The sequence below is a fragment of the Saccostrea echinata genome, unplaced genomic scaffold (genome assembly GCF_033153115.1).
Source record: "Saccostrea echinata isolate AGI-Se365-2 ecotype Australia unplaced genomic scaffold, CSIRO_AGI_Sech_v1 ptg000051l, whole genome shotgun sequence".
Taxonomy (NCBI): Eukaryota; Metazoa; Mollusca; class Bivalvia; order Ostreida; family Ostreidae; genus Saccostrea; species Saccostrea echinata.
The window spans coordinates 7,757,998-7,830,086 of NW_026889800.1; the positions used below are offsets into that span (position 1 = coordinate 7,757,998).

The 72,089-nt window shown below is 33.6% G+C and overlaps 2 protein-coding genes across 4 annotated transcripts in view; both read right to left on the reverse strand.

The window, feature by feature from the left end:
• The window catches only part of LOC133203671 (uncharacterized), an 11,825-nt gene extending 6,070 nt beyond the window's left edge, over nucleotides 1-5,755 (reverse strand). Inside the window, exons 1-6 of the mRNA XM_061339437.1 lie at nucleotides 5,511-5,755; nucleotides 4,625-4,787; nucleotides 3,118-3,388; nucleotides 2,308-2,504; nucleotides 1,886-2,179; nucleotides 1,178-1,795 (exon numbers count right to left, since the gene is read on the reverse strand). Of these exons, the coding sequence (XP_061195421.1) occupies nucleotides 1,178-1,795; nucleotides 1,886-2,179; nucleotides 2,308-2,504; nucleotides 3,118-3,388; nucleotides 4,625-4,780 (1,536 nt within the window). The 5' untranslated portion in view covers nucleotides 4,781-4,787; nucleotides 5,511-5,755. The remainder of the gene's footprint in view (nucleotides 1-1,177; nucleotides 1,796-1,885; nucleotides 2,180-2,307; nucleotides 2,505-3,117; nucleotides 3,389-4,624; nucleotides 4,788-5,510) is intronic.
• A 10,450-nt stretch (nucleotides 5,756-16,205) lies between these two features.
• On the reverse strand, nucleotides 16,206-53,726 carry LOC133203675 (uncharacterized). 3 transcript variants are annotated; one of them, XM_061339440.1, is made up of 39 exons: nucleotides 53,620-53,726; nucleotides 52,766-53,235; nucleotides 52,367-52,462; nucleotides 52,013-52,122; nucleotides 51,462-51,581; nucleotides 51,202-51,278; nucleotides 50,838-50,975; nucleotides 49,913-49,992; nucleotides 49,651-49,816; nucleotides 49,227-49,433; nucleotides 48,924-49,085; nucleotides 48,280-48,384; nucleotides 47,626-47,812; nucleotides 47,242-47,316; nucleotides 46,984-47,136; nucleotides 46,449-46,539; nucleotides 46,115-46,220; nucleotides 45,555-45,838; nucleotides 45,289-45,336; nucleotides 45,084-45,166; nucleotides 44,900-44,980; nucleotides 44,342-44,510; nucleotides 42,808-42,888; nucleotides 41,636-41,829; nucleotides 39,271-39,334; nucleotides 35,627-35,874; nucleotides 35,197-35,382; nucleotides 34,132-34,482; nucleotides 30,948-30,996; nucleotides 30,322-30,552; nucleotides 29,300-29,506; nucleotides 27,605-27,657; nucleotides 24,150-24,185; nucleotides 23,503-23,555; nucleotides 23,320-23,403; nucleotides 21,864-21,991; nucleotides 21,297-21,498; nucleotides 17,395-17,547; nucleotides 16,206-17,110 (listed from the first exon to the last, which is right to left on the reverse strand). In XM_061339440.1, exons 2-39 carry the CDS (start codon nucleotides 53,226-53,228, stop codon nucleotides 16,915-16,917), a joined length of 5,517 nt encoding a protein of 1,838 aa, XP_061195424.1. In that variant the 5' UTR covers nucleotides 53,229-53,235; nucleotides 53,620-53,726; the 3' UTR covers nucleotides 16,206-16,914. The 3 variants fall into 3 exon arrangements, with proteins under 3 accessions (XP_061195424.1, XP_061195425.1, XP_061195426.1); XM_061339441.1 differs by lacking the exon at nucleotides 42,808-42,888; XM_061339442.1 differs by lacking the exon at nucleotides 30,322-30,552.
• Nucleotides 53,727-72,089: the final 18,363 nt, after the last annotated feature.

A 72,089-nucleotide genomic window follows, 5' to 3' on the forward strand; every position in this document is an offset into this window, starting at 1 on the left:
TGATAAATATATTTTTATTGGCATGACACTACAAACAATGAAAAAACTAAATATTTCATCTTTCAGTTCAAATGTCCATAAAACAATGCTGCTTGTCAAATAAATAATTTGAAATTACCTATGTATATCTTTTTTCAATATTCAATATATCAAATTCATCAACAATGTAAAACAAGATGGTTAAACTTTCTCAAATGCAAATCAAATATATTGGTACCCAAAGAAAGGTCTTGTCTCGAGGAATATGCCTGTGAAATATGAAAGCCCTAGCAGAATCCATTGAATAGATATGGAAAAGGTTAAAGTTTTTCAAAAGTAAATAAAACATCAAGGTCAAAGTCAAATGGTCAAAACGAATGGTGCCCAATGAAAGGCCTTCTCACAAGGAATACACATGTGAAATATGAAAGCCATAGCACCAATCGTTCAGAAGATATGGCCAAGGTTAAAGTTTTTTCAAAATAGGTCAAACTCCAAGGTCAATGTCAAGGGATCACAATTGTTGGTATCCAGAGTAAGGTTTTGTCACAAGGAATAGACCACTTATATATGAAAGCCCTAGTAGCAACTGTTCAAAATATGTCCAACGTTAAAGTTTTCCAAAAGTAGATCAAACTCCAAGGTCAAGGTCAAAGGGTCAAAGTTGTTGGTATTTAAAAGAATGTCTTGTCACAAGAATTAAATATGTGAAGTATGAAAGCCCTACCACTAACTGTTCAAAAGTTATAGCCAAGGTTAAAGTTTTTCAAAAGTAGGTCAAACTCCTAGGTCAAGGTCAAAAGGTCAAATTTGTGAAGTATGAAAGCCTTAGCACCAATCGTTCGAAAGTTATGGCCTAGGTTAAAGTTCAGTAAAATTTTGCAAAATTGGGTCAAACTTCAAATATGATGGTACCCAAAGAAAGGTCTTGTCACAAGGAATACACATGTGAAATGTGAAAGCCATAGCTCCAACCAATCAAAAGTTATGGGCAATATTAAAGTTTTTGCAGACAAACAGACAGATGGATTGACAGGGCAAAAACTATATACCCCCGAATCTTCGATATGGGGCATAAAAATCATAAAGCATTTTACAAATTTTTATCATGAAACCAGGCAAAAAAGGCTTATATGAATTAGCTGGTGTAAATATTAAAACACATTTATGAAGAAACAATGTTTGAAAAAAAAATTACCATATTTTCTGTTTCATCAGGGTCCCAACCAGGAAAATTTCTCATTATTTCACAAATTTCTTGATAAGATATTTCTATTTTACGCTTCTTGGGAAGTTTTTGGATTTCAGCAGAGGAAGAAGGCATGGAAAGATCAAACTTGTCTTTAAGTTCAGCGACTAAAATATCTGGTGGCTCTGAAACTGATCTCTGTCTCTTTGTCTGTGACGCTGATATTAAAGACGACTGATCTCTGGAGAATCCCTGCAATCCATCACCAACACTAGTGCCTGAAGGCAGCATTATGTATGAGTTTGCCTTTGGTTTGTAGTTAGGAAAGTTTTCTGATGCAGTATCTCTATGCAACTGTTTCACTGATGTCCTTTCTGAGTCCTCTACAAGAGAACACTCTGACAGTCTGTTTTCAGTGTTGAGAGTCATTACAGGATATTGATTTGAAGAAACTTCAGAGGAGGGTGAAATGTCCTGTCCCAAACGGCTGAAATGTTGATACAACACTCCAGGGACACTTGACTGAGAAAGTAATGGCTGGGTGGTGGGAAGAGGAGAGGCAGAACAATTACATGACAGACAGTGAACCCCTGTCTTGATAGCGGAAGAAGCTTCACTGACAAGTCTCTACAACAACAAAAAAATTAATGTTTTACCTACCTATCATTCTTTGCCTCAAACACAAGCTTTCGGCAAGAGAATGGGGGAAAATAATACCTGACTGACGGTCCTCATCTTGCCACAGTAAACACAATCTTCTGTGATGTAAATAGTCTTTTTGATTGTATCCCCACAGCTCTTTGGTAGCACCTCCTCTTGATCTTCCTCCCTCAAGCAACAAGGACTGGTATTGCTGTATACACTTGGTAAGTATTTTACTTGTTTCATTTGAGTCAAGATGATGCTGTTTTCAATGCTGTTATCTGAGCTAGAGGTTTCCCCTGCTGTTATATTACAAGGTAAAAGATCTGGTCGCCTTGAGGCCTTTTTCCTCAGAGTGATCTGTTTTCCCTGGTAAAATTCATAAATTCAAATTTATTCCTCCCCTCCACCCTCGTCCTTTTTTGGAAGGGGGTAGGGTTTTTTTTTTTAAATATAATAAATATTGCTAAAATAAGTAATTCACCCTAGCACTATACCTTGAACCCTTTAGCCTTTGACAGTAAGGGTGTGTCCACCAATTCATATTCACTATCGTCAGAATCTCCACCCAGTAAATTCTGAAGACTCTCTTGTATAGTTGAGTCACATTTAGTGCGAACCTTCAGCAATCGCATGGGTGAAGATGGATTCCAGTCATCTATGATTCGCAGATAAAGATGCATAAACATTGTTTCTGTAATAAGAAGTTAAATATTGAAAATTTATTTGTTAAATCTTACTTACATTAGATGATATTCTTTTTTGAAAAATCTAGATGACACCTGCTTTATTTATTTTTTTTTTTTTTTTTTAAAATTATATGACATCTGCTTATTTTCTTTATTTAGCTAATGAATATTAATTTTCTGGTGAAAAATAAGTGAAATCTTAATTTCAAACATATCATTACAATATTAAACAATGGCAAGATTTTCTTACTTATCCCCCCCCCCCCCTCCACTGCCCCCTTTCACCAAATTATGAAAGTCTTGATAAAACTTATGCTATTCAACCAAAAATAACACCAAGTTCTCCGAGTCTCTGTTGTCATTTAACTTATTTAAAACTTTGTGCCCCCTCCCTTCCATACTGAAAATCCTGGATCTGCCACTGCAAATCTAAGACCAGTCACCTTGTTTTGAAAAAAATTACTCCCTCCACAGACCTTGTTTAAAGGTGCAGACAGACTGACCAAAAATGATTCCGTGTAAAAGCCTGACAGTAAACTTAAAGTGGAGCTAGTCTGCCTTAACTTTTTTCCTTACTGGTACTACCTGTGTATGTTATGTTAATTTTATTGCTCTTGCCTTCTATCTTTTGGTCCAGCCAAGTGACACAATCATAACGACCACAGCTCCATAAGGTATCTCTCAGTATAAAGAGAGTACTGCAGTCTTCATGTCCACGCCACTCCATTAACATCAGAAAACCTGCAGACTCACGTTGGATGTTTGATTTTACCTCAAAATTTTCAATGTGCTGTTGAGAAAACCCTAGTAGTTCTGCAACATGAACCCAATCACCAGTACGTACCCCATAACTCATTGGTTGCAATTTATTGCCAAGTTCATGGAAGACCTTTAACAAGATGGGAAAATATTAATTCAATCAATTTAATAAATGTATTAAACAACATACTGCTTATGATTATTTCAATTACATGATTAATGGTACATATTATAATAGGTGTACATATATGTACATAGATGAATTAATCAATATTCAAATTAGGTCCATAAAAAAATTATATCATTTACTTTTCAATAAAATAACTTGATGCAGAGATCTAGTAATGTATTCACTGACAGGATGTTTATTTTGCACTTTGATCCATTTGTGTAACTGTGAAAAAACTGCTGCCATTTTTTTCCCCTAAATAATTCATTGAAAGAAGACCCCTTTTTTCTTTAAAATTTTTTTTATTCTGTTAACATTAAAAATTTGTGGCCAACTGTGTAGATCATTCCTGTGATATGTGTATGGTACAAAAGTTTGACTTCCTTGTTTGAACCATGTCTTCTAGAACTATCTACATTATATCCAGGTCATTATTGAGATTTTATATGCAGTTCTATTTAAAATTTGTCCATCTTTAAAAGACCTCCTGGCATGTAAAGAGTTAATCATTAATAAACAAAGTGAACTCTGGGGGGATTTCCCATCCCCAATTCTTTTTGGAAATATATGCATGGTATTGCAATCTTTATATTAAATGATTCACTGATATATATAGATGTAACATAAAAAAAATGAGATTATATATTCTTTCATCTAAACAGGGACCTATATACTAAGTATATAGGTCCCTGATCTAAAGAATCATACTAGTGCATAAATCATTATATATATATATATATATATATATATATATATATATATATATATATATATATATATATATATATATATATATATAAACAGAATAAAGGGGTGCAAAATCAAAAAAAAAAAAACATTGTCAGGTAGGTGTTAAACCGTTTAACATCTTTTTGACAGTGATAAATAACTATTTTTGTCTGTTTTGGGAAATCTTTTTCTTCCGTTTTTTATGTTATTTTTAATTTTTATGTTTCCTTTTTAATTTTTTAATTTTGAAAAAATGTGCATTCATGAAATTTTCTTTTGCTATAAAATTAAATTATGCTTACATATGCATTTTATGCACCACAGGAATTATGTCAATCAAAAGTTTTCTTTGTCAGGTCCGGTTTCCACTGTTAATGCATATTTGAAATAGCTTTTCTTATTTCTAATTGCATCATGCTCTATTTACTCTTCCATATAAACTTTCTTGTTAAACACTGTAATACTTACTTGTACAGGTAACTCTTTAGCAGGCTTTGCCAGTAGACTTTCCAGTTCCTGGTTGCTAATCCCTATAGCCTGTATCAAGCAGCTCTGGGGACCAGATAAAGGTGAGCCCATGGCCAGCACACCAGGGTGGAGAGGAGGAATGTTCTGTCTGTTCATCTTGTTCCTGTTCAAAGCATTATATGTTATAGATAACATAATGTGTGGTAATTCTGAAGAAGGCGCAAGGTAAATGTAACTGCATGCACTAAACTGTGTGCTAAACACTGGAGAAAATTCATTGTAGTGTGAAATGAGAAATTGTATGGCTGCACTTGAATCAAACCCAGGACCCCTGCATCACTATTCAGGTGTTCTACCACATGAGCTACCCAGGCCTAAACCATTACATCCTCCCTCCTTAAATTCAATAAATTGTCTTCAACCTCGAAGACACAACCCAAGTTCTTATTGCCGCTGTTAAGACTTTTACCTGTCTACAAATCTGGGGGGGGGGGGGGGTCACTGGCACAAAATTTTGTAACAGGACAGGAGAAAATGTATGAATAGGACCAGATATTGAACCCAGAACCCCAGCATCACTAGTTGGGTACTATACCAACTGAGCTAAACAGCTAAATGCCCAAACCATTACAGTAGATTTATAAATGACTTCTGCCACATCACGAATGAAGAGATTCATTGAAAAAAAATACTTGCAATACATATTAATGGAGAGGGTTTACAGGGGAAAAAGCATTTAAACAGACCATTATTTACACATGAACATGATGGGGGTGGGGGAGGGGGGGGGGGTGTCAATGTTGAACATTATTGCAATAAATGGAAAGATATTAATTACATGTATCGATACTTGTATATTATTATGCAAAAAAAAAAAAATTCTTACCAGTATCTTGACGTGTTACTCGTGAAGCGTTAGGTTACATTCTCAAACGACATTGTGAAGTTTATTTCCGCAGTTGATATTATCATTATCATGGCCATGCACACATTCACTTGAACTGGATCATGGATACAGATGGTATGAGTCCGAAAAGCCCATTAACAGTTAGACTGGTAAATTCTTAGACAACGCACCTTTTCTAAGAACGAGCTTCAAGTTTAATAACCATGCTGTTTAGGCTGTTATGCTTTCAGCTTACTTTACTGTGACACTATCACACTTAAGTTTAATTAGTCAAGCTTGACAGGTAAACAAACCAGAATGACCTTTTATTTTTGTTATCCCATGCCCGACTAAAATTAGGACGTATACACTAAATGTCAAAGTCACTCCCCTTCTTTTCATTTTTGAAATATATCTACTATGCATACCAGAGCTGTTCACTGTTACGGAAATTCCGTTTTTTTCCCGATTTTTTTTAAATACCGATTACGGACTGGCCTCGAAAATTATACATCTGTGTTATGCTCCGGAATTTTAATTATTTTAATGTCACATTTAGAATACCTTAACAATGGTAGGGATATACTTTAAAAACCTTAATTACACTGATATATAGGTATTCAGATTGCCATTTATACATGATACATGCCGACAAAACGGATATCAACGTAGCAATAAATATTCTCTCTATATATATGTAGTAGATGTATATTTAAATAAGTAATTTAATAAATGATAAATAAATAAAATAAATTTAAAATAGTTAAATACTAGTAAATAAATAAAATCTAAAGTCTTTCTATTACTAATAAAGTATTAAGTTATACCCTTTATATTCACCTACACATTTCATACCTACACTCATTCATTGGTTGTACACTTGCATTCCATTGGTCAAGAAGTTTTACATTGTCCAGGGTGAATATTACTCAGATTTAAATTTCATAGTCATGTAGACATGCAGTTTTTCTGTTGAATTACTGAATTTATTGAAATCTACAGTATTGTAATTATTATATTTCCTGACATTAAATTCCTGGACAGAAACAGAAATATAACCAGTTATATTGTGATATCTGAAATGATGAAAAGATAATGTTAAAAGATTAAATGTTCTTCGACTTCTTCGACTTATTTCATCAAATTCATGCCGGGATTTCCCGTTACAAAAATGGCGCCCAACGTGGGGCGCCAAATGTAACAGGCGGGGAAAATGTCGGTCAGACTGGGACTCGAAACCGGGACCTTCCGCTGACCATGCGGGTGCTCTAACCACTGAGCTACCGGGCCGACGTACCAGTCCCAGTTAAATGTAACGGTAGCTCAGTGGTTAGAGCACCCGCACGGTTAGCGGAAGGTCCCGGGTTCGAGTCCCAGTCTGGCCGACATTTTTCCCCGCCTGTTACATTTGGCTCCCAACAATAAAACCACGGGTGGTTTAGAAGAGTCTCTGTGAGGTTTTCAGTATGGAAAACCTCAAGAAAAAAAGGGGGGGGGAGGGGGAGTGTAACGGGGATTTGGTACGTCGGCCCGGTAGCTCAGTGGTTAGAGCACCCGCACGGTTAGCAGGAGGTCCCGGGTTCGAGTCCCAGTCTGGCCGACATTTTTCCCCGCCGGTTACATTTATTCCTACCGAGAGAAATTACCCACCACATAAACTAGAATTCCTGGCTTTAAAGTGGGCAATTACAGAAAAGTTCAATGATTATTTGTACGGACACAAATTTACAGTTCTAACAGACAATAACCCACTGACATACGTCTTGACGACAGCTCGACTTGACGCTGCAGGACATAGGTGGTTGGCATCACTCTCTGCTTATGACTTTAACATGCTTTACAGACCAGGGAAGCAGAACCAGGTTGCTGACTCCTTATCAAGAAGACCTAATACTAATGAATTTCAGTCTATTTGTATAGTGGTCGCCCGCGTGGCGCAGTGGTTAGAGCGTCTGCTCTAGAGTCGCGAAGTAAGGAGTGGATCCTTACGTCGCGGGTTCGAATCCCACTGTGGGACGTGGAGACCGGTCCTTCGGATGAGACCGTATAAACCGAGGTCCCGTGTCGCAGTAGGTGTTGGCACGAAAAAGATCCCTCACTGCTCAATGGCCGTAAGTGCCGAGTATAGGACAAAATTTGCAGCTCTCCACCGGCAAGTGGTGGCGTTTCCATATGAGTGAAAAATTCTCGAGAGGGACGTTAAACAACATACAAACAAACAAACAAAATCTATTTGTAGTGATTCGGTTAAAGCAGTATGTCAAGCAGTACGTTCCAGTCCATTAATTACTTCTCTTTCTTTAGATTCAACAATTATAGACAGGAACATGTCAACACAAAAGATCATTGACCAAGAGATGGATTGGTACCAGGAACAGAGTTCAGATCCAACTCTTAAAACATGGATTTATTTTGTTAGGCGCAAACAGAAACCAAGACTGGAAGATTTACCATTTGGATTTCAATCAAGCATTGATTAGAAATTTTAATAAACTTCATTTGATTAACAATGTTCTTTTCAGGGAAACAACAGTTTCAGAGAAATTAAATCAACAGTTAGTTCTTCTGTACCAAGAAAGTTTAAGGACAAAGTTTTTTCAGAACTTCATGATAAATTTGGTCATCCAGGGCGAGAAAGAACAGCAGCGCTTATTAAAGACAGATTCTACTGGGCAGGAATGAATCAGGATATAGACAACTGGAGAAAGAACTGCAATAGATGCATGCACAGAAAAGCTACCAATCAGAGAGCACCACTTGTCAATATTACATCGTCATACCCTTTAGAATTAGTGTGTATGGATTTCCTTACCTTGAAAATGAGTAAAGGAGGATTCCAGCATATACTAGTCATCACAGATCACAACACAAAATTTGCCCAAGCCATATCAACAAGAAACATGATTGCGAAAACAACTGAAGAGGCATTATTCAACAACTTTATTAATTATTATGGGATTCCCTGTAGAATACATTCCGATCAGGGTGCAAATTTCGAAAGTCAGATTATCAAGGAATTATGTGAAATTACAGGAATGAAGAAATCTAGGACTACATCTTATCACGCAATGGGGAACGGACAGTGTGAAAGATACAACAGGACTCTACTTGATATATTAGACACATTGAAACCATCACAAAAACAGAATTGGAAATTATACATCAGTCCCCTTGTACATGCCTATAATTGTACTAGAAATGAGTCAACCGGAATATCACCTTATTTTCTGATGTTCGGCAGAAATCCTAGATTGCCTATAGATGAGGGATTTGGAATCAAGAAATCAGAATGGAAGTCAACTTCAAAATACATCAATGACCCGAAAGAGAATATGAAAGCAGCATATGAATTAGTCAACAAGAATACAAAGAGAGCTTAAGAGAAACAGAAAGGAGGGTATGATCAGAGAGTAAGAGGAGCAGAAATACAGACAGGTAACAGAGTGTTAGTTAAAATTGTATCTTTTGATGGGAAACATAAAATTTCCGATAAATGGGAAGAAGAACCTAATAAAGTGTTAGACCAACAAGATCCAAACATTCAAGTATTTCAGATCCAAAAAGAAACAACCAAGGGTAAAATAAGAACACTACATAGAAATCTACTTTTCCCAATTAGTCAGCTGAACAATTGCAAAACTCATGAAGAACTTGAGAAGGTAAAGGAAATTCCAAAACCTAAACCTAGGCCTAGAACCAGAGCAATACAATAGGGGTAAAGAGAAGGAGGATATTCATGAAGATATATCCCAGAGAGATGAGGAAAGGAGTTCAGACGAGGAAATGGAAGTAGTATATGTACCGGTACAAAGAGATGTTATACAGAACCAGACAGAAGAAGAGAAGCATCATGGTGCAGGTAATGTTGAGGGTAAAGATCGAGAGGAAATAGGAACCTAATACAGAGATTCCACGGGAATAGCTTCAGCAGCAAGATGCTGAAGAAGAAATTCCTAGAGAAGGACAGCAGCAGACGAAAGTATGATGTCAGAGGAGGATAGACAGATACTAAGAAGAAGTACAAGGGAGAGGAGAAAACCTGCCTGGATGAACAACCAGGAATATGTTTTTACCCAACAACATTCACTAGAATGGATGAAGAAATGTGAATTTCTACATGACTTGAAGAAGTCCCAGGAAATGTAGACGAAAGTATGATGTCAGAGGAGGATAGACAGATACTAAGAAGAAGTACAAGGGAGAGGAGAAAACCTGCCTGGATGAACAACCAGGAATATGTTTTTACCCAACAACATTCACTAGAATGGATGAAGAAATGTGAATTTCTACATGACTTGAAGAAGTCCCAGGAAATGAGGAAATATGAAGATGAAATTGTTCGCACAATGCTTGATATTTTAAAGAACAATTAATTTGATTTTATTTGTATATATTGCAGATGCAGTGAGAAGTGATTGCAGTGTTTAGTACATATATATGTTGCTGCATATTACCAGGTAATGTCCCATTAGGGAAATGACGGGGGCGTCATTTTCTAATGGGGAGAGTCTGTAGTAGATGTATAATTTTAATAAATAATTTAATGAATGATAAATAAATAAAATAAATTCAAAATAGTTAAATAAATAAATAAAATCTAAAGTCTTTCTATTACTAATAAAGTATTAAGTTATACCACCCATCTCTTTATATCATACCTACACTCATTCATTGGTTGTACACTTGCATTCCATTGGTCAAGAAGTTTTACATTGTCCAGGGTGAATATTACTCAGATTTAAATTTCATAGTCATATAAACATGCAGAAGTTTTTCTGTTGAATAACTGAATTTATTGAAATCTACAGTATTGTAATTATTATATTTCCTGACATTTAATTCCTGGACAGAGACAGAAATAACCAGTTATATTGTGATATCTGAAATGATGAATAGATAATGTTAAAAGACTAAATGTTCGACTTATTTCATCAATTTCATGCCGGGATTTCCCGTTACATATATATGTTTTTTTTCATTTTATGTTGAATTTTTGCTTTCATTTCATCTTTATTTTTTCAGTTATTGTTCCTATTATACCACAGGCGCCTGAAGTGTGGATCGATACCCCCCCCCCCCCTTTAATTTAATAAAAAAAAATGTAAGAGCTTATAATTTCTCAATAATATAAAATTCCCCCATCAATCACATCCATATGTCGTTCTGTGCAAGCAGATTGTACCTTTTCTTACGTTTAAAGAATGGCCTTGTACGGTATAATAAAGAAACAACATTTGTAAACAAACGGGGGGTTCCCTGCTTCGAGACATATTTCCAAGGTAATAACAGTTTTACCTATCATAATTTTGCAAGCACTCTGTCAAGGAGATGTTCTTCTATTAATCTCTTTAACCTAAACCCTACATTAGTGTTTTATATGTCGTAATCGGACGGTTTATTAATAATCGGACACATAAAATTTTCTCCATTGACAGCTTTGAAGGAGGTTTTGGAGCTTGCACATCCGTCTCGCTTTATCTGATTGGTTAAAAGTGATACAGTTTAAATCTTTGACCAATCAGATAAAGCGAGACGGATGTGCGAACAAAATTTACAGCAATCTTCTATTTAGTAGTATTACATAAGCCCAATAGCTGCACTTTTTGTTAATTATTAATAGTAATAAAACAACGTTTAATTTCATCACTAAGTGTAGCAAACAAGAAACATAAAAAAAAATTCAGAGAATAACTCGGCGTTTTTTCCGCTTATGATGACGAAGTTTGGGTTCTAGGGGATACCCGACTTAAGTGTTTGCATATTATAAATTTCTCTGTTAGTATTAAATGTTGTAAATTAGACGTAATATTGATAGTACTGTGACCGAGAGAAATTGCATAAGTCGGTTTCCGTTTTACAAATTTCTCAAAGCTCCGAAAACTTGTAACAAAATCAGCAAGGTCGGGAGTCGGAGGTCCGAGCGTCTTGACTGTCGCTCTCCAACTACCAAATATTCTTACATGATAAAGATACGAAGGAATATTTTAACAATAGAATTAATGGAAGGGAGAAAAATACAAATAGATATCAATTAACGGCTTAATTAAATAAATAAAATGTCATTTTAATTGTCCAGATAAAAGTCACTCAAGGGCATGCCAGGGGAGAAGGTGTTATGTCCTTGGGGTACATTTCACACGGTGATAGTTGCCTCTTCCTCCAATTGAACACGTCCTCGTGTTCCAAGGTTACATACATCTTTGGGGCCTTGCACTAGTTCCCTCTGCGTAAGTCCTGGAACCTGGGTTAACACTGTCATTGTATCTGGCAAATTCCACATGTCTGTCACTTGTATATCGTGTCACGTCAATTGTGTGCTTTGAAGGTTGTCTATCTATTCCGCGAGACTTTGTAGCATTTGTCTGTAGTTTCTTTTCTTTGTTTTGAATTATTTGAGACATTTGTTTCAATTCCTCTTCCAGTATAGCTACCAATTTGTCATGTTCTTTCAGCTCTGCTAATAACATCAGATGGCGCCTCTCGAAAAATGCCGCTCGTGCAGTTTGGTGGTCAGCCTCTTCACGTAAAACATTTATTCTGTGGTGCGCAGCCTCTATTTGATTCTGAAAGAGCTCCTCTTTAAAGACCGAGTCCTTGATTTTTGAAAAGGGAAGACTTGCAAGTATTAAACGCTTTTCTTTAAATTTCTTTCTCCTTTCTCCGTCGCGTTGAATTTTTCTGTTCGATTTCGTTCTTTCTGTTTGAGTTGAACTGTCAATCTTCCCTGTAACTTTAATAGTCAGAACGTCACTTCGGCGGTAAGACTTCTGTGTCCTACACATCCGCGCAAAATGTCCATTCCTACCGCAGTTAAAGCACTTGAAAATCCTGGCAGCACAACAAAACCATGTGTGTATAAGTCCGCATCTTCTACAAATCGGATTCTCGTTAAGTACAAAGTATCTCATACGGTATGCATGGTATGGTGTGTCCCATGCTGGACAAACGAGTACTGGTACGAATCCATTTTGGGGGAAAATTAGCTCTAAGATACCTTACAGGATCGCGTATCAAGCTAAAAAGATGATACACCGGATTCTCTCACCAATTGTGACCGAGAGAAATTGCATAAGTCGGTTTCCGTTTTACAAATTTAATATTAAAACTCCGAAAACTTATAACAAAATCAGCAAGGTCGGGAGTCGGTGGTCCGAGCGCCTTGACTGTCGCTCTCCAACTGCCAAATATTCTAATATGACAATTGATATCAAGATACAAAGGAATATTTTAACAATAGAATTAATGGAAGGGAGAAAAATACAAATAGATATCAATTAACGGCTTAATTAAATAAAAAAAAATGTCATTTTATTTTTCCAGTTAAAAGTCACTCAAGGGCATGCCAGGGGAGGTGTTATGTCCTTGGGGTACATTTCACACGGTGATAGTACTGTGAAGATTGTCATCTGTCACAGATCACAGATGAACTGGAGGAAAGTTACCCTAATTCAACAGGGACAGACAGCAGTTGGTCTAGAAGTCAATCAGCCTCACCTGTGCCCCAGGCCGAATCAGCGGACCTAAGCAACGGAAGATTAAGTTCAACAGCATTACCTGTGCCCCAGACCAAGTCGACCGAGTCAGCTGACAGCGGACCAAAGCAGATTGAGACCATCAGTCTCACCTGTGCCTCAAACCGTGTCGGCTGAATCAGCAGACACAAGTAACGGGATATTGAGTCCAACAGCCTCAGGCTGAGTTAGCGGACCGAGACAACAAGAGATTGAGACTATCAGTATCACCTTGAGCTGTGCTCAGTTATTAAGGCGGAGTCGGGGGAGCCAGCAGAGAAAAGCAACCGGAGATTGAGTTCAACAGCCTTACCTGTGCCCCAAGCCGAGTCAGCGGACCACAGCAACTCGGGAGATTGAGACCATCAACCTTATCTGTGCCCCAGGCCAAGTCAGCAGACAAAAGCAACAGAAAATTGAGACCATCAATTGTCCCCAGTGTGCCCCAGGCCGAGCCAACCGAATCAGCGAACCCAAGAAATCGGAGATTGAAAACATAAGCCGCATCTGTGCCCCAGGCCGAGTCAGCAGTCCTAAGTAACGGGATATTGAGTCCAACAGCCTCACTTTTCATGAATTTCCAAAAAGTTACATTCAACTCGCTAAAACTCTACTCTATAACTCAAAACTAACATACACACATATCTCATCTTTTTCCCCCAAACTCCTCCCACATTTCTAAAGATAACCAATGAAATGGAATAAAACTGAAATTGTAACATCAAAAGAAGGTTTAGGCAGAATTCTCAAGACAGGAAATGTTTAACCTTTCATCTCTACGCTGAAAGTAAAACTTACAATACTGTCATCCATACCGTGAGACAGGAGGGGGAGAGATGTCAAATTGATAAATATAACACAGATGCTGAAACATCAAAGTAAAAGTAAAATACATAAATTCACTCCTTGACATTAGTAACTTACCAACCACGTACCAAAACGGCCTGTATGGAAGGAAGGTACATCATGCACATCCCAAACCATTATGATTAATCAAATTGTTTATAAATTAACGACATTCAAAATGCCCAAAAAATTCAGAAGTCTAGAGACAAGCCTGCAGAACCATATAACCACCAGCCAAGAAGTATGTGACCATAAACAGGATACACCAGGACGGCAACCTTTAACTTTTGACCTACCTTAAAATTAAAAAATGTGTAATGAAACATGCAGGAATTTTATCTTTTTTGAGAAAGAAATGGATCATAATTCAGTAAGTCAGGGATAAACTTCCAGAAAAAACATGCAATTATCAACTCTGCTATATAACATCCGCCGCGTGCTCCTTGTCATGATCGGGTAACCGAAAAAATTCGTAGACAATTCAGTGTGAAAATAATGACTCAACATTTTGTATGAAAAACATCAGCAAACATTCGATTTAACGACAGATTGTATTTGCTAAAAAAAAAAAAAAATCATTGTATCGACCATAGAATTTGCGAAATGTTGACTTCAAACGAGAATGCTGATATCCTTGGATCATCAACTTATTTGTCAATAGCTTGCCTCGTTTTAGAAATTGTTCATACCCAGAAACTGCTCTTGTGTAACGAATCAACTGGAAAACGTATAAACTTCATATGTAGCACAGGTGAGAATGGTATATTGGTACATAAATAAGGGAAGTTGACGATAGAAAAATTGACCAATGACAAGGTATGTAAATTTACGAGTTCCATTTTTATTGAAAGGTAGTTGTCTATGATGTCAAAAAAAGCCTGGTCTTTAATTTATCTCGGGGTATGGTTGTATATACAGTATTGAAAAATCGTAAGTTTTGGTGCTATTGATTTTGTATTGTGTTTTCAAATTTTTTCTAAAAGTTTCTCGGAAATTTTAAGAATCCACATCTGATTAACACCACTTCTCGAATATGTTGTTTAAGTTTTTGCTGTCAGTATTTTTGTAAGGAATGTAATGGTTTAGGCCGAGGATATCGGCCTGGATAGCTTAGCTGGTAGAGCGCCTGACTATATTGATTCAGGGGTACCAGGTTCGATTCCCGGTCCAGTCTAACATTTCTCCTTCCTTGCTACGTAATATGGTGAGGTTGACCACCCCTCCAGGTGAAAGTTCTGTCAGGGATAGAAACTGTTGGGTGACGTCTTCAAGGGCAAAGCCAAAGGAGGGAGGAATGTAATGCTTTATGCTGTGGATATCGGCCTGGGTGGCTCAGTTGGTAGAGCGCCTGACTAATGAAGCAGGAGTCCAAAATTTGATTCCCGGTCCAGCTATACATTTTCTCCTTACTTGTTATAGGAGTAAAAAAAGAGACTTGGTAGAACCTTTACTAGAACCTGCTATGTGTCTATTGTAAGTATTGTTATGTAGTTTAGGAAGCAAATTCACTTTGGTTGTCGGGAATATAAAAAAAATAATAAATTGACGTAATTTTGAAGAATTTGCTCATTAGAAGGAAAATGAGTATAAATTGGATTACCACTGGTAGAATTAACGTTCCTCTATCATACAAATATAACGATGACTGAACCTTACAAAAAATGTTATAACCTGTTTTTCAGCTGGGACCAGTGCATATTGATCATGTAATCCCTGGAATTTTTTTTCACTTCTGAATTATTGAAGACAGATTGATATATTGTTTTCATATTGCCCCTCAACTGTTTAACGCGATTTCAACATCCATCTTATACTTTTAATCCATATCTTCTCCTTCATATTTGACTCATCGCCTTGCATAATCCTTGACATAAATTAATATTTATGAAATTTTGACGCCAGTTGAAAGATCGGGGTTCCCTAAATTTTGGCCCTTTTAAAATAAGTGATTTAAGGTTCTCATTACTAACTATATTTACGTTACCGGGAATGACGCATCCAGCAGGATTTAAGTTGTAGACAGAAGAACAGTGTTATCATACATGTAGGAGGATTATGTTTCAAATCTTCGATATCCACTGTAGAGTTTTTTTAGTAAAAAGTTTGGAAGCAATCGTCCATGAATATACTTAAGAAATACAAGGTGTAGACTTCAACTTGAAATATGGCGGAATGAGGAAAAATGTTGTTAATTTACTTAAATTGAATTACAATGACTTTTAAAAAAAGGAAGAAGGAAGAAAAATGTAAAATGAAGTGTTTTCATTTGTAAAAAAAGGCAAAATTGCAGATATGTCACATTAAAATTCTTTCGATGACAAAAAGACACAAAACAATTAAAGCCAGTATTTATTTAAGAATGTAAATAAAGTAAACTGTTCTGAACAAAAGCCTCATAAATACATATACATATGGCAGTAAAGTCAAAAGTACAAAAATAAAAGGGACAACCTTGGACCTCTCTTACTTAGTCATTTCTCTCAAATATCACAGATAAAGAACATCACAGGAATCCATTTTAATGATTATCTTTGTTTCAAAATGAAATTAAATGACATTTTGATACTGAAAACATTAACACTTCGTATAAAAATATTTCAATTAATATATTATTTAAATGTCATGATTGACAAAGCAGATACATGTCAGCATGCGTAGGACGAAATAATTGTAAACCATTTTGCAAAACCATAAAAAACAACGCAAAATTAGGATGTTTAATTATTAAATAAAGAAGAGATTTGCACTTCGAAAGATGTGATAAATATGATTATTTTTTCAGTTCAATTTAAAATTCTTTTATGATTTATCCATTTCTTGAACAAAGACATTTCACTTTTTTTTTTTCAAAACAACAAATCACAAAGTTAATATCAATATAACATTTTTGTGCAACAAACAGAAACAAGAATACTACGGAGGTACACTGCATGAACATTTTGTCCTAAAGATTTCACCATAACCATGCATGGAAAGATTCTTAACTACATGCCACACAAATATTAACAGTATTAATATTGCTTCCAGGAAACTTTTGAGATCACAAACTAGGCCCATTGATTCACAAATGGTGTATACTCCACACAGTATGTAGGTTTGCGGGACTTCAGTACCAGGTCGGAGTGTTGACGATACATTTTTTCTCCCATCATGGGAAATCTCTCAGCTAGTAACTGCTCCTCTAAAGGTGTAGGAAGTGGCATAGCACGCTTCTGTTTCTGTTTACTTACAAGAATGTACCGTCTGGAAAGTAAACAAAAGTAAACGATTTTAAATAGGTTAACATTACTTTTAAAATATATTTCTATGTTCGTTTTCTTTCTTTGATTCTGTTAGAAAATTATTTTTGCTTGTAAACATAACATGCTGATCACTAATAGGTGACTGCATCAAACATCATCGATTCTTATCAAAACGTTTTACTTTGTTTATACATATTTCCATTTACTAGTATTCACGACGTAAACATTTCTAATGCAATCTTAGATGATGAAGGTATATTAGTTGCAGTGAAAGTTACAACATACGTGCACTTGCTGGGAATAGATTTCGTTGAAGGAGGTCTAAGAGAATTTGGGTTTCTAGGGTCAATCATGCGTGGAGATAGACTAGGCTCTGATGTTTGGCGACTAGGAGGTCTAGATAGCGGTGTGTCTGTTCCACCTTGTCGTATCTTGTATCTGAAATATACATTCTGATTGTATAATTATTTTTTTTAGACATGATTCAGATATGGTTATATAAATGCTTAATGTAATGTAGTCTGCATTGATAATGATATTACGTGGATGACATACCAATGAATTTCGCAATCACTACATATGATGCAAAAGATTTTTCCCGTATAAATAGAAATATGGTCTTATACGAAATTGTGACAGAAGCACCATTACTCATCAGGTCTTTTAGCTTAAATTATCTTACATAAACTTTAAAAACCCATAGTTTACCTGTATCTTTAATCAGAGATAAAAACTCAAAAGAAATAACTTACAGAGGAAAACTACTAAACATTAAATCCAGTAGGTCTTTGAAGTAACGTTTTTCAAACAAGTATCCATCATTTAAATAAATGAAAAAGGCATTTATTTGATTTTAATTATTTTATGTGAATTTAAAAAAAAAATTAAGAGACAAAAAAAAATTATTACAAATTATATACGGTATAGGTAAAATTTACTTTTAAGTAATTTTTTTTTTTATAGAAATATCTAATAAACATGTGAAGAGTTTGACAAATCAGGATTGGCTAAAAAAAAGTAGCATTTTTTCCCTATAATTTTTCAATTTAATTTAATTTAATATAATTTTTCAATTTAATTTAATTTAATTTCAATTTCCTTTTTTAAAATGACTGTCTGATATTTCTTTTCTATAAATGACAAAGATCTAAAAATATCAAAAATGGTATTTTTTATATGATCAGGAAAATTATCCAAAAAAAAAAAAAATTATAAAATTAAATTAAAAAAACAAAACAAATAAATAAATAAAACTTTTTTATTCTATTTGACATGTTCTATTAGATATTAAATGGTATAGAATAATTAACAGCAAATTTTAAAATCTTAAGCGTCTCCAACATTTTCTCTGACAATGTAAAACAAAAAATATGAAATAACTAAGAGCTTAGATAAGTATACGATGGAATCATATTTCAACCAGAAGTCTCTGTCGAGACTGTAGCTCTACTTGTGTGTAGTTATCATGAAGAAAGATGTATCTTTGTGTAGTCTACTTGTACACGAAGTCTTAGTGAAATCAGACCAAAATTGTAACAGGAGAAGCGATTTGAAAGAATTTCAAAGAATTCTTATTTTTAGTAACCATGGCTACATGATTTGTCAACATTAAAAACCAATATTCAGAACAATGTATCATACTATAGGTTACTTGTATCCTAAATCTTATTTAAATCGGACCAAAACTGTTGGAGTGACATTTCAATAAATTTCGAAGAAATTTCTAATTTTAGTAGCCATGACATCATCGGTCGTAAATATTAAAAAACCTATAAACAAATTATGTATCTTAGTCTAGACTTCTTGGTCTAGTGTACTTGTGTACCAAGTCTTATTGAAACCAAAAATGGAGAAGGAAAATTTCTATTTTTGTAACCATAGCTACACCGTTTGTTGTAATCAAAAACTGATAAATAGATTTATACATCTTAATATAGTCTACTTATGTACCAAGTGAAATTGACTAAATTGACTATTGACTAAAACTGTTGAAGGAGTAGCATTTTGAATGAATTTCAGAGAGATATCAATTTTTAGTAACCATTGCAACACTGTTCGTTGAAATCAGAAATCGATAAACAGAATTATGTGTCTTAGTACAGTCTACTTGTGCCCCAAGCCTTGTAGATATCGACCCAAAACCGTTGGAGGAATAATATTTTGATACATTGAAAAAAAATTCTATTTTTTAGTATCCATGGCAACACTGTTCATTGAAATCAAAATTCGATAAATAGAAGTACAAATACATAGTCTACTTGAGTGCAAAGTTATTGAATGAAATATGGAGATAACAAAGAGTATAAAAGCTCAAAATCCATTAAAACAATACAAATTGGGAGCAGAGCAGACCTCCAAAAACATCAGAGGTGGGATCAGATGTCATGGAGGAGTGAGCATCCCATGCCGACCGGTCACACCCGCCGTGTGCTCCTTGTCATGATCTGGAAATAACGGAAAAATCCATCGACAAGGCAGTGTGTAAATAAGGGCCTAACAATTAGTATGAAAAACGTCAGTCAGCACATGACTCAATGATAGATTGTATTTGCTGACAAGGTCATTGTATCGACCATAGAACTACGAAATGATGACTTTAAACGAGACTGTTAATATTCTTGTTTCATCAACTTGCTTGTCAATAACTTATCTCGTTTAAGAAAATATTCATACATAGAGCATGCTCTTGCGTATCGAATCAACTGAGAGATATACACCCCATATTCAGGTGATAAGGGTAAATTGCTGCATAAGTAAGGGAAGCTGACGATTGAAAAGTTTAAGTCATCACGTTTATCATGACATATGGAGATAACAAACAGTATTCAATCACAAAGTCCATCATCAAAACAATACAAATCAGGAGCAGAGCAAACACTGACCGCCAAAAACATCAGAGATGGGATCAGGTGCCATGGAGGAGTGAACATCCCCTGTCGACCGGTCACAACCGCCGAGTGCTCTTTGTCATGATCAGGCAAACGGAATACAATTCAGTGTGTAAATAATGGCATAACAATTGGTATGAATATGTTTTTTAAAAATAAGTTGGATCCCCCCTTTGCCCTGATCTACCCTTTGACATAAAAACTGCAATTTAAACTTGTAATCAGTTAAATTATACGTGACTACATGTGTACTAAAAATTACATAAACAATGTACTGTTACATCTAAATTTTACTGTAAAATATGTTTCGTGAAAAAAATCTAAAATTGTAGGAAATGTTTGTTTATTTTCGGTCAATATTTCTTGAAACTTATCTGCAACTTCGCCTAAAATACATAACTTTAAACTTTAACATGCGATTAAAATCTCATGCTAAACACAAAAACATATTATATGCATCTAGACTTTACTAAGAACAGAGGGCTAGTACTAAGATCTGCATAAAGCTTTGGTGTTAGATTACCATTTACGCCTTTTTCTTGTAAAATATTCAAATATGAAACAGGCGTGTCAGACTCTGTGGTATCTTTTATTTCAAGCTCACTGGGATATTCCTTGTCGAGATATGAATGGAAAGAACCATTGTTAATTGACAATACGTCGTCGATATATCTAAATGTCGAGTTGAAGGCCACAGCAAGAGATTTCTTTTTCTCATGTATAAGATTTTGAATAAATTCTGCTTCATATGAATACAAAAATAGGTCTGCTAACAACGGGGCGCAATTAGTACCCATGGGATTTACAACAGGTTGTTGGATGACCTAGTCTCCCAAAAGCACATATATATTGTCGATCAGAAACTCAAGCATCTTTTTAATATCAACTTCAAAGTACTTGTGTGTACAATCAGAATGTTTATCAAAATAATTTTGCAAATGACCAAAGACAAGGTAAGTAAATTTACGAGTTCCACCCTTATTGAAAAAGCAGCTGTCAATGATGTCAAAAAGCCTGAACTTTAATTCATCGTGAGGAATGACTGTATATAGAGTTAAAAAGTCGTAAGATTTTATGTTACTGATTTTAGTAAAATTTTTAGACTTCAAATTTTCCAAAAGTTCCTAGGAATTTTAAAGTATCCACATCTGATTTACACCACTTCTTGAATATATTGTTGGACAGTGAAGTTTCTCCTTCACTGCTGTTAATATTTTAGTGAGGAGTAAAGAAAGAGGATTGGTAGAACATTTACCCGCTATGTGTCTGTAAGGATTTTTATGATGTGGCTTATGATACCTGAAAGGTTTCTCCACTTTAAGAGCTGTTTTGTCAGTCTGTTGTTTTTGAAGATTTGCTGCTGCTGTCTTGGGTCGCTTGGGGACCTGGACGGTGGGTTTTGCTGTATTTAGATGAGGCATATAGGACATCGAGGTGTTTGCTCTTTCTACCTGCGTCAGTGCAAAGAAAGAGGTTTCGGAACGTGTAGAAAATCCTATGGCTGCAAAAAAGATACGTGTATATTTTATACCATAGCAGTAAAATAAAACAAGAGCTAATGGAGTGAAATTAATGAATTAGGCAGAATGCACCATAAACGTCTTTGGTTCAATTATTTGCATGTCACCGAGTTTCATCAAAAAAGATTAATGGGTAAGAGGATGACTTTTACATCACTGTGTATCTATATTTCTCTGTTGAAGCTTTAGATGACTTTTACCTGACTGTGTATCTATATCTCTGTTAAGGGTTAAGATGGTTTTTACCTGACTGTGTATCTATATTCCTCTGTTGAAGCTTAATTTATATGGCTTATACCTGACTGTGTATCTATATCTCTCTGATGAAGCTTTATATGATTTTTACCTGACTGTGTATCTATATCTCTCTGTTGAAGCTTTTGTCTCTTTTCCTCCAGTTGTTCCTCCCAGACCTGTCTCTTCTGGGCTGCACTCTTTGACCGCAATGCCTTCTGCATTCTTAGCAACATGTGTCTGTTAAAAATACCAAAAAAAAAACCCCACATTATATAAACAGATATAGATACACATAAAATACTTACAGAGAATTCTTTTACGTAAAGTATATGTATATATGCTTATTAATTCTTTGGCGGTGCAGGTTTTGTTTAAGTAGTTTAACTGTTTCATGTATTGTACTACAATTGCACTTCTGAGTTACAGATGTAAGTTACAGTTAGATTTCCAACTGATGTAATACTTTAGATAAATCAAAACCTTTCAAAGGCTTTGCTTTCTGTTCATGCCAATATGTAAAATAAATTCTATCTAAAGTAATTTAATGCTTAAAAGATATTGAAAGATACACATATTTTCTGTAATTTACAGTAAATGTGAAATATGTTAAGACTTGCAAAAACGTCTTCATATTTTAACAGAATCTCTAACCACATACAGCCATGCCATCCGTTTTGTTGGGCATTGGAAGTTAATAGCACAAAAACCAAATTTCATTGATTTTTCCCCCGTAAAATCTTCTGCACAATTAATCCTCTAAAAGATTTCTATCTCCTTCTATCGACGCAAAGTCAACCTGGATAGTTAAGTTGTCAAGAAAAAAGGTTTCAATAAAGACCCAAAAATACAACATCCAGATCTGCATTGAACGTGTCACGTCTTTCACTGGTTTTAGAATAAAATCCTTCGATTTAAGAAATATCAAAATAGTAGGAAACAAGAAAACTTTAACAGAGATGAAGACTGATTTGACTTCATGTTCGAGCTTCTTTTGTTCTTGTACAAAAAATCTCTTGTAGTCGCTTAAAGGCAGGATACATGATGTCAGATTGTACCACAAAACACCAGAGACCTAATCAAGGGTTTTACTTATCTTCTAGTATACTATTGAAACCGAGGAATCCAAAGAAATTTTTAAAGAATGTGATACAACATTAGAATAAATGTAAATGTTTAAACATTTAAATTGTCAATACCATCAAATGGATCCTCAAAGACACAGGTCCCTTTAAAATTGCCATAATTAAGCTAAAAAAGTTTCAAGTCTTTCTACTCTGTTTTGGAAACCAAAGTATACATTATTCAAACCCAAGTTTAACAAACTCAGCAATACCGATATAAAATCCTGTTCATTGGAATTTAATAATTTGATGTTCATGACATCAGTGAATTAATTTGAGAGGCCTTGACTTTATGAGTATACAAGCTTGCCAGATTGAAAGTGTGTTTTTCTCAAAGAAAAACATAACACCTTTGGAGATAAAGATAATCTCTGGAGATAGGGATAATTTCTGGAGATAGGGATAATTTCTGGAGATTAGGATAATCTCTGATTCTATTTTTACCTCTCTATTTCCCGCTCCTGCCAATTCTCCTCAAAATGGTTGCCATCATTTCTGTACAATTTATTCTTATCCGTAGCTGACACTCTGAAATAGAACGAAAAACAATTTAACAGTGTATTTTGATTGAGATATAGAAAGGTGTTAGAGATTATTTAATATCAATCATTACAACCACTTTCTTACCCGTGGATACTATTATATCGTTCCAGTGCATCTTCAAACGCATTCTGGAGATCCTAAGATATACAAAATATCAATCAATGCAAGATCAAAATATGTTTTAGAGACATCATAATAATATTAACATGTAATTGGAGGGGAAAAAAATATAATTATCATTTACAAACAGTAAATGTATATCTGATTTTCATTAATATATTTTTTTAGCGATGATACAACATTAGCTAAGAATATTACAAATATATAAAGCAAAAAATGAATAAATGCAAAAATAATATTTATAATATATTTTGCAAAGCTAATCAAGAATCATTCTTTCACATTATCTAGCCATGCACATATTGTGTTAATGTTGCAAGCCATGTTAAGTGACATATCTTCGTTTTTTACCACAATGAACAGATATATCATTAAACAATCAATTAAAACATTAGACCCGTTCATCAAATCTCTTTTAAAATATGATAAATGATAAAACGAAGCCACACATTTGCTTCTTTTCCACTCATCCAGATGCATTGTAAATGTTATAATTCCTAAAGCAAAATTTCCAAACAAACCGCCAATTATTCAGCACAACCTTGAATACATCATATCGCAAGACACAACCAATGTAGGTTGTTGTGACCGCAGTCACCGTGCTTACTTACTTCTAAATTGTCAGGAAGTTCAAGAATCAGTTCTAGCTGTAAATGAGGCATTTGGTTAATATATGGTTATCAATACCAGACACACTACAAACACATTGTTCTGATCAGATGTGGAATGATTGCCTATGTCACAAACATTGAAAGACAAAATAAAAATCCAGAAACTCTGTCGATATCCCTATATGCACAGTAAAATCAATTTTGACAATTTATCCATATCGTAAGCTCTTGTCAGCCATTATATCTTCATGTACTAATCTCTCTGTTTGAAACTGTTTGAAAAAGTCCAGCACATTTTAAAACCTCCTGTTTGATCAATGATCTAGGACGATGGAACACGATGAATGCATTTCAAAATTTACTTTTAAATCAATTCGATCAATATCTCTTCAAATATAACAATTTTTCTCCTCCAAATCAATATCTCCCATAGAATGGCGAAATTCTATAAGCATTGTTTATCAGAAAATTGCTAAAATCACATGTGTTCCATTGAATTTAAAATCAGTCCGGGGTGATATATATTCTCCATGTAAATCTAGACCCTTAGTCATTACATACTCCACTGCAAAGCTCACGTGACTACAGACTATCTTTTTTGTGTATTTCGGATTTCAATAAAAATTTATCAATGCAAGTGATCTGATCCATTTACTTTAAATTCGATGGATCTCCTTTTACCATTCTTCACCTGGTAGTGATCCGAGGCGATTTAAATTTATAGACTGTAATTTGATTGAAATGACTTTCCTCAGCCATGAAAAGAAAATTTAACAGTAATAAAGTTGTGTCTGTTGGCTATCAATTAAGTTCAATTAAAGCATTAGAAATATGCATTGAGCTCTTAAATTAAACGATTTGTTTATACTATAATCTTTTTAATCCCCCTATCAATGCATTGTTTAAGTTGAAATTTGACCACAACATTCGGGTTGGGGAAGTGAAGTGGTGCAGACATGATCTGATTTATTTTGAACTGCATTTGAAAGACAGCAGCAAAGGTAAAAAGTTTAAATACAGCTGTGATAATTAAAATGTGACAGAAATAGGTCTTTATCATAAAATATACATTTTTGAACACTCCATCTGATTATTTTATTTTTTTATTTCTGGAAAAGCACATTGCACAGACATGACAAGTATAAAATGATTTTTGAAAATTAAACAAATTGAAATCAAATCAGATAAATATCAGACAGCTTGCAAGTTTACACCTCACAAAACTGAACAAATACTGGGAATGAAGCGATTACATTTTCATGTACACTGTACATGTGTTTAGTCTTTCTCGCCAAGTTAAGTGTATTTTAATTGTCACTTCTTGACCAAATGTTTATTATTGTGGGCAATCTGTATTGCACATTAATGTGACGTGCAATTTTCTCGTGGGGAACGTAAAAAAAGATACAGGCCCGTAGCACTTTGTTCTGAGTATAGTATTTTGCTATAATAATTTTTCCTTTAGATGCTGGTCCCCCCCCCCCCCCCCCCCACACACACACACTTTTTGATGTTGTAAGGTCGAGTACCGGCAAATTTTAGGATTGGTACAGTAAATTAGTTTTTTTCCTTGTCAGATAATTTTAGGAAATTGGGTCCCCACTTTTGGTCAGTTTAGGTTTTTTTTCTTTTGCTTGTCATATTTTTTGGCAAGTTGACCCCCCCCCCCCCACACACACACTTTTGAAACCGTTGCTACGGGCCTGAGATATCTCTCATAATCGATTGCGGGGGAATCTTTTATACTCACGGCTTATTTTTTTTTTCATTTATCTATCACTAAAAAAGACTCCTTCTCGTTCAAAGTATGTGTAAAGTAACCCAATATCTATACCAAATTTCTATTTCCCTTGAAATGTACTACAGATTGCTTTTTACTTTAAACTAATAAGTGCGGTATATCAAAGGTTTACCTTGACAAAAAAATATTATGATTTCACTCGATATATTTGAAAATGCTCACTCTTGATGAGAAAGTGAAAGTGAGAATGACAATTCTCTCGAATGTCACTTATGTTCAACATTCAACAGTTTCCTGTCGCCCGCGTGGCGCAGTGGTTAGAGCGTCTGCTCTAGAGTCGCGAAGTAAGGAGTTGATCCTTTCGTCGCGGGTTCGAATCCCACTGTGGGACGTGGAGACCGGTCCTTCGGATGAGACCGTATAAACCGAGGTCCCGTGTCGCAGTAGGTGCTGGCACGAAAAAGACCCCTCACTGCTCAATGGCCGTAAGTGCCAAGTATAGGACAAAATTTGCAGCTCTCCATCGGCAAATGGTGGCGTCTCCATATGAGTGAAAAATTCTCGAGAGGGACGTTAAACAAAATACAATCAATCAATCAACAATCAACAGTTTCCTAAAGGACAGAGTTTACTGAAGGCTGTTACTGTAAACGAATACCGGGTATACAAATGTACCTCGCGTTAAAACAATATTTTATTGTTTGTTTTGGACAACTTGTATTGACAGTATGTTAAAGATATCGTACACAAGTTCCAACTTAGGTAGTCCTCTCCCCAATATCTTAATATCAAACTGTCAAATATTACTTGATCTGAAAGTAGCTGTTTTGTGCTTACGTATCAAATCGTCAAATTAAAGATGAAAAAAAAAATCGCGGGAAAATAGCCGTGAAATTTTCCTTTACAGACAGAATAAGCTCACTTGTTGTTACGTAACATTGCAAATAGGATGTTTTTATAAATTTGGTGCACATAAATTGTTATTAAATTTCAAAGACCATGGTATTGTTTTTAAGTAGTGCAGACTTTGCTTGTACATGTACAATGGTGCTAACAACGATGAAGCTTTAAAGAAGACATACAAAAAACATAATGTATATTTAATCACATCCTCCAATTGTATATCTGTCTGTTGTTTTGAAGAACTACAGCAATAATATATGTGTGCTTCTTGTAAAGCTCTTGCACATTCCAAATATAAATATACTGCCTACTTCTACAATTTTCCATTATCTTGTACAGAAATCTATACTACTTATCTTTCTACAAGAAGAATTTTCTATTTTTCTTTCATTTAAGGCATGCATGATTGATAGAAACTACTACTGTTGAAAAAGAAGTACGAAAATAGCAAAAAAAAATATTTCCATACCGCAATGTCGACTTTTTCCGATTCTGAGGACTAAAATTTATTTCAACACATTCACGACTCTGAATATTCATTTACTGATTTTTATTAAATATATTTTCTGAAGTGTAATGATATTAAATTGAAAATGTCGTATGCTCATTTAGTAACGCACAAAACTTGGTTCAAATTAACAGATTTTTATCTTTTTTTCATACATTTATTTAAACCATCAGAAATCATCCGAACAAAAACCTTTTATATAACATGTTTATGTATCAAATATAACACGTTTTTTTGATCCGGAAGGTGAACACAATTTAAATAGGTCAGTCGTGAGGGATCTACATGCATTATAAGACTTACCTCTGCTTGAAATCTGACGTGGGCTGTCTGCGGACGAACCGTGTCATCTTGCGCTAGGGAAAAGTAATAGAACACGATGCAAACTCTTCATTAACTGTACTTATCATTAGTGTTTATAAAATATTAAACACATTTGTAGAATTGAAAGACATTTGAAAAAATAAAACAGGGTTTTCAAGATAATAAAATTTTTTAACAAAGGTTTTTAATATTTCCTAAGCAAGGATGATCTTATAACATCATATCTTTTTCAAAACATATTTTTTCATTCCAAATCATAAATATAATATTGCCTTTTAGAGACTTCGATATTGGTCTTAATTTTACCCTTGCAAAAGAAGTTCGAATTTCAATTGTCTGCTCGTATTCTCCAAGTTTTTAGTCTTGCTCGTAAATCTCTTAATTTCATGAAGATGTGTTACAATGTAATACATGTTAGTTTCTATGTGTTGTCAATACAGATACAATATAAACATATTTATGTGATGGAAAACACGTGATAGAACAATGCAAAAACGTGAACACTGTAGGTACCCCAGTACGTGTGTGCATTCTTTATTGTGATCTACATCCTATTGAACATGTTAAATCCCGACATTCCCTGAATACACTGCTTAATATATTCCCAAATCCTAAAGTTAAAGACTCACTAAAATGTTTTATTTCTGATGAAAATCGCACTATTCCTGTTAAAATAACCGATGAACTGCTACATGAAATATGGAGATAACGAACTGTAATCAAGCTCAAAAGTCCATTGAAACAATACAAATCGGGAGCAGTGCAAACATGGACCTCTAAAAACATCAGAGGTGGGATCAGGTGCCATGGAGTAAGCATCCCTTGTTTACCGGTCACACCAGCCGTGTGTTCATTGTCATGATAGGAAAAACAGAAAAATCATAGACAATTCAATGTGTAAATAATGTCTAACAATTAGTTTGAAAAACGTCAGTCAGCATTCGACTTAATGATAGATTGTACTTGCTGACAAGGTCGCTGTATCGACATTTCAATTTGTATACGATTATGCACTATGATTTGTACTTGCAATAATTAATAGTTGCATATACCTTAAAATCTTACTTAAATAAATTACTTTTTTGAAATTATGTATTTGTATAACTCTTCTCACACTTTAAATTGACAACAGATTTTCTCACGTGTGACAAATGGTCTAAATTGAATACTCAACGTACACGTAAAAGTTGTCAAATAAGATTCAATTATACCACTTAAACTGTTTTATAAAATATTTTCATTATTTCAATTTTTTATAATCTAAGTAGCTAAGTGCAAATAAAAATCAGAGCTGTTAAGAAAATGGAATTCTATCAGTGTCTTACCAAGAAGATCTAGATATTCTATCACAGAATGAGAAGTATGAGGACAAGACAAAAGTCATCAAAGAGAAATGGAAATAACATAAAATTCTAGATGTTTCAAAATCTAAAAGTATCACCACCTCCAAGTCTGATTAGCAAGAAAGAAGATATGAACATGTAATAAATGATCATTTTGTTAATTTCAAAAAGTTTCCTATTTCACGTTAAGGGAATAAAATTATTTTGATAGAATGTCTCTCTGACTCTCTCTGATAATCCACATCCAATGAAGGAGTAACATTAACTATAATTTGAACTTTACAGAAGATATAAATATAATAAAAGAGAAGTCTTGGTATAAGGTTCTTACTTTCTGAAGGCTTGGGTCTGTGGAAGGAAGAGTTTGGTCTCTGTTGGATATATTTTAACTCCTCCTTTGTAAGTAGAGATCTTTCTCTTCTGCTTTTGTAGTGGGTCCGAGGCCTCTGCCGATCCATTTCATCGTCTGCCTCGTGACCACTGAAGTGTGACCGGTCCTCAGTCATCTCGGAGATGGGAGAGGCTAACCTAGAGCGATCTACGTAGAGGGAAGGAGCAATGGCATTACATTCATAAGATATGGCTTTTTACAGAAAATCAGATTATAATGCATGTAGATGGGATCGTTGCAGAAAATCGTTTTGGTAGTATCATACAAGAAATGTTCATGCAATTTTACTATTTAATCCATGCTTTTTGAAAAAAAAAAGATTATGTTTGTATAACAATATGTTTTTATTAGCACAAAGAAAATTAGAATAAAATGCAGTACTGTTATGAACACAAATCATGTGAGAAAAAAAATGTGTTAATAAGCATGTATACGTATAAACATTTATATAGAAGCAAGTGCAAGATTATTTTATTAGAATTATAAAAGATTTTCATAAAAAGGGTGCAAAGTTGTTTTTTTTATGATCTGAAAATTAATGCATTTCTGTAAACTTGGAAAGCAAGGTAAAATTATACATTAATTTTAAAACATTTATCAGACGCACAATATAAACTACAAAGTACTTTGGTTTTCAATATATCTGAAACAGAAAATTGTTATAATAAATGATAATATTATAATTATGAATTAAATAACTCAATAATAGGTCAATTTCCTTGGCGAATTTTACCCGTTTAAACAGTGTATCATGGTGATTTGTTAAATTTATATGTTGAATAATGAGGGCACAATGTCAAAAACAAGGGGTTACTTATTCATTCTTCGTCAGAGAATGAAGGGAAAATGGAAACTAAGTAGTAGAGAATGGTTAATATAAAAATTCATGTTAGGTTTTAAAGCAAAGACACGGAAAAGGAAAACAACGAAGGAAAACAAAAGGTGGCTAAGCTGTAAATTACATGTATCCACTTTGCCGTCACTTTCTTTGGGTAGATCTACCCTAATCAGTTTGGGGGCCCCTTTACGGGAGTCTGAAAGTTTCTTAAGGGCCGCCGTGGGGGTCTCAGACCGGGGTCTTTCTGGGAGATCATTTTGTACATTCCACTGTCTTTGTACTGCTGTTTCTATGTCAGGAATAAGGTTATCCTGATCCTCCTCTTCTTCTAATCCTTTTAGTGGAGAAATACGGCCTGCCAAATCGGTAAGCAATCTTATTTCATGCAAACATACGCTATTTCATGCAATGTGTCATGCATCTATTAAACAAATTCATGCACTGTGAATACATGATGCATGCATGTCCTAAACTGTGAATGATTAAAATATTTACACCATGTTACAGTATAATTTATGAAGGTGTATCAAAATAATGGCAAAATATATACTAGTACACCGGTATTACTATTTCTTTATTTTCATGGAACAATGTATATTTTATCTTGAAAATGGTTTTCGTTTTTGAATAGTAATTCCTGCAAAGGACATGGTTGTTACTAAAAATATTTTATTCCAGAAATCACAAAAATTACTGTGTTCGTTATCGCATACTAGAAATTTAATCTTTTTTCAATAAAGAGACAAGTACCTTGTCGTGATTGGAGTTCTCTCCTCACTTCATCTGGAACTTTGTCGATCTAATAATAAGAAAAGACAGTTCATGTATGATTATTTAAGGTTTAATATTGGTTCCATTTCTTTATGTATTTTTTTCAGGTACATCAAAACTTAATAATTCATTCATGTGAAATAATAATGCACATTCAGCATTGAATCGTTATATGCACCACTTCCTATTGAGGATTTAACTGCTGCTTATGAATCAAACACAATGATCCAAAAATATAATATAAATGCCTATTTCTCTCATAATCAATTAGTTTACAATCTCAGTCTACTTACAGTGACTCGGAAACATATTTTCCGCATTTTTGTATACCAAAATAATACTTCAACATAACAGATATAACAAAACTACATCTAACTTCCAAACACATACAATTCTCTCTGTGGAACATTCAAGCGAACTGATTTAATTGAAATCTTTGTAAACTCCCTACAGAAATCTTGCTAATCCATTCCACCAATATTTAAATAATTAGAAATCTGAAGAAAACCTGTAATTTAAAGGGAATGACAGAGTCCTTTCATAAATGTGTTCTTTGGAGTTTTCCCTATGTTTGCTATCGTGATTGCTCGGGCTATTTAAATCACCACTTGTCAAAAGTCATTTGTTCAAACTGCCTAGCATCTTATCGCTGCTTTCCATTATGTTCTCTCCCAGAGGTTCGTAATTTGCAATCTTTATAATTAATTACGACTGTATGTATTATTTGTTGCTAAATAATTATTTTTTGTCTTGACGACTGTGCATGGGATTTAACTCGACGTAGATGGTAGTTAATATTTCTTTCTGATGTTTAGAAAAGGAAAAGGCTAGCACTTAAAAGGAATGAGTTTTCATCTGCAAAAGCAACAACAGTTTCACGCAATATTCATCAAATAAATTAACTTTACTCTAAGAAGTTCACCAGAAGTGCTAATTCTAAAATAAAGGAAAATGACAAATGAAGGTTTATTCACTTATTACCTTATTTTCGAATGTAAATCTGACTGAAAAATCTTTTAATAAAACCCCCCACCCCATCCCCCAAAATAAAAACTTTTTAGCAAGAAATGTAAAGTGCTTGTCAATTTTCCCGAAAAAATACTTTTATTTGGAAATTTTCACATCTTTTCTGCTAGGTTTATGCTTTTAAAAATTGGCAGATCAAATTGAAAATCATATTTTAGATTTCAAGCAATAAGGCATATTCAAAGTTTTCCCACACATCTACTAGAGAGCAAATATGTCATCTTTTGAAAAAAAAAGTGCTTTAAAGGAGAAAACATTTTAATATTCAGGTGATATATCACATTCAGCATTCGTCCTCGAACACATCCATCGGGTAAGCAGAGACCTTCAAACAGAATGTCTATAAATACAGCAAGGCATTATTGAAAGATATTCAAAAGAATAAAAAAAAATATGTTCAAATTGTATTTTAGTTCATTGACATCGGGATCGGTAGGCCCGGGTTGGATTCTCGTTAGTGGCGCCGCATCAAACCTAAGACGTAACATAGGCGCCGAATCAAACCTAAGACGTAACATAGGCGCCGAATCAAACCTAAGACGTAACATAGGTGGTGACTGTTCCTTCGTCAAGAGCCCGGCATTAAAAGTGAAAATCACGGGTCTTTCGGATGAGACCTTCAAAACCGAGGTTCCGTGTCACGGTAGGCCTTTGCACGATAAAGAATCCAGAGTGCAGAGTATAGGTCTAAATTTGAAGCCTTTCACCGGTATATTGGTGACGTCTCTTGGGTAAACAATTCTCGAATGGGACGTAAAACAACATACACGTACAATCAATTACGTGGATTTACCTGGGTAATTCAACTTGATTACAAGATTTTCCTGATCTACCTGTTTTCTAATAATATGAAACAAATTACTAATTACACAAAACATGAGTCTTAAAAAATCCTCTGTGCTTCCACATTCTTTCAGGTTACTTAAACATGACATCTCTTTCTGGTTTGTAAACTCTTGAAAAACTAAAAACCACTTTGGAAAAAAAATTCGCAGAAAATATCACAAATGGAGTATCTGTTATTCTGAAAAAAGTAAAATGAAATATGAAGATACATGTAACGAACAGTATTCAAGTTCCAAATCCATTTAAACAATACAAATCGGGATCAAAGCAAACATGGACCTCCAAAAACAGTAGAGGTGGGATCAGGTGCCAAAGAAGAGTGAGCATCCCTTGCCGACCGGTCACAGCCGCCATGTGCTCCTTGTCATGATCGGGAAAAACGGAAAAATCCGTAGATAATTCAGTATGTAAATAATGGCCTAACAATTAGTATGAAAAACGTCAGTAAGGCATTTGACTTAATGATAGGTTGTATTTGCTGACAAGATTATTGTATCAACCATAAAACTTGCGAAATGATGACTTCAAACGAGACTGTTGATATCTTTGTTTCATCAACTTGTCAAAAACTTGCCTCGTTTTAGAAATTGTTCATACGTACGGTATGCTCTTGCGTATCAAATCAACTGAGAGACAAAAAGAGACCTAGACTAGTCCTGATCAAACGTTCTGCGGATTTTCCTACTAACCCCAGGGTGACATAATTTTGTATGAATTTTTGAATGTATAAAGAAAAACAGAGTTTTAAAAAAAAAATCTTAAAATGTTTCATGCTGAAAAGCAAATAATTTTTAAAAATAAACAGAAATCAGTAACACACCCAAATGAATGGTGGTCGTTTCAGCTTTCAGTTTTATGCTGTAAGATCTTTTTACCGCTATACACAGGTATTGCACAAAACTAAACTCGAATTATTTTAAATTCGTATAATTGATTAATATGCATTGATTTTAAGAATCAAACAAAAAAGCTCTGCACAAAGAACACTCGTTCTGATACTTCCATTTTTTGAAAGGTTCATATGATACGAGCCCCTAACAGTGTAAGTATGCAAACTTATAAAATACAAAATAGACAAAGGAAACAATGGTAAAAATCATTTGTATGTTTGTTATGTTTATGTATGACAACTCCATATGTGCTTTTCCTTCTTTAAAACGAGCTTCCCATGAAAAAATACTCTTGAACTCTTCTATTTTTTGGAAGGGGGAATCATTTTTAAATAAGAGAATTAGCAAAACATATGTTTTTTGATAAGAGGAAGTTAAAAAATATCAGACATCAAACATACCTCCAATGGGACCTCTAATCTGCTTCCTGGAGTGGGTGTAGTGGGGACCTGCAGATAGCCATTATTTTCAGGTGGAAGAGGTGTCGCCCCTCTTGATATTGGTGTGGGAGGAGGTTTAATTATCCTGGGTCCTGGCGTTCCTGCGGCCCCACGTCTGATCTGTGGCAGATCTAGTTTGGTTCCCATTAAACTTGTTCCACTGACGCCTGTTTCTCGGGGGTTCCAAAGCTCATCTTGAAAGCTGTCCAAGTCAGGCTGATCGAACTCTACTAAAGGGTAATCCTCCTTCAACTCTTGTATTGGGACATCCTCTTTTTTCTCCTCCTGTGGAGGTTTCTTATTCAATTGTTGCTAAAAATCAATATCATAATAAATTAAAAATATTATCATCATGTTTTGGGTATGCTGTCAGATGCTAATATATACTGTACATCTTAGAAGAGTGTGAATGGTATTCAAAAAGATTTGTGTTAAGAAATTAGTATCTACTCTTACTATAAATCATTATCTGTCACAACTACAATTACTTTACATATGCATATTATTGTTTTGGAAAATGCTGAGTAAGTATTCGGTAGGAAATATAAAGACAGAATTCTTAGGTAGGGGTTGGGTTATTTCTTAGAGTTTGGATAGAAAAAAGAAATTTATGAAGCATTGTAATAGTATTAAAATTTGCTTCCAGGATTTAGATAATATTCATTTTTTAAGAGTTTCAGCTGAAAATAAAAGAACAATTTATAAATGAAAAAGTTAAATGATTGAGTAAGCAGGTTTAATTTTCTATACTTCTATGAATGTCTATATTCTCCATTTACCAACTGACACCTTTTATTTTCTAAACCTGTATGTAAAAACAAGCATAATTCTAATAAACACACGCAAAAATAGAGCAGGATTTTAATAATTCAAACAGGTTTACCTGAAATATATTTACAGATTAAGTGTTCTTGTGACTCATTTAAATAATGTACCATAGACATTCCTTCCAGATTACTTTTTATAATATTTTTTTTCAATCAAACTTAACTTTATCTAAGAAGCGTTACTCTCTCAGACACATACCGAGAGTTGTGGAGCCACCCCGTATGGGTGTTCCTTCTTCAACTCTTCTAAGCGCCTTTGTTCCGCTATGAGTTCTGCACGCGTTGGTTTATTCCCGCGTTTTGGGAATTTTCTATCCTTTAACATTTGTTTTTTAACTCTTTCTAATCGTCTCTCTTCCTCTGCCTGTTTGCGAGCAAGTTCTTCCTATTAAATCAAATTAATATTGTGTTTAGTTTTATCCCATCACAACTTTTCATTACCAACAAATGATAGCATCAACTGACGGAATAAAAACAACTTTTGTCTTAAATCATCTCATTTTCCTTATGGCTGATTAAATATTAATAAACTAATCAAATTCATTCAGCAATTAATTATAGCACAGAACATAATGAATTCTCTACAAAGTATGTAAAACAAGAATCTGTAGCTATCATATCTGACATACAGGAGTTAGGAGTTGTTCCTCGGGCTTGGCATGTGTGTGGTCAGATCTGGCCGGTGAGGGGTCAGTCTTTCTTGGCGGTTTGGCTTTCTTCACTACAGGTTTGGCACTCTTCATTAGACCCTTGACATCCAGTTTGATGTTATCAAGTCTGTACTTGTTTCTCCGATCTGGGATCACTTCTTCTTCCTCGGAGGAATCTGTTTTTGTTTCTACCTGCTGTTGCTGAGCAACCAATTCTGTCCCCTCAACTGTAAAGGACCAAGGCCAATAACGTTTTACAATCTATAACGTATAGAACTGCCGAGACAATTTTAGATTTGATGATGAAGAGGTATTTTGTATATTCTAATAAGTATGAAATGACAATTTACACACAATAACAATACTAAATGAATTAAAATTTACAAAGCTTGTTTTACTTCATAATATATACATGAATTAATGTTTGTAAAGTTGTTCATATATTTTTTCATAAATATCTAGGTATTCTAATTAGCAATTGGTGCAAAACCTCAAAAACAAATGGCATATATAGATTTTAGTGCTAAGAATGCATTTTATACATGAACACTGGACAAAGACAAGCGCATGTAATATCATTTTTGTACATTATCAGACACCATTATCAGACAGCAAAAAATATATAAAGTGCAAGGAAAATAACTAATCCTAATACCCAGACATCAATACAGTGTAATTTACGGGAGAACAATTAGTAGCTTTATACAGCACCGATATTTTTAACACTCACACATTTTATAATAAATATACTATAGGCTTAATTTTCTAACATTGCTAGAATAATAATTTAGTTGCTTTTAAAGACAACTATATACATTCAGTCTCATTATTGTATTATAAATATTTCTATGGGAAAAAAATGATAAACTTTGTTTTGAGATCATGAAAATGATATGGGTGAAATGAAAATTGATATTTTACTTATGTCCAATTCAGCATATCCAAACACTAGAATTCTAATTATTTAATATGCCTGTACTTTTCTTACAAGAGTACAACTGATTAATTATGAAATCCATGAAGAGGAAAAATTAAAACTTATTTTTAAAGGTTTGTAAATTTAGCTATAAGCATACAAATAATGTAAATACACGTATTGTAAACTACATAATGAAAATATTATTTCCCTGAATATAGTATTATTCTGTTTAGCATGATAGCATACTTATCTCTTAATGTGATATTTTGATATACTAGTAATTTACATGCATTTTAATCCCTTTCTTCATTCAAATATATTTCCAAATCCAAATAAATTAAAAAAAAACTATTGTGTCCTTAATTCCTCCAAAAACGTGAGTGTTTAAAAAAAACAGGAGCTGTATATAAATAGTCCACTTCTTCACAGAGCCCATTACCAATGATGAAAAAAAGTATTTTATATGATTACTAGTCAAACCAATAACACTGTAATTTATATTATGTACAGTCCTCAGAATACTGAAATATATATCCATTACCATATTTTGAAAAAAAAAAAAAGAAATGTAAAATTTAAAGACAAACTTTTTTTTCTTACAGAATTTTGAGATCAGTTAGTAATCAAGGAGGAGGAGATTTTACAGGGGATATCAGAGATACACATAAAGGATAGTGGTTGAATTTCAGAGGTACAGAAGACGGTGTTTTTAAGACTCAAAGGTACATATGTAAGGAAGGTATTTTTGTGGTATTTTACATGTCTTTTCCTCTGGCTTTTGCTGCTTCATTACTTTAAATTTCCTGGGGGTGTCTTTTTTGGATTTGGAGTTCTTGATTGGGTGAGATTTTTTATCGGGAGGTGTTTCTGATATTGCCTGGTCTTCGTTTGTTACATTAAGTGTAACTCCATCAACAGCATCGGCAGAATCCGGGGATTTTGTAATACACGTTTCACCAATATCAGCAGGTTTCAGTCCTGAAGTAGTGATCTTGAATGTTATCAAATTTATAAAAATAATGTCAGTTCCTGGACTGCTTTAGTCATACATTAAAGTCCTCTTTTAAGATATCAAGTTTTTTTAATATATATTACGATATATTCTTAAATGTGTCATTGCTACATGAAACTTATACGTGTACACTAATATTTGTTTTATATAACATACAGACCCCCCCCCCCCCCCCCCCAAAAAAAAAAAAACACAGAATTTAATTGATGCACAAAAAACATGATATATATAGTTTAACATATCTTGCAAAACTATAAACTCCATTAATGATTCTATAAGAACAATAACTATGACAAATTTTATGAATTATACATATCTATAAGAACACTAACCTGGCACTACAATAGATACTCTTGTTTTTATATGAACATATGCATTAAGAATAACATTAACAATGTACATAACTTTTAAAAAAAAACAGCCTAACATTGATCTACAGAGTAAAACTGAACAAAATTTAGAAGGTCTGTACAAATTTACTCAAAACATTAAAAATTCATTGATAGGGGTATTTCCACTTAGAAGAAAATGTTCATTAAAAGAACTTCAATTATCATCGACTGAAAAATTCCTTTTCCTTTGTATTCTCATTTCAAAATTTTACTAAATTTGTTCAGACCTACCAAATTAATACATTTCCCTGGCTTGTGGTGTTTACTGTGCTTCATAAACAGTAATTAATTGCTTCAAGTATCCTTTACCAGTGTTTACTACAATCAACTCAATATCAAGGATATGAAATTAGAATGATACATTTTATCTGGGCAACAATATTCATTAAATAGAAAAAATATTTACATTAAGTTTAATTCAAAGTCAAGATAAAAAAAATCCCTTGGTAATGAGTTGATGTTCATCCCAGACTTTTCCCTTTACAACACTGTGCTATGATAGCAGGACATCCACATATGTCTAAACTTTACCTCCTAATGGGAAATTGAGGGTGGAATTGCTATGAAATCTAGGAATTTGGACATCTTCACTCCATTGAGACCATTCTGACACCAGTGTATCGGGGGTGGGGATTCTCTCAAACGTGGGAGTAGACACACTCTTGTGGTCCATGTGGCTAAAATTACCTCTGTGAGAGGAGGGGGTGGGGAATCTTTCAAATGTAGGTGTGGGCCTACCTTTCTGATCAACATGAACTGAACTACCCCTATGAGAGGAGAGAGAAGGAGAAGAAATGTTGGATTCTGGTGGAGCAGTTTCTTGGGGGTTTTGTTTTTGGATTTTCTGATCAGGGTAGGACAGAGACTCGAGGCCTTTGGCAGGCTTTTTGACTGGGATCGGGGGATATTTTGAAGTATATTCTATCTCATTAGGAGGAAAATGTCCAAAGGGATCCTCTAAAATTGTAATGAAAAAATAAAAAAAAAAGATTACTTTTAAAATATGAAATCAATGAATGCAATGTTTTAAGAGAAATATGGTACAAATCAATATTATGATTCAAAAAATGAAATGTGTAAAAATTAATATTAAATTTGCAAACAAATGCATAATTTATATACATGTACAATATTTGCATACAGCTGTTAATGCAATAAGCTTTCAAAAATTAAGTTCCTTAACTGTACAGGATATGAAATTATGTTACTTTACAAGGCTTTTATAATATTAGAAGCAATCAAAATTCTGCATTAAGGAATTCAGTCAAGCTGTTCATGCTAATAATCACATCAACCTCACCTTCTGGGACTTCTTTGAGAACAAAATTATCATCTAATGGCTTTTGTGGAGGAGCTTCAACTTCCTAAATAAATAATTAAATTTCATTTTAATGTGTATTTTTTCCCACAGGATCATAATATCGCAGAATCAAAATTTCTGTTTGATCCACAAGAAGAAAATTATGCAAATTTCTGAGATTCTTGTAGATCTTAAATGCACATGAAGTAGGCCCTGACAAATTTTCCCGGCAAACTTTTGAACATGCACATAGCGTAAAGAAATCCCACCCTGAAAATGTATGTGTATGTAATAGTTTAAAATTTTCTGTGGCCCTGTACTTTTTTTAAACATGGCAAAGAATCATTCTTTAGGGGAATTAAATACATTTTTAGAGTGCATAAAAATTCAGTGCATTGATGAGAATGAAAAGATACATGTAAGATATGCTCTTTAATTAGAAATGCTATAGAGAATCACAGGTGCTGATAGTCCAATTAATAAACAAATTTCTGGTCTATAGTACAATCTTAGATATTATCTAATGTTAGTCTTTCTGTATATTTGTGTTCAAAATTTCACACACAATGCCTGAAATAATTTTACCTCTATACATGTCTGAAAATACAAATATACACAATACAAAAATACAAACAAGAATTTTACAGACTCTTTGATTTGATTTTCATAAGAGTACATTTCCAAAATAATCACCAATAAAAATCCCAAACAAATAAGTTTGTGAGTTCAATATATTTCTATCCCATTCTGCTGCTTACTCAATGATGTTGGACGAATAAAAACCTTTTTTTTTTAATTTTAATATGAGCAAGAAGAAGGTTTTTGCTCTATTTATGCATATATGCAAAAGAAAAATTGTACAGATTTTTAAATTGATCATTTATGAAAGATAACCAATACATAAATTTATATTAAGTTGCCACTAAATGCTTTTTGGAAAGGAACATGTATAGTAAATTTCAGGGCTTTTCTAAATGAAATACAGCACCTGCACCAACAACTGGATGCATGAATTTCCTCGTAGGGGTGAGGGGATATCCAGTACCAGAAACCTATCTAACATTTTTACATTTTTTACATTCATTTGGCAGTAGGTATGTAGGATTGGGTGGGGGTGGGGTGAGCAAGTAAATTAAAAACTACATGTATATTCAGTAAACAGTATTCCTGTCCCCAGTATAGTCAATTTTTAAATTCCCTTAAAATATGCACAATTGTACATATTTGAATTAAACATCTGTATAAACAAAATATATTATGGATTAGAAACAAATAATTGACAATTTTGCCTCTGTGACATCACAAAATTGGATTTAACAGTTACACTGTAATTTAAAAAAAAAGAGACAAATGCAAAATTATATTCAATTTTGATGATAGCTTTTTTAAAAACAGCACAAACTTGCTCTGGTACAAGATTCACATATTTCATTGATATTACCATTCTACACATTGTATCAAAAGATCAAGTCTCAGCAGACCTGCGTTTCAAATTTTCCAATCAAAATATTAGTGCAAAAAACACATTTTTCTTTCCAAAATCAGTGAAATGGTAAATTTGCATCATTTTATTGACATCATTAGTACCTTATGACATCACAAATGATGAAATGATTTTATGCTTTGAAGTCTACAATTTTTTTCCTAATTAAGAATATAACTAAAGATTTGTCCATCAAAGTTTGATTTTGAGTGCAGATATTAGCCATTATAGAATAAAGTTCTTTACAACCATGTTTTCCCAAACAGAAGGTAGATTTCTTTCATTTTAGAAGATTTTTCTATGATTTTGTTGTTTTTTTCTGTGTTTCCAAAATCATTTAAAGGTTATACATGCATTTGTATACCATGTACATTAAACTAAAAAATTCTTAGGGAGGGGGATATCCAGAACTTCTGTTGGACCTTCCAAGCTATTTAAAATATTCATTGCTAAAAAAATGCAGCCAAGATTTAATGTTTGCATTATTATGTATCTTGTATTTACCAATGGAATAAATTCATTTTAATTTATACCTGTTTTTTTTTCATTTTTATTGCATTCATGTATAAAATATGTACCATTTAATACAGGTGCAAGACAGTACTGTAGACTCCTTATTTTTGGAGAGTACTTATTATTGCAAAATGGCTCTTTCACGTCAAATCGCGAGAACAATAATTCCCAAGTGGACGGTTGATCAAGACATTTTACATTGATTTCAGCTCCATAAAATTAAAAGGGAGTAATTTTATTTTGTGAGTGGTGCTTCTCGCATAATTACACGATAATTAATTCCTTGCATATATTTAGGAATCTACAGTACTTATATATAAAAAAAAAAATCCACAAGTCCTTTCAAATTGATAGAAAAGTCATACAAACCTCCACAACTTCTTCTACCTCTGGTGTGGCTGGATGTGAGGGAGGAGTAGGGATGGGAGAGGGACCAGGGGAGTTACCAAACATAGGGAAGTCAAACTTTGGCATGTCCTCTCCCCCTGATTCCTGGTCTGAGGCATGAGGTGTGTCCTCCCCATCTAACACACTGATAGCTTTCCTCCTTCTTCTTCTCCCACCTAAAACACGGGACAAGATAACATTACAACAACAAAAATTACAACAGAACAGTAGATACATTAATGAAAACATCCCTCTGAAAACAAAACTTGTATTCTGAAATATTCTTTGAATAAATAAAACTTTTAAAAAATGCTTTTTTAAGGAGAAATTGTGCCTTTATGGTTTATGAGTTTATCTTTTTTCTCCTATATTTCAATGCTTTGAGCATATTAAATGGTAGTTAAATGCAGAAAACAATCAAAATGAATGCAATAAACACAAAAAAGCTTATTTTTAACACTTCATTAAAGTTTGTCTCTAAATTTTGATTTTATACAAGATGCAATTGTCAATTAATTAAGTCATTAAAACATGCATGAGGTCATTACAAAGTGAACGTTAATTCACTGTACTGAGTCTCTAAAACTCAAACTGAAATATTAAAAACATAATTCTGTCATCTGACAGTAACAAACTATTTGCATATTGAAAGCAGATAATTATGGACAAAATTGGTATATTTAAAAGATAAAGTATGTACATAAAAGCTGCATCTCAGAATTTATTTAATTTTAACATCATTAAGACTTCTTTCAAAACTGCAGTGTTGACCATTACCATAAAGTTATTATTTCATGAGAATAAGATTTCAGTTTTAAAGTTCCATATAACACTAATATCAAACTCAATGTGTACTGAGGGTACATAGAGTAGCTTTTACCCAAGGATTACTCATTTTGAACAAGTCTTAATTACCAACCACCATTGCTATAAACTGTGGTATTGCTGAAACAGAGTCATAACGCAGAAAAAATTGTGCTAAGGAGACTCACAAATTAAATCAAATAGTACTTTGTATGTGCATATAATTGATAGCAAAAGAACCAAAAAGAGGAAAAAAACGATGAAGAGAAAATCTCATAGGGAAAGAGTGCAATGATATACTGAAAATGAGGGTATAAATAAAACAGAAGGGAGGGTGCGAAGTCTCTTACTCCTCATCTGCGCAATGAATGTCATTTTCCTTCGTAAATATCGTTCCTTAGATGTTCTGGCTTCTCTGAAATCTTCCTCAGCTAGAAGGGGTGCATACATACAGGAATTATCCATGCAAAGCATGCAATTGTTTAACATAATCATGATTATTTAGGCACACATGAATAAGACATGCAAATAAATATACTTGTATACAATGTATGTGTAATTATCCTCATTCTAATTCACCAAGTTTTAAACATGCATTAATCTATAAAACTTTTGTTATGAAGATTATTTACTAAATAAATATTCAAGCAAGAGTTAGTCTCCCTATGTAGCAAATTGTCTGTATTTTCATGATCTATTTCATCTGATCACATAATCTTAATTCTCTTTAATCCTTAGCTACGGAGGCTTTGGGTCCTTTTAAAAACTGCTAGATATAAAATTAAGATTGCTTATTAAGACAAAATAAAATTGAAACAAAAAATATCACTAATCAGACCACTATCATTGTTACTTACATGAAAGTTTTCTACAGATATCTTTGCTTGGTCAGAGGTTTTTTATTTATTTATATACTTATTTTTTTTAACAGTGTTTAGACAACTTCTTGTCTTAATTTTTTTTTAATCCATTTTACAAGTATGCATAAATGCTGCTGAGTCTTAGGTAAGTAGTATTTTACCATATAATAAACAACTCAGAGATTAATCAGTATTTGTAAATGAGGTTTTAGGAAGTCAGCCATGAGTTAAGAATATTTGGTATTAATTTTTGTTACATAATTTGAAGATGGATATCACAATTCTGTCTCTACTAGTGTTTACTACTTTACATACATATTACTAGTAGGTGGGGTTAATCTGCATTAATATGTAAGGGTTAATGTACGAGTAGCGCTCCATTCCTTAAAAGTAATGGAGCCGAGGCCCATGGCTTTTAAGGAATGGAGCGCTACGAGTATATTAACCCATGTAAAATCCACCTTTTTAAATGCTTGTAATTATTGTTTCTTAATATAAAATAAAGAATATTTACAAATTACACTGTAAATATACATTTAACATACTAGTAGTATTTATTTATATATAGAGAATGTAAGGCGAAAAAAGTGTACTGAAGTTATTTAAATCCGCTGTCATTCAACAGCTTCGATAGCGTAGTGAGATGAGTGCCTGACTGCGAAGGTGAAGGTACCAGGTTCAATTCTCAACAGTGCCACATTTATTTTCTTTATGTGAAAGTAAAATTGTTAAAATTTTCTAAGTTCTTTCCTCAGTAGAGGTACGGGAAGGAGAATATGAACATAACAAATTCTGTTTTCAATGTAATTTGCAACTCTCCATTCCTACTAAAATAATGGAGCGCTCAGACAAAAGAGTGACATTACGGGTGGATTTTACTGAAATTTCTTGTATACTGATACAAGAAATAGCTAACTTGAACAAGTACCTTCCATGCTCTCTGAAAATATGACATTTATGATAGAAGATCTCAATAAATATAATCAGTAATTCTACAGTAATTATTCATGCTTGTTCTATTTACCTCTTCTGTTGATTTCCTCCATTGTGAGATTCATTCGTTGTCTAAGTTCATACTTGTCTATTTCTGAGTCCAGTGTCAAGTCTATCATGGAGCGACTCCAGGGGCTATCAAGGGGGGACTGGTAAATTTCAGTTGGGGCCAAAGAAAGGGAAGACTCTGAACCACTTTCCTGTTACAATTAAGACATAACTGTATAAGGAAACCAAGAATTTGAGAACCCACATGCTTACCGTAATACAAAAACCCTTCACATTTGATAAAGTACTTTTTATCCTACATCTGATACAGTAACTTTCATTAATTGAAGAAAGGCAATAAATACTCTAAATTGTATTGGATTTTAGAGTCCAAATTGAAAAAATTTAATGCTCTTTGTCCTAGATGAGACAAAAATACTCTGCCCCCTCCCCTTTATAGCATGTTTACTCTGCCCTCTCCCCTATATAACATGTTTGCTGCAAGAGGGCAAGTTTGGCTAGACCCTCTGCTTGCTTGTATGCTACCTTCAGCTGTCATTCATAACTGCCAAGAACATCGTTACGTAACTTGTGCTTTTACCTCGTCACTTTCAGAAGATTCCTCATGATCCATTTTTCCTTCCAGAAAATCTTTGGAAAAATCAATAAAGTCAAAGGGCACCTGAAGTGTCAAAGAAGGAATGTATACACTCTTATGATCCTAATGTTTTTTTTTTTACTTTAAGTTTGAAATGACAATATTTAGAATAAATCAAGATTGATACCAAGTAATTTTCCAGTGTCACAGGTTCAGGAAGATAAACTCCACCTTCATAAATCACTGAGGGATCCTCAATAATGGCCGATTCTGTAGAATGTGATAAAAATAAAAAGTACAATAGTGAGTATTCTGATGTACATGTATATCATATTTTTGATAAATCATTTGTTATTAGTTCATGAAATATTTGAAAATGTCTCTCATCAGACCTTTATCTGTTTCTTCTTCCTCTTCAGTGATGGATAAATGTGGACAAACTGAAATACAGAATTCCAAAATCAAAAAAAAAAAAGGAAAATAGGACAATACTGGTAACACAATCAAACTTCCCTCATCAGCATTTCTAATGTACGAAAATAAATAATGATAGAAATACAATTTCAAAGCTACTAACACTATTATGGAAACATAGACTTGAAATAAAGTGACAAAAATTAGCTGTCTAAAATAGGATAAAATTGCATAAAAATGGCACCTTTTGTATGGTCTATACTGAAGATATGGTTTTTGTATCCAATAATTAGATCCCCTTTGTTGTTAAGGAAACAGGCAGCTGACAAGGATCTCTCCAGGAGGGAAGAACTACTTCCTTCCTCCTCCTCATCTTCCACCTTCTCCTTCCTTCCTTGTTCATCCACCTTGATTTTCTTCCTTCCTGGTTCCTCCTGTATGATATTCTCATCAATTTCTAGTTTGTCCATGAAGATTTCTGTCAGCAGGTGCTTGTTCTCATCCCAGATTCTGATAACTCCATTCAAACTATAACATTTTAATATTTAGTTAAGTTATTTCTACATGTAAAAAATGTTGAAATAGTCAAAACTGAGCTGGACAATTCTAACCTAAATGTGTGACAGATCTACTATGAAAAATTAAAAATATATGTAAACATTTTGCTTGAAATAATTTCTTTTCTATCATTAAACATGACATATGTAATAATCTGAAAGGGTGTACATTTTGACAGTTTCTTGGTTCTGTTTCAAGATTTAGTCTTCTCAGACATCAGTAAAATGTTTGGATAAGAGTAAGTACCTGGCAGAACAGAAAATTCTCATGGAAGCTGATGAGTCAATAGCCACCACTTCTGCGTGGTGTTCCGGTCTCTTCTTCTTGACAACGCTGTCTTTGTTTGGTTCAACTGTGAATCAAAACAAAGGGAGTATCAAACACTTTAATATAAATGTACCTCTAAAGTTGTATAATAGACATATCTGAACCTTAGTACAGTTCAACAATAATATTTATAGACAGAAGTCTTAAAATTTCAAAATACAGGGCTTTTTAGCAAGGCTTTAGATATGCATATGTTATTGTGTATTCTTCAGATTTAAATAATCCATGACTTGTATGTAAATAGAATACAAACTTTTAGCTCTGAACAATCCCCAGTCCTCGGCTGGTTCCAGTGTGTAGAAGTTCACACAGCCATTCTGGTGCCCCGTCATAAACCCCTCACCCTGAAAATCAAAACATACAACCATTCCACTGTACAATGGAAAACACTCATCCATATTCTATTCTACATACATTTTTTGGTTCTGTTCACCCTCATTCTCAATGGAAATAATTAAAATCTGGGTAAATGTATCAGAGGAAGAATTACAATAAGGTAGAAAATGGATTGGATGGATACTGTGAAATTGTCTGTCTGCATTTTACTTAAAGTAACACGGCCAACAACTTTCCACCTAGTGAGAAATAAATTACATTTTGTGAAGAGTATAATTTTGAAATGTATGGGTGATTTTCTTTACATCTATTTTCTGTTTTTTTTTCTTTCTTTATGTATGTGTGTTGGTTGGTTGGTTGGGGGGGGGGGGGGGGGGGGGCATTTCAATACTGTTATCTGTACAGTTACAAGTGTAAAAGGTCATGTAAAAGCAAAGCATTTTTGGACATACCAATCTGGCATAACAAATAATATCCAGTGAGCAGTACAGCTCATGTTTCAGCTCAAGCTTGGGCAAGCTCCAGATCTGTATCATGGCAAGTTCCTTAAGGTGACATAGAGTGACTAGTGCATTGTGGGATATGTCATGTCTCATTTCCTGTATCTGTAATATCAGATAGATCCCAGCTTGCAGTCATCCGAACTGAAGCAACATTTCACATTTTAAAAACTGTTTGACTAAAGATTGTATGAATTAATTGTCACTTACAGCATCCTTTGAAGCTTTGAATTCCATGTATTTCTTCCCTTTGGTGACTGGATCCATGAACAAAATTCTCCCATCCTAAAGATATATATACAGGATTTATACAATCATGCAATTTTTTATTCTGAAAGAATCCCTTCTGAAGTTCTCTGGGAGCTAAAACCCTCAAATGTGCATCACTTGCTAATTTATCATTAATGCATATGAAATTATATTTTACTGATATGTAATAGTGAACAAGCCACTTTTTAAAAATCTTTAGTCATAGAAAAAATTTATAACAGAATACATTTTAAAAAGATTGCACCTGCCTTAAATCTCAGCAAATGATTAGAAATATTCCTTAAAGACTTGTATTTAATAAATAGAACAGAAAAGTAGAGACACCTCCAATCCCATCAGTAGATAAGTTTCCTCCAGATCCATGTTTTGTATGGGGCAACAGAACCCCTCCTCTGTCCACATGGTGGCTGTGGAAGTCAGAATACACAGGGAGTGACAGGTGGACAGGGTCTCGTTACCCAGGCCGTTCTCTGTGGCACGGTGGGAGGGGCCACCTTGTAAGGAGGAGGACCTGTAAAGTTAATGTTTTTGAGTGTCTTTAATAAGATAAATGCCAATTTTTTGTAAATTTTGGTCTCTATTCTACAAATATAATTTGATAAAAGTAAAGATTAAACTGCTTGTTTAATTTATACATTTTATGTCCACATGCCCCTTTCTTTATGGTATATGTCCCTGTCATTATTGCACCTATTGAAATATTTAATTTAAGGGACCAACTACATTCTCCTTGAACCATGGCTGTGACTTATACCAGCCTCCCAAAGGATTATCTAAATCCTTCTTGCCTTAGCTGGGTAGGTGACTTACCAGCCTCCCAAAGGATTATCTGAATCCTTCTTGCCTTAACTATACATGTGACTTACCAGTCTCCTGAAGAATTATCTGAATCCTTCTTGCCTTAGCTGTGTAGATGACTTACCAACCTCCTAGAGGATTATCTGAATCCTTCTTGCCTTAGCTGTGTAGGTGACTTACCAGCCTCCTAATGGATTATCTGAATCCTTCTTGCCTTTATTGGAGAGATAAGGCATCTGCAAATCATGGACATTCCATGTCATCACTCGGCAACTGGGGTCTGTTCTGAAAGAAATACCTTCACCTTGTAATTCTTATGAATATACTCTTTCCCCTCCATGTAACAAGATATTTTAAGTCCATTTACAAAAAATCTATTTACATGTACTGGGTATTCAAATAAAAATGATTAATCAAATCTGCAAAAAAAAATAAGATAATTAAACTACAAGTTTCTCGGGACATGGTACACATCTATTCTTAAATGCAACAGCATACTTACATTCCATAACTTGTCAAGAGATAGCTTAGATGCATTTTCAATTTGACCCCTGAAATTCTCACAACCTGATGCCTTTACTGAACTTCAAGAACTTTCCAAATTTTGAAAGAAGTTCAAATGAGAAACCCATTACAGTAAAACAGGGTTATAGCGAACACACTTATTATGAATTGATGCTTATAGAGAGTGATTTTCTTTCCCTATGGCTTGAAACTGTGTTGTACACTTTATGGAAATAACAAATTACGTTTATAACAAAGAAAAATCATCTGTCCCTGGCCCTTCATTATAAGCATGTTTTACTGTCCAAATGTATTCTTACTTGGTGGTATAAACCCAGATCTCCATGGTAGTAATGAGTACAAACACCATATTGTACTCCCTACTATAGCAGACACTCATCACCCTCTGGAGGGGAGAAATATCAGGGGGAGGTAACACAGTCGTCATGTTCTTCTGACTCTTACGGGAAAACAGGCGCATGCTGAAATTCAAACATTAGAATCTTTTTCAATCCTTTTATTCCAGAGAGATGCTAACACAAATTGCCTGCTTAATTTTTGTAACTGTGAGGTCTTAAAGAGTGTTGTCAGGAAATGGATTGAATTCAATCAAAGACCTGTACCTGCTGTCCTGTCCCTCTGCAACAACACGGGTAGTTTTGTTTTCACAAGTGGCAAGAGAAAGGCGGCAAATTCGGCTTCTAGCTACAGCGAAGAAATCATAGAACTGATTGAGATTCCAGAGGGTGATGTTCCTGACTGTGGCACAGTACATTAGACAGTCGTCTGTCATTCCCATCCACAGCAGGCCATCAGTGGAGATCACAACACTGGAAAATGATAACAATTAATGTATCAAAAACAAGAGAATATATTCAAATTAATCTAGAATAAAAGTATTTTTATAAACAAATAATGTATAATAAATGTATCCTTTTTCTACAAAGGAAATACGGGCAACATTTCATTTCTGCACTAAACTGTCAACAAAATTATCTAACAAATACTAAGAGACTAAAATGAGAGTTAAATGATACATCTTCTTACCTGTATAATATTTCCATTGTGTTGAGTGACCACATTCTGACTGACCCGTCCAGTGAAGCGGTCACTATGATTGACGGCTTGACCGGGTGTACCACTAAACTGGTGACAGCCCTCGAGTGACCACGGAAAGTGTGAACCAGTCCACCTCTCAGGCTCCACATCTTCACTAAAATTACAGCAATCAGATTCCATGAAATTAATCTAATTATCCTGTTTTAATTAACAATCCTGACCCTTATGATGGGATACTGTGTAAACTTACCCTCTGTATCAATAGAACACGTCAGAAGTGTTTTGGAGAACTGTGAGTAGATACAACCAGTGATGGACATACTGTGAGCTCTGTAAATACACACCCATACGTCAGATATTGATTTTAAAGGTTTCTAAATATTTCATCAATATGAACATTATTATTGATGAATCTGCATATCAAATTTTGACAAATGATTCCAAAATTTAAATTATTTTAAGTGTTAAAATTATTCTTTGCTCATTCATCACAAATTTTATCATAAATATTCAAGATAAAATATTTTGATTCCTAATTTAATAACTCAAGTGTTAAAAAAGTCAATGTTATCTCATGATTCCATGTAATGACAATTTTCCACTATATTTTGTAAACTTACCAGGGCTCGACATTAATGCTTGTCCGCTTGCCCGGTACCAGTGAAAAAAAATTACGGACAAGTGAATATTGCTGGGCACTTGTCCGATTGGACAAGTGCATTTTAATGTAAAGGAGTCTCTAAATAATAATAAGAACGACTGTGAAAGATAATCGGTAGTTTCAAGACGGAAGCTGTACATAAAAACCGGACTTCGATCCCGATAGGGATCGCTACTAATTGAGTTCACATTGATTCGGGATCGAAGTTCACTAATTGCATACTACTGAAAGGAACTTAATGAAGTTTGGTTCACTTGTGGACATTTATGTTGTCAGGACAGAAACCCTAGATAAAATTTCGTTTTATGTGTTTGTTGTAAATATCAATGACATCACGAATCAATCAAGGACATGACTTGTGTAATGGACTTTATTTTAGTTTTCAAGTTGACAGTATTAGATCTTTATTGAAAAAATTTCGGACAAGTGAAGTTGAAGTTCGGACAAGTAAATGTCTTGGTCACTTGTCCGAATGGACAAGTAAGAAAAAAAGTTAATGTCGAGCCCTGCTTACTTGAGGAATTTAAAGAGAAGCTGCCCTTTGAGATCATAAGCATACAGGTCTGTGTCTGAGCAGCAGTAGAGGTGTTGTAGAGTAAAATCTAGATCCACCCGCTTCACCCAGCTCCCCCCTACATCCTTCAGGTCCCTCCTGAAATCAGGAAGTAAAAATAAAAACTGCATTAACATATTGTTTTGATAGAAATGTGTGAAGAATAAATATTTATATAAAAGTATTACTGAAGATAAATACAGACTTTATGACTGTTTGGATCTAAAATCATTATAGAATACTTTAAAATTAATGAATAAATTTGTTTCACTAGGATATTATTCTGAAAATACTGATAAAAAAAATGAAAAAAGTGAATACATACACTCTTCTGAGTCTGTAGTTGGCGAGAGGTTTGATTTCTGTTAATTGTTTGGTAGCGTCCTGTTCAAACTTCCATATCTGTATAATTAACAGTATAAAGAAGTAGCATAGAAAACTAGACACATTTTGAGAGAAAGAAACATTTAACATAGAAAATGTAGCTATATGTGGATATTATTTCGGTGTTGATGTTTCAAAATTTTAAAATTAAAATAAAGGCCTGGGTCTAAAAGAATTTAAAGAACCAGATACAAGGCCTACCGTTGTTCCTCCAACCCCTCCAGTAATTAGCTCATCCCCGACAGGATTGAACAACATGAACAGGACAGATCGTAGATTAGCACTAACTGAACAGGTCTCAATGAAGTCACGATTCAAAACCTACGGATACACAGTTATAGATGAAGATGTAGTTATAGAGCATGAAGTGAGATTCAAAAATTCAAATACAGGTATACTAATAAAATTTATCTGATATAATTGGTTCCACGCTGACGATAAATATATCCTATAAATAAATTGACTCTTGGTTCCAAATTTTGCGACTCTTTATATCTTGAAGTAAGACCATGGCCCTGATTTTTTTTTTCCTTATGAAGTCCAGCAAATATCAGTTTGTCTCTTTAATGTCTGCTGCTATCATTTTCATATGAAATTTATTGTTCAACTGTGAATACATTTAAATCATATCTTTCAGATTAATGGGCCAAATCACTCACTCAAATCACTTGGCTTTTCAGTCCCCTAATTTCATACACACTATGCCCAGATATATAACTTTGAGATTATTTGCCTCATTTGTTAACACAAACCTTTAGTGAGAAATCTTTCCCAAGAGCAAAGTAGCAGTTAAATTTTTTGGCATACACCAGATAGGAAATCAGTCTGTATTCATACTTGGGATACATCAATGCCCTTTGAACTGTCAATTAACAAAAAAATATTTCATCAGGCAATAGCACTGATTTATATGCAAATGCATATATAGGTGTTCAGTTCATATACTTCAAGCACCTTCTTGATATTAATTCATTATAAGTTTATAAAACATTGTCAGTTATGCATCAAAAATTTAATTTAACTGTTCATTAACAACATTATAGTACATGTATTATTAAATGGAAGATAATAAAAGGAGACTACACTCTAGCTGATGAATAACTTACTGCGACTTTCTCCGTTCAGTCCAGGGTCTCTTTTCCATGTGGTGATTCCTTTCCCGTCCAAAATCACAAACTGCCTCATCCTACCATTGTACACAACTAAAATAAAATTATAACAACATTAAACTAATGTACAGTGTATTGTCAATTTTAGACTGCATATTTTAACTCTTAGATGTTGTGCTGTCATCACATTGGAAATTTAAAATATTGCAGACAATTGCACTTGTAAAATAAAGTAAAATAAATAATTGCTATGATGTTTAGAACTACATTTTTCATACTGATTCAAAATAGTTGTATTCCTCAAATATTCACAATTATCATGATTACTTTTTTCTGTAAAAATGACAGTGATTTGGCTACAAAATTAGTTTGCCTGATACTGATATTTATACTTACTCCCCATAATGTCAGCATTTTTGCGGCCATGTGTGTAGGTAGCTTTTGGCAAGACTCCATAAGGAACTGAAGTGAAATGCTCTGAATAATGAATATTAAGTTCTTCTTGTTCTGTGTCATCTTCAGTCCTTGAGGAAGATTCTGACGTCTCTGATTCCTCCCTCCTCAGATTTTTTGCAATTTCCCCTTTAATTTTGTCCAACATGGGGTCATCAAGACCCTCCACATAATCCTCCTCGGATTCGCTCGGAGCAACGTAATGGGCATCCTCTGGCTCAAAACCAAAGTCCTCCCCAAGTTCATCTGGTCCGAGTAGTTCTGTGAGGTACGTTGCATTAGGGTTAAGGATGTCATCTATTCCTTGATTGTATGTTTGACTCCTTTCTTCTCCAATTTGATCAAGCCTTATATTTCTCAAAATCACTTCATCCTCAAAGTGAACTCTGTCCGTTATTCCAGGCATTTTGTTTCTGGGGGAACCATAATCAAATAATGAATCTCAAAAAATTATACTTATATTGAAAACATAAGTTAATGAAAAGGATAAGAGAAATACTGCATAAATACTTCATCGTTGTATGAATAGATTGTACCAAAAGTAAAGTACTGGTATTTCTACAAAATAAAAATAATTTATGACCATGTCCTGGATACTTATTTCTATAAAAAGTTAAATGAGTAAGTCTCACTTACACTTATTTCTTAAACATTTTTTCGGGTATCATATTTAGGAACTGAATAACAACTAATGCTGTTTATTTTCGAGATTATGGAGAAAATTCGAGTTTATTTGTAATATAAAATCTGTGCATTCTTGTTTGTATTAGTACAGTATCTGACATTCTTCAAATTACCTTTAACATTAACCCATTGCAATAATTCACATGGTGAAACTAATTTTTAAAGCAGAAGTATCTAGAAGAAAAGGTTTAGAAAGAGCAAGTGTCCGCGCCAGTCGTCCGCGTCCATGTTGTTTACAGATAGCAACGTCTGGAAAGCGCCACCTGTGGAAGGGACCTTAAGATCATGTCGATCCGAAGATATTCGATCATACGACACAACTAATCAGCCTTCATTTATTAAGTAAAACAAACAATCAATCAATCAATCAGCCGGTCAATCAAATAATATTTTATTTTTGTACAAAAATGAAACAAATTAATTCGTACAAATTCATATTTTTTTTATTACTCTGTTATTTTTATCTTTCATTTCTGTACAGATTTAATTTAAACAATTTAAGATACTGGTGCTTACCTACTGCACCCTGTTTGAATGTGCTCCTTCATATCTACAAGAACTTATTGAAGTTTATAAGCCAGCTCGATCACTAAGATCGGAAACATCATGAGCCTTGTAGTGCCAAAGTTCGAACTAAGACTTTTGGAGAACGGACTTTTAGTTGGTCTGCCGCCAGTTTGTGGAATGAATTTCCAACACACATAAAATTGATTCAAAGTGTGGATTTCTTTAAAAAGAAAAAATTGCTAAAAAACACATTTTATAAAGACTGCTTTACCTGAGTTTTAAACCCCTATGATTTTTATTTTAAAAAAAGTCTTAAATGCTTTTTTTTTCTTTCTTTTTTTTTTTTTTTTTTTTTTTTTTTTTTTGAGAAATTTTCTAGTGATGTAAATATCTGATTTGACTATTTTTATTTAACTTTTCTTTTTCTTGTATGTTTCTCATACTTGCATCTTTCATTTTCTTATTTTTTAAGCTTTAATTACTACTTTGTACATTTATTTTACTATAATCTTATTGTTAAGCGCCTTAGAGTAATTTTTATTATTTAGGGCGCTCTACAAAGGTTTTATTTATATTATATATTATATTGATATATAATCAATAATTGGATCGGACACAATTTTTTCAGCCTCAGATGTTATCCTCTCCAATACAAAGAAAATGAACAATAAATACACGTGATGATCAAATAAATGTACATAAATAAATTTATAGTGTAATGCATGAAAAGGAAGGTGACTGTTAAGAGTGAAGAGAAAATGGAGGGGGAGAGGGTTGTAGAATACAGGAATGGTTAAGATGATGTAGATACAGGATTCAAAACCAGCAGAATATTTTCCTTCACCATATTGTATGAATTCTTTTTTGGGGAGGGGGACAAATAACAAGAATTTTAAAATTTATAATAGGAAAGTATTGAATTTATAATTAAATTAGTTTTACTTCATTCAACAACTCATCTTTGTAAGCTTTTACCTGCAACACCCCCCCCCCCCACCCCCGTCCCCCTAAGAACAGGTGATTTGTGGAAGCCCCAAATTTCACACCCATAATTTAAAACACTTAATATATATGTATCAAACAATTGACAATGCGTTTCTGCATTAAATTCAAACATTTGGATATTTCGATTTAGTCCAAAAAGTGCTTTTCGCCCCTGATCTGCCAGCTTTTTTGTGTAGAACTAAATTTGCCATTATAAAACAGTGTAAGTCCTAAATAATTGAAAGAATCGACACACTCAAGGATTTTCCCATTATATGTCCATGAAGAATTTACTGTTCCACTGTTTCGGAATACCATTATCTTTGTTTTTGATGCATTTACGGAAAGGTCCCATGTAGAAACATAACGATACAAGGAATCGAGCATTGTTTGCAACTCCTCGGGTGAATTTGCAAATATAACCGTATCATCTGCAAACATTAAAATGAATAAATTAAGTTCTCGCAGTTCCACTGATGGCGGATTTTCACTCATGAAAAGGTTTTCCAGGTCATTCACATACATAATTAAAAGCTTGCCATTTCACTTTATCCATGCGAACGCAGTTTTGAAATCCAGATATTTGACTAAATAAGACACAGTATAAAGCCAAGTAGATTCTTCTTAACCGTCTCAAATACATGTATAGAGGTCCAACCTCTCACTAAAAATACCTTTAAAAAGTTTTTTTTTTAAATTATCATATGGAGAAGAATTATACTAATTAATAAATTATTGATAAATTATTTTAAGATTTAAAAACAAAACAAAACCAAAAACAAAATTAAAAAAAAAAACAAATGAAAAAAGAAAACACTCAGTTTAAATAACGCAAAAAAAAAAAAAAAAAAAAAAATATGAAGAGATTTAAACTGATTCATTTATAAACAGAAAAAGAAGTACGCTATACAAAATGCTCTTGAAAACTTCTGAAAAAATGTAGGAAATTGTTTTAACATATTTAAAAATTCTGATTTTATTTCTATTATTATTATATAATCAAATAGGGAAAGAGATAATTGTTTAATATGTTTCTCTTGTCGTTCTGTATTTCATCATTTCATATATTTAACCTTCATTTTTTAAGATAATTGATTTGTTTTTCATTATTTAATAATAGATAAAGCTCATAATTATCTTTCTAATTAAATATGTAAACATCAAGGAACGAGCAGCGCCTCTATCCAAGACCAAAAGGCGCCCCTAATTAAAAAGATGTAATTATCACATATATAGCGAGAATATGAAAGACAGATATTCAGATTTTGACGATCGGTTAGAGAAAAAGAAAGGTATCTTTACAAGGTTACGGTAAGTTAATTTCTAATTTTTGGATACTTGTTTTTATTGTAAAAATAGATCAGAATCAATTGAACTGAGTGCGTGATTTCTGAATTTTGCATGTTTGACAACATTGGACAAAATATGACAACATGATGTAAATCTCTAAGCAATACATAAATTCAGTATGAGTTTACAATCAATGTACTAATATACTAGTATACAAGTATAACTCGGCATTAAAAAGAGAAAATATAAACCCTATAGTTCTGTTAAACAAATACATAAAACATAGAATAACTTAATAAGCTTCAAGACCTATATTGTATTCTCGAATGAATGAAAAATGTTGGCTCTATACTTAATGGGAATACCACGAACGGGATGTACACTAATATGGCATGTCAAACGTTGCAATATTCGATCTTTTCCATCTGTATCGTATAATTTTCCTTTTGTATTGTATACGTTTCCATTTGTATTGTAAAATTATACAATACAAATGGAAATTTATAGAATACAGATAAGAATTATACAATACAAATGAAAATTTATACAATACAAATGAAAAATTATAGAATACAAATGGAAAATTATAGAATACAAATAAATATTATACAATACAAATGGAAAATTATAAAAAGATCGAATATTGCAACGTTTGACATGCCATACACTAATGCATAAACATATTATATGGACTCCTTGTGTAACCGCATTCTGGATCTAGCTGCAGAATTGTGGCGTTGTCGTTTATATTCGTATAAGTCTTTGACCATAACGCTTATCCCACAAGAACGAGATATAAAAATTACACTTGTTTCAAACCTTATTTTTCAAATAAAAATATTACAATACATGCAGAACTAAGTTTAATTAAAAGTTTAGTATGAATTAAATGAGCATGCAATTTTTGTTCACTAAATTTGATAATGTCTACTGAATTTTATGTGAGTGACTGTGCCGAATTTATGTTGGATATCAACACATCAATGATGCTTAAACATCTTGGATAATAGTGAACAGATTTAACAGATCACATGACGAACATTGGGGAATTTCCTATAGTTCACTCCTCCTATAGGCACCATATCCCACCTTTGGCATTTCCAGGGACTGTGTTTTAAGCCAATCACAGATTTGTATTTTTGTAGGTTTTATGAGATCAATCACTGTTCGTTATCTTCACCATTGTCTTTTCAAGAAAAAAATATTTGAACAAAGTTCTTATTATTAAAAGGCATGAAGTTATAACAAAACATTCTCAGGGAAAATTTCCCCGGCAAATTTTATGTCAAAAAAAAAATGCAGTTTCTTGGGGATTGAACCCCGCAGTATAAAAATCCTTAAGCATCAGTTTGTTCTAGATCACATAAATCAAACAGGTATAGTGGCATCTTATTTGTGATATGACCTTTGAAAAACTGAAACTTCAAATATTTCTCGAAAAGATACGATTTTCTTTGTCATTAAAGTATGTATTTTAAAGTTATTTCGGTCCTCGCTCCATGTTTTTGTTAACCGAAAAAATGTTCTAATGTTTCAACGCATGAAGATGCATGAAGCAAAAACCTTTCATAAGGAGTGTCGTATTCTGAAAAAGAATATCATTTTGATCATTGATGTGCATGATATTTCACAAAAGAACAATTTCATTACTCTTGAGTGTAGCAAATTGTGGAGAACGTTAGATAAAGAATAAGACAAAATTAGCTGAAATATCAAAGAAAATTTTGCTATGATTGAGATTTATTCCCATTTTCTTTCCATCATTAAATTGGTAACTCTATAGATTAAAATAGCATATAGTAGTGTTACATCTATAGTTCTCCTCTATTCTTATAAACGGTTTTGAATAAATTCTGGTTCATAAGAATCAGGATCCTCCAACATCTGTGGCACTGGTTATACGCTAAGCGTTAATATTCGTGATCTTTCCGATATGAATTGTAATAAAATGGTATATATCTATAAAATACCACAAACACAAAATTAAAAAAAAATCAGCATTAATTCAATAAATCAATACGTGATAAAGACAAGGTTTTTGGCTAACGATGCCAAAACAGATTTTTCTGTTGGTCGATCATGACGACTGTGTGACCGGTCGACAGGGGATGCTAACTCCTCCATGGCACCTGATCCTCCCTCTGATGTTTTTAGAGGTCCGTGTTTGCTCTGCTCCCAATTTATATTGTTGCAGCGGATTTTGAGTTTGTTGCTGTTCGTTATTTTCATATTCCACCTATTGTGTTTTCAGCATACAATAAAAATCGCACAATAGAAACATTATAGTTGCCATTGACTAAGGCTGCTATGTTTATCTTTATAATCCGTTTCATATTTGGATATTTTACTGATCTTAAACGTTTATGACCCACTAATAAGTAAACAAACGGGATGTCTTCCGAAACGTCTCACATGTATATACATGTAAATTCGGTATCTCAAACACGGATATCTCGAATATTATGGATAAGGTGGTTTGGAAGTCCCATGCATTTTTTTAAGTATTTCACCTTCAATATTTCAAACCCTCGGATATCTCGAAGTTTATTCACGGTCCTAGCGAGTTTGAGATAACGAGGTTTTACTGAATGTACTGTAGAATTTCAAATATTCTACTATCTCCTGTATATAAGGTTTAGTCTCCTAACATATTCGGTACAATAAAGCATGCTTTATCAACTTAAGTTTAGTTTAGTAATGAATTCCTGATTCATTATAATGACATTGTTAGCAAATCCATTTATTTATTCAATTTTACAAAATCCATAAAGGCCATTATTTTTATATTACAGAATACGTTGAAGTCTAGAAAAAGTCCAGAAAAAATATATAATTGTTCAGACGAATTTGATATATGTTCCGAAAAATAAATTATAGTTCTGACAAGTCTGTTCTTTGTTCGGACGAACAATAAATTTGTGTGGACAACGAAGGTCTTCCTTATAGAAATATTAAATATCTTTAGTAGATTAAATTTTTTTGACCGAAATTGTTCAGACGAACTGGACATCATCCTCATAATGTCAAGGTTTTGTGATTTCGGAACTCCACACAAACGGGGTTCCGAAATCACAAAAGTTGAAAACCTTGACATTGTGAGGATGACTGGACATTTGCTTAAATTTGCTTAAACAGCTTAAATTACATATCTGTTCTTAAAGATTTGATATTTCTTCATACAAGATTTATCATTACTATGATAAAGGAGAGCATGCAGAAAATCAAAGTGGTAGTTGTATACATCACATAGATCAATTGCACTTTAGATAAATATATAAGAGATATGGATATCTGCGTGACCAAATTTTTTATTGACTCAATTCCTTTGAGGTTTCTAAGGTTTGAAGGACGTTTTACTTGCATTTTGGGTTAATATTGTTTGAATCTCCACTTTTGTTTGCCATATACGAAGGTCATTCAAAAAGTTCGTAGACGTTTGTCATTAAATTTTTATTTAACGTCAAACAATAACTAAATTTGGAAGACATACATTAGATTCAAGTTTTTATTTAAGACAAAGACCCCAACTGGGGTATATGAATGCAAATGATACAACAAAATAACATACAAGCATGAAGTGAGTGGCACTAATGTTAGTTACTATATACATGTATAGTTCAAAACATCAAAGTATAGAAGGCCTCTGCTAGTATTAAATAAATCATTACAACATATTTTAAACAGTTGTTTTGTTATTATTAATTTATTACTGACAATAAAATTTTGCAAAATTTGGCAAGTCCAAAAATGACTTTAGCGTCCTTACAAAACAGGTCATGAAATTTAATAACATTAGGGTTAGCATAAAAAATATTTGGAACAAGTTTTTTTCGTTCTCTTTTGAAAAAAGCACATTCTAAAAGATAGTGGAATTCATCTCCTAAACTGTTAGAGGAACAAAGATCACAAATTCGATCATCTCTGTCAACACTCCAAAAGCGACCCTTCATTAACAATAGACGAATTTCACATTCTTAAGAGTTATCTCCCGTTGTCGGCGTAACGCGCATTTTTTCTAACTATATCCTTTGTAACTTACCTGTAAATATTTTCAACCTTCAAACGCCATCAGAAAATTTTGATTCGTACCTTTATTGCCATAGTATGGGGCAACATAAAAAACATTTTCATACAGATTTCATTTGTAAAATATTGCCCCGTGAAGAGAGCGAAAACGGTGTCTTACGCGGTTGACCCCAGATTGACCCTGCAAAGGGAAATAACTTTTGAAAATGTGAAAGTCGTCTATTAATCCAAGTACATGTGTAATTGGAATTAAAAATTTCAACTATATCATGAAAAATATCCAAATCATTTAAAATTTAAAATTGGGGAAAAAGGGTTTCGGAGCACGGTCAAAATTTCGTAATTCTCTAACAATACGTTTAATTATGACTATATAAGTTATATCTCTAACAAATGGCGCTTAAACGAAATGAAATTAATCGTTCAAATATACTTTTGTTTTATAATTTTAAGTACCAGATTGTAACGTAATACATTGTTTAGTTAGAGAGAATGACAGGTAGTCCTCTTTGATAAAAAGCGAAAAAAAGGTGTCTGTAAAGGACGTCACAGAGCAGCGAGTAGAGATATAATTTTGTTTCGCACTCGGGAAACCTCTAAACAAACTCTGAAAATGCTGGAGAAACAAGAAAATATATCATAAGTGAGTCGTGCATTTGTATGTTAAAGGTAAATACAGTGTTTGAGTGGAAGAGACTTCGACACCGGAAGATGTACAGTCTAAAAACAGATTTTCATTAAAAATCAGACCAAAAGACTCAGTAACGTCATGGAAAGTGATATGCGGCATCATTGTTGTGGAACGTATAAAAGCATAGTTTCGCAGTAAAGAAATTGAAAACACTGACAAACTTACTTATGCTAACAATTATTAGCAAACTATGTGTCAAGTATTATAGAGACCTCTTTAATGAGTTAATAAGGCGTTACAAGCCTCGTGAGAAATGACGAGGGAGAGTATAATGGCTAGTTTAATGCTTGTATGTTCTTTTGCACTGTTAAAATCACTAACTTACTGAATAAACTGAATAAACGCAACTTGATTAATTGTTAGATAAACGTTATTTCTGAGATAGTTGATAAAGCAAATCAAACAAAGGACCAGTATTTAGAGTAAATTAAATACTAAGCATTAAAAATTGAAAAAACGACCATTTTATTCAAATAGAGAATTCCTACATGACATGTCAAACGTTGCAATATTCGATCTTTTCCATTTTTATTGTATAATTTTCCATTTATATTCTTTAATTTTCCATTTGCATTGTATAAATTTCAATTTTTATTGTATAATGTATATTTGTATTCTATAATTTATAAAAGATCTAATATTGCAAGGTTTGACATGCCATAGTTCCTGGTTAAACGAGCAACATACTGTGCCGCAAATAAATTTAACTGCAGCCGACCGTTAACTTTTTACTGTGGCGCAGGAACACATTAAAAACGATTATGGAGAACCTGAGAATACAATCTAAAATTCGAGTTGAAGGCCACAGTAATATTTTTCTTCTTCTTATGCTTAAGTTTCTGAACAAAATCTTTTAATAGAAATACATGTATAAAGACAGGTCTGCTAATAATGGGGCACAGTGGGTACTCATGGTTTTCCCTGGAAGACCGGGTCTTTAATGACCATAGGAACCCAATTAAATATCAAATCCAGAGATTAATTTTGTCAGTGTCAGAATCAGAATGATTGTTAACAATGTCAGTTTATAGATGCATGAAAGGATTTAACCCGCAAATCCCTACATGCATCTATAAACACTGGATTATCTCCTTCACTCTGTAAATGGTAATAAAGAGTTGGATGAGTGTTGTTTTACGTCCCTTGTGAGAATTAAGGAGTAAAGATAGAGGCTTGGTAGAACGTTTACTAGATCTCGCTATACATCTTTGTAAGGATTTTTATAAAGTTTTGGAATCCAGTGTAGATATGTTAATTAATAAAATTAATTCAGTTGTCGGTAAGATTGCAAGCATCCAAATTTAGTGTAAATTCAGCTTTGCTGAAATCCATTTTCAGGGCGAGGGTGGATCACAACACGGGTTTAAAGTTTTTCACAGATATATACAATAGCATAAACTACAAGAACATAAGAATGCACCCTGTAAGCTTATCCCTAGGTCTTGAAATCAATGTAATTGTAATTGCAAGTATTTGACAAAATTTTCAATGTATTTGAAAGTATTTAAGTAGCGTTCTTTGTAAAAATCATGCAAAATAGGCATGTAGGTGATATATGAGGGTTCGCAGAATTTGATGATTTTCCACACATAGTTTTCCTTTGCCCTATGAACTATGTATGCAAAAGGAAAAATGTTTTGATTCATGGTTACCATGGAAATATGGGTAGAGAAATTTCCCTAGCAACCAGCCAATTTTCAGCTTCGATGGACTAAAAAATCTCTTATCTTTCAGGCTCAAATTAAATGTAAATACAAAAAGAATTTCTTTTTCATTGCTGTTATTCTCAAGATAATGATCTTAACAGTTTTCACAATCAAAAATATAGAAATAAGATGTAAAGATATATCTGTGATAGATGTGGGAATATATGCATGTTTTTCCTTTTTTGCTGACTCAGCATTTTCCTTGATTTTGGAATTATTCAATGCCTAATTACTCCAGTGATGGACCTCATACAGACATCCTGTGCATATTACCTAAAAGCAGAGGATTTTGTCTTTTAGAATTTGAATTCAGAAGCGTATAATTTTTTAACATTCCTATCCGTTGCCTAGCAACAAAAATGGATGTTTTGATGAATAAAAAGAGAAAAAATGTAAAATGCTAAAGTCATAAATCACATAACTTGTAATCTTTGAATACTGAAAACAAAATTTACAATAAATTGAACTTTTTGAGACCTCTCTGCAAACTATGGAATGTTTTACAATTTGTAATCTCCATGGTAACAGCAATTTCCCCTTAGCAACACATCATAGAATAATAATTTTAACATGTTCACATACCTGTTGTTAAGGATTTTTTCAAAGAATGCTGTAAAATTGTGATTAGGCAAATTTTACAATGCAGTTAGTATCTTATAAAATTCTATTTTTCACTTGATTTTCCCATGGCAACGATTCTGAGCACATAGCAACCAATGTAACCGATGTAGAGTTAAGAGTCATTATATGTAAGAATTTCAATTGTTTTGATACTCAGAATCAAGATTACAGGGCATTTTTATGCAAAATCATTGGTGGTACAAAATATACGTAAATATATACATTTGCAATCAAGATTTTAAAATTTTAACTAAGAATGTTACCATGGTAACGGGTATAAACATTATTGTTTATATCATTTCAGCTTTATTTCTTCATTTTCCTTCATAGCTTTCTAAATTAAAAAAAAAATATACAAGCACGGGTTTTCATGTTTTGAAAAAAAAACATTAATGCACTTCTTTAATCACTATTTCATGAATGAAATAAATTCATTTTTGTTTAATTAAGGTCAAGATCTAGTGAACGAAAGGTGCCCAAAGATTTCTCAAATTTGAGATACACATTCTTTTAATGATCCTTTACGAATATAGCTTGGTAAAATACGGTGTATCCGGACATAATTTGGGGGTAAACTCACCGGAAAAACATATTAAAAACTGCCCATTTTCAATGAAAAATGAAGAAAGTCTGGTATAAATATGGGAGTTTCTTCCATCTCAGACAAAGGAAATGTATTGCCTACAGTCTCTCAGAAAACAGTTTTTCATATCTTCTTGATCTCTACTTAAAAATGATATTAAACGGAATAAGGGTATCGGGGTTACATTTGACATGACTTCAAATTGAATTCCACGAAAGTGCTTTATTTTCTACACAATTCTATTGAAACCGTAAAGTACGGGGAAAATTAAGTTTAAATCAATTATGACATCATAATGAATCTAGCACCAAGAAGAAAGTCTGAACTCATTTACTAGATCTTGACCTTAAAGTATTTTATAAAATGAATGTTCGCATTTTGGCATAGTTAATTTTCCGTACATTTTTGCTATGCTTGTACCAGAAAATTGAATCTGATGTGGGATTTCTGTGGTCAAATCGTACTCTAGAGTCATTTTTCCGGAGGGAAATCTTACTCTAGAGCAAGTTTTCTGGGGAGAAAGATTTTATTAAGGATTCTTCAAAGCATGCTGAAAAATTTTGAGTAGGCAAATTTTACAATGCAATTAGCATCTTATTAAAGTTTTTTTTAACTTGATTAACCCATGGCAACGATTCTATAAAAACAACCAATGTAATCTACGAAGACTTGAGAGTCATACTCTTAAGCACTTCAACAGTTTTGTTACACAGAATCAAGACTACGGAACATTGACAATTAAATTGACAATTAAAATGATTGCTGGTAGAAAAAATATATAAATGTTATACATTCTGCAATCAAGTCTTAAAACCAAAACTAAGAACGTTATCAAGGAAACTGGTGCTAATATTTTTGCATATATAACTTCTGCCTGTAATGCACCATTTGATTCGTTAAATTTTACTTTAAAACATAAAACCTGTCTTGAATTCGTACAATATGACCAACATCGAAAAATCTATCAATCCTCTAGACGTTGCTTTTAAAAATTGTACATTTTAACCTTAGTTGTGATGATCGGGAATCATTTTCGATTTCATTTTCCTCTCCCTTAGATATATATGTTTTGTTAGAATACACTAGTTTGCGACACTTTGGTTGAATTTGACAGACGGGTTTAGTAGAAAAAAGTTGAAAAATAAGAAATGAACAACGGGCAGACGGACAGAAAGACAGAAGACAGGTGATCAGAAAAGCTCACTTCGTCACCTTTCCTTATTAGCTCACCTGAGCTGAAAGCTCAAGTGAGCTTTTCTGATCACATTTTGTCTGTAGTCCATCTGTCCGTCTGTCTGTAAACTTTTCACATTTTCGACTTCTTCTCCAGAACCACTGGGCCAATTTCAACCAAACTTGCCACAAAGCATTCTTGGGTGGAGGGGATTCAAGTTTGTTCAAATGAAGGGCCACGCCCTCTTTCAAGGGGAGATAATTAAGAATTAGTGAAAAATGAATAGCATCTTTAAAAAATCTTCTTCTCAAGAACCACAGAGCCAGGAAAGATGAAACTCATATGGAAGCATCCTCAGGTAGTGTAGATTCAAGTTTCTTCAAATCATGACCCCCGGGGGTAGGGCGGGGCCAAAATGGAGGATCAAAGTTTTACATAGAAATATATAGGAAAAATCTTTAAAAATCTTTTTTTCAAGAACAGTAAAGCCATGAAGAGTCATATTTATATGGAAGCATCCTCAGGATGTGTAGATTCAAGTTTGTTCAAATCATGACCCCCGGGGGTAGGGTGGGGCCAAAATGGAGGATCAAAGTTTTACATAGAACATATAAAGGAAAAATCTTTAAAAATCTTCTTTTCAAGAACAGTAAAGCCATGAAGAGTCATATTTATTTGGAAGCATCCTCAGGATGTGTAGATTCAATTTTGTTCAAATCATGACCCCCGGGGGTAGGGTGGGGCCACAATGGAGGATCAAAGTTTTACATAGAAATATAAAGGAAAAATCTTCTTCTTAAGAACAGCAAAGCCATGATGAGTCAAATTTATATGGAAGCATCCTCAGATAGTGTAGATTCAATTTTGTTCAAATGATGACCCCCGGGGGTAGGATGGGGCCCAATGGGGGATCGAAAGTTTTACATAAGAACATATAGAAAAAAAATTTCTTCTCAAGAACAGAAAAGCTATGTTAGTCTTATTGATATGGAAGCATCCTCAGGTTATGTAGATTCAAATTTGTTCAAATGATGACCCCTGAAATAGGGAGGAGCTACAATGGGGGATCAAATTTTTACAAAGAAATAAATGGGAAAATTCTTTTAAAATCTTCTCAAGTACAACAAATTCATTTGTTCTATTGACATGGAAGCATCATCAGGTAGTTTAAAATTCAAGCCCCCCCCCCCCCCGTTCATTACTGAACTGATTTGTGCCTTAGTCTAGCCAATGTGCTCAGGTGAGCAATGTGGCCCATGGACCTCTTGTTTTTGTAGTTCCAATATCACTTGCTTATGGTGTTTATTCGGTACTCAAGAGCTTGCTCTGGGTACGACCAATTTTTAAAGCGAGGCATGCTACTCACTGATATTTTATGGTCGTTATAATGACCATGTTAGCAAATATAATCTATCATTGGGTCATATATGGATGACTTGTTTCATACCAATTGTTAGGCCTTTGCTTTTTTACTGAATTGACTACGGAAAATTCCGTGATCCTGATAAATACATAGGGCTCACGGTGACTGTGACCGGTCAACTGGGGATGCTTACTCCTCCTAGGCACCTGGTCCAACCTCTGAAATTTCAAGGGCTCCGTGTTTTATGCCCTCTTTACATATTTGCAATGTTTATAGATTTTATGAGATCGGTCGCTGTTCGTTATCGTCACCTTTTACATTGAAACTTCTGTATAGGTGAACTTATTGAAATGGTTCAATCAATGCGAAACTAGAAAATGAAATATAAAGAGACAAATAAATATAGTGGGACAGTCAGCAATAAACTTGAATTGATTTGTCAGTCATTAATATTATAAGACAAACTAAAAATCAGCTCTACAGCCAAACATTTAAAAAAGTAAATTATTAGAAATTTTCATTTGAGCATATTTTAATATGATCTACATAAATATAATTATAGCCTTGTCTATGACAATTAGAAAATAATTCTAATGGCTATAACTTTTGTATCAAGAGGCACATTGGCTACACTACTCACTTAAGCACTTGGGCTTAAAAAAAATAGAACACAGTTCAGTATTGAAAACTTTAAATAAAAAATTGGTCCAAAATTTTTGACAAAACAAAGGCCTAACTAACTAAAGATGCTTCCATATCTATTTACCTAATTATAGCTTTACAAGATTTTCCCTATACATTTGATCTTCTATCGTGGTCCTTACCCTAAGCCCGGGGACATTTGATTTGGACAAACTTAAAATTTGCACTTAGGATGCTTCTGAATTAAAATGACTAATCATGACTTTGCTGTTTTTAATCTTTTCTATATATAGTAAAACATGCTTATACCGAAGTACCAGGGATAGCCAATTTTAATACATTATAAGTTCATCTTATAGGTACAATGTAGTATCCACCACACATGTGAGATTAAACTAATTACGTTTAATCTTATACTTGTGGAGGATACTTCCCATAAGATAAAGTTATGTTTTATCCTTGCGTATGCTTTATAAAAAGCACTTCCAGTTTTGACCAAATTCCATGCTTCAAGACATAAAATTTTTGAAACTTTTATTTTTTAAAGTTCTTGCGTTTTAACATAAATGATAATGAGCAAACATTTTGTTAAAAACAAGAAAGCTCTCGTTTTACCTCAACGAAATTTTAATTTTTTTAAAACTGACTACTGTAAATATGAATGTTAACCCCACTCCCCACACCACCAACACGTTCTCACAGGAAACATTAGGCCTATCAGTGAAGATGGTGTTGCATGATTCATTTTACGATTCAGGAAAGTCTAGCCACTTTCATCGATACTTTCTTACATTATACTATATAACTTGCCATGATTCTACAAATACCTGGCTTAGCACTGTCACCATACACAGAATGATTTCAGAGTAGGATTACATTTAATGATTCCTCGGTCTTTACAACGTGTACAACTTCAAAATTAAAAGTTTGTATAAAATGAATCTTCAGCAAATTGTTCAACATGTTTTAGAAGATGCATCAAATATCATTCCAAGATTTCATATTTTGCATAGATTTACAAAAAGCAAAAAACAGCATTTCAACGTTAACAGTGCGACATCATCAATTGACGTATCGTCGATTTAGATAGAAATCAATTAACATCATTTTACAGGGATTATCTTAATTTTTTGTGAAAAAAGAAAATCTTATGAGATAACTAAAATATCTATAATTGAGCAATTAATAAAACATCTATAATTGTGTGACGTGGTATTTGCTTTATCCACGTCGTTTATATTGCGTATATTCACTCGGAGAACTTCGGGAATATGCACCATTTCAACTCATTTGATAAAGTACAGTACAAAATATTTTCTTAAGCCACAGATCACTTAGCTGTAAGCGTCATTTCATATATAAGCTCCTTATCTATAAGCATGTTTTTCTGCATTCCTTTGTATAACTTTGATCATTGTTGTGGCTTCACATTACCCCTAAGTGTTATGATTTGAACGATAAAAAGATGCTTGAGCCATCTGCTCTGCTGAGCAAAAATGGACCAAAGAAACTCGAAACCTGATTTGTAAGTCAACAATATCAAGAGATATACCAAAAATCAGCTCATTATCTACCGGTCTTGTAGAGTAGGATTTCCCCTCTACAACCCCCCCCCTTCCCCGGAAAACTGGCTCAAGAGTAGGATTTCCCCCTAGACAATAGCCTCTACAGTAGGGATTTCCCCCACAGAAAAATGACTCTAGAGTAGGATTCCCCCCCACGGAAATCCCGCATCAGATTCAATTTCCGGTACAAGCATAGGAAAAAAGTACAGAAAATTTAGGCGCAGTGGTTAGAGCGTCTGCTCTAGAGTCGCGAAGTAAGGAGTTGATCCTTACGTCGCGGGTTCGAATCCCACTGTGGGACGTGGACACCGGTCTTTCGGATGAAACCGAATAAACCAAGGTCCCGTGTCGCAGTAGATGCTGGCACAAAAAAGATCCCTCACTGCTCAATGGCCGCAAGTGCCGAGTATAGGACAAAATTTAATTGCAGCTCTCCACCGGCAAGTGGTGGCGTCTCCATATGAGTGAAAAATTCTCGAGAGGGACGTAAAACAACATACAAACACACAAAACAGAAAATTTACTATGCCAAGAACATTCATTTTATAAAATACTTTAATTTAAAAAAATGAATTTATTTCTTTCATGAAATAATAATTAACGAAGTCCATTAATATTTTCTTTTTCAAATCTTGAAAACCCGTGCTTGTATATATATTTTTTTTCATTTAGAAAGATCAATGAGCTCTGAATGAAAATGGAGAAAAAAAACTGAAATGATATAAACAACAAGAGGCCCATGGGCCACATTGCTCACCTGAGCACTGTGGCTAGGAAAAAAAACAAAAATCAGTTCAGTATTGAAAAGCTTTAATGCATAAGTGGTCCCAACCTACCCCTAGAAAGGGGAGGGGGCTATGATCTGAACAAAATTGAATCTACACTAACTAAAGATACTTTCACATTTCTTTGACTTTTTTCACTTCAAGTTTGAACTTTCATTATGGTCCCAACCTACCCACGGGGGTCATGATTTGAACAAAATCTGAATCTACAGTATCTGAGGATGCTTCCATATAAATATGACTAATCATAGCTTTGCTCTTCTTGATTTTTTAAAAAAAAATGTCCTATGTATTCCTATGCATATCATCAATTATGACCCTACATATCCCCAGGGGATATTTATATATACCAGGGGGTCATGATTTTTATCAAATATGAATCTACACTACCTTAGGATACTTCCTAACAGTTGATAACCAAACATTGCTTTGCTGTTCTTGAGAAGATTTTTCCTATATATATTTCTGTGTAAAACTTTGATCGTCCATTGTGGCCCCACCCTACCTTCGGGGGTCATGATTTTAACAACCTTGAATCTACACCACCTAAGGATGCTTCCATATAAATATGACTAATTATGGCTTTGTTGTTTTTAAGAAGATTTTAAAAATGACCAATTATGGCTTTGTTGTTCTTGAGAAGAAGTTGTTTAAAGATTTTCCTATATATTCCTATGTACAATGTAAAACTTTGATCGTCAATTGTGGCCCCACCATACTGATTTTAACAAATTTGAATCTACACTACCTGAGGATGATTCCACCTGAGTTTCATCTTTCCTGGCCCAGTGGTTCTTGAGAAGAAGATTTTTAAAAGATGCCATCAATTTTTAACTAATTTGTAATTATCTCCCCGTGGAAGAGAGCATGGCCCTTCATTTGAACAAACTTGAATCCCCTTTATCCAAGGATACTCTGTGCCAAGTTTGGTTGAAACTGGTTCAGTAGTTCTGGAGAAGACGATGAAATTGTGAAAAGTTTACAACGACAACGATGAGGACAGACAGCGGTTAAATTTCGATCAGAAAAATTTACTCGAACCCTCATCTCAGGTGAGCTAAAATGTTTATACCCGTTACCATGGTAACATTCTTAGTTAAAATTTTAAAATCTTGATTGCAAATGTATATATTTACGTATATTTTGTACCACCAATGATTTTGCATAAAAATGCCCTGTAATCTTGATTCTGAGTATCAAAACAATTGAAATTCTTACATATAATGACTCTTAACTCTACATTGGTTACATTGGTTGCTATGTGCTCAGAATCGTTGCCATGGGAAAATCAAGTGAAAAATAGAATTTTATAAGATACTAACTGCATTGTAAAATTTGCCTAATCACAATTTTACAGCATTCTTTGAAAAAATCCTTAACAACAGGTATGTGAACATGTTAAAATTATTATTCTATGATGTGTTGCTAAGGGGAAATTGCTGTTACCATGGAGATTACAAATTGTAAAACATTCCATAGTTTGCAGAGAGGTCTCAAAAAGTTCAATTTATTGTAAATTTTGTTTTCAGTATTCAAAGATTACAAGTTATGTGATTTATGACTTTAGCATTTTACATTTTTTCTCTTTTTATTCATCAAAACATCCATTTTTGTTGCTAGGCAACGGATAGGAATGTTAAAAAATTATACGCTTCTGAATTCAAATTCTAAAAGACAAAATCCTCTGCTTTTAGGTAATATGCACAGGATGTCTGTATGAGGTCCATCACTGGAGTAATTAGGCATTGAATAATTCCAAAATCAAGGAAAATGCTGAGTCAGCAAAAAAGGAAAAACATGCATATATTCCCACATCTATCACAGATATATCTTTACATCTTATTTCTATATTTTTGATTGTGAAAACTGTTAAGATCATTATCTTGAGAATAACAGCAATGAAAAAGAAATTCTTTTTGTATTTACATTTAATTTGAGCCTGAAAGATAAGAGACTTTTTAGTCCATCGAAGCTGAAAATTGGCTGGTTGCTAGGGAAATTTCTCTACCCATATTTCCATGGTAACCATGAATCAAAACATTTTTCCTTTTGCATACATAGTTCATAGGGCAAAGGAAAACTATGTGTGGAAAATCATCAAATTCTGAGAACCCTCATATATCACCCTTTGCATGATTTTTACACAGAACTGTACTTAATTACATTTCAAAGTAATTGACCCCAACCCTGACGACGCTTGCGATTTTCATAAAATCTTGACCCTACTTTCTTGAGATAATTTTAACGTATAGTCTGAAGACACAGAATAGCAATCAATCTCATAAATCCAGTAAAAACAAGATGTGTTTGTGAAACACTGATGCACCCGTATGGCAGCTTATGGCGAAGATTTAAGTTTCTCAATTCTCAAATGCAAGTCAAAAAGCAGGTCAAGAGATCAAAAATGTTGGTATCCAAAGGCCTTGTCTCGAGAAATATAACTGTGAAATTTGAAGCCCTAGCTATAAAATGTCCAAAAGTTATGGCGAAGGTTAAAGTTTATTTTAAGTAAGTAAAATGTCAAGGTCAAAATGATACACATGTTCGTGAAATGTGAAAGCCCTAGAACTAAACGCTCTCATATTATGGCCAAGGTTAAAGTTTTTTAAAAGTAGGTCAAATTCCAAGGTAAAGGTCAATGCCAAA

Coding starts and splice junctions, on each gene's coding strand:
- LOC133203675 (XM_061339440.1), bottom strand. CDS start 53,228: ATGCCTGGAATAACGGACAGAGTTCACTTTGAGGATGAAGTGATTTTG. Junction 17,548..21,296: donor AAAGTGGAGAAACCTTTCAG/GTATCATAAGCC, acceptor TGTATATTTCAG/ATACAAGATACGACAAGGTG. Junction 17,111..17,394: donor TCTATTCCCAGCAAGTGCAC/GTATGTTGTAAC, acceptor TTTACTTTCCAG/ACGGTACATTCTTGTAAGTA.